Source organism: Miscanthus floridulus, chromosome 5, assembly GCF_019320115.1.
Source record: "Miscanthus floridulus cultivar M001 chromosome 5, ASM1932011v1, whole genome shotgun sequence".
In the NCBI taxonomy this organism is placed as follows: Eukaryota; Viridiplantae; Streptophyta; class Magnoliopsida; order Poales; family Poaceae; genus Miscanthus; species Miscanthus floridulus.
Window position 1 is genome coordinate 6,474,147 of NC_089584.1, and position 71,508 is coordinate 6,545,654.

General features: G+C 46.5%; 3 protein-coding genes and 2 pseudogenes across 4 annotated transcripts; 4 read left to right on the top strand and 1 right to left on the bottom strand.

Annotated features, from left to right (window-relative positions):
- The first annotated feature begins 3,160 nt into the window (after positions 1–3,160).
- LOC136449432 (dehydration-responsive element-binding protein 3-like) lies at positions 3,161–4,271 on the top strand. The gene has a single exon (XM_066449457.1). It carries the CDS (start codon positions 3,310–3,312, stop codon positions 4,075–4,077), a length of 768 nt encoding a protein of 255 aa, XP_066305554.1. The 5' UTR covers positions 3,161–3,309; the 3' UTR covers positions 4,078–4,271.
- Positions 4,272–11,868: 7,597 nt separating this feature from the next.
- Positions 11,869–15,417, bottom strand: LOC136449431 (nuclear pore complex protein NUP35-like). The gene is made up of 3 exons (XM_066449456.1): positions 14,794–15,417; positions 13,381–13,492; positions 11,869–12,665 (listed from the first exon to the last, which is right to left on the bottom strand). Exons 1-3 carry the CDS (start codon positions 15,318–15,320, stop codon positions 12,336–12,338), a joined length of 969 nt encoding a protein of 322 aa, XP_066305553.1. The 5' UTR covers positions 15,321–15,417; the 3' UTR covers positions 11,869–12,335.
- A 116-nt stretch (positions 15,418–15,533) lies between these two features.
- On the top strand, positions 15,534–46,847 carry LOC136449434 (uncharacterized; annotated as a pseudogene).
- Positions 46,848–46,891: 44 nt separating this feature from the next.
- On the top strand, positions 46,892–55,832 carry LOC136449426 (homeobox-leucine zipper protein HOX29-like). Of its 2 annotated transcripts, none has more exons than XM_066449452.1 (18): positions 46,892–46,907; positions 51,262–51,467; positions 51,599–51,758; positions 51,882–51,991; positions 52,137–52,227; positions 52,368–52,463; positions 52,546–52,659; positions 52,759–52,842; positions 52,934–53,089; positions 53,184–53,258; positions 53,349–53,455; positions 53,547–53,739; positions 53,835–54,020; positions 54,115–54,192; positions 54,311–54,445; positions 54,536–54,870; positions 54,953–55,061; positions 55,327–55,832. In XM_066449452.1, the coding sequence occupies exons 2-18, from the start codon at positions 51,262–51,264 to the stop codon at positions 55,621–55,623; spliced, it is 2,532 nt and encodes an 843-aa protein (XP_066305549.1). In that variant the 5' UTR covers positions 46,892–46,907; the 3' UTR covers positions 55,624–55,832. The 2 variants fall into 2 exon arrangements, with proteins under 2 accessions (XP_066305549.1, XP_066305548.1); XM_066449451.1 differs by lacking the exon at positions 46,892–46,907 and adding an exon at positions 50,618–50,697.
- A 14,980-nt stretch (positions 55,833–70,812) lies between these two features.
- Positions 70,813–71,508, top strand: part of LOC136449433 (uncharacterized) — a 5,023-nt pseudogene continuing 4,327 nt past the window's right edge.

Below are 71,508 nucleotides of genomic sequence, written 5' to 3' on the forward strand. Positions count from 1 at the left end.
GAGTGCCGCCGGTGATGGCCCAGCCACGCACGCAGCGACCATGGCGGCGGTAGTGCTTGAGCTCAGCCCTGAGACAATCCATGGCGGATACGTGCTAGCAGCAGAGCGAGAGAGAGAAGAGAGGCCGAGCAAGAGGTGGAGCGGCGAAGGAATAGCCGGTCCGGCACGGCCACGGGAAGAAAGAGCGCGGACGAGCCAGTTGGCGAGGCATGGCTCCTCGATGACGCGGGCTTGGTGTGCGCCGACTCACCGAGGCCAGCAGAGGGAGGCGAGCAGCTGTGGTTGGCCGGCAGCCAGGCGATTGCGCCCAGCGCGGACAACGGTGGAGGAGGCGCCGTGGGTAGCAAGGCAGCGCTGCGGGCACGGGCGTGGCCAAGGAGCAGCGGTCCCCACGCGGGACCAGGGGTATGTGTGCGCTTGCGTGGGAAAGGACCGGCGCCGGACGGTGTGGTGCGACTGCGGGCGCGACCCAGGTGGGTGGTTGGCATGGCACAATGACGGCGGAGGTGGAGCGGATGATGGCAGAGCACCGGCACGGCCACACCGTGTGCGGACCATGGAGGAGGCGCTCGGAAGAGGCAACGTCGTGGAGTTGGAGGTCCGGCGCGGCCGTGGGGCACGCGTGCTCGCACGCACACGCGACGACGGCGGGAGGTGTGGCAACGGCGTCCTAGCGTAGGAGACCAGCAGAGAAACAGAGAGCGGGGAGGGCGAGCAGGAGCTAGGATGGCTCCCCTCGGCAGTAGAGAAGAAAAAGGGGATGGGGAGGCAGGACTGACTTGGCCTGACCCTGCCATGGCGCGATGTGACTGAGACAGACAACAGAGGCAGGCAACGCTCAGCCACGCGGCATGGGCTGCGGTAGGGGTAGGTGGTGACCGGCCGGGCATGACCAGTGCGGTTGCTTGGCTTGGTAGATGTAGACAAAGACAATCAAGGCAGAGAGAGAAGCAAAAGCAAAGGTCGGGAAGCATGGATGTGGATAGATGAGGAGACTTTACAATGCAGAGAAATGCAGAGCCACGACGAGAACGAGACACTGATCAATAGCAATGTCAGGCGAGTACACTGCACGCCGCGCTAGGGAAAATAAATGAAGCTGCTGCGCTCGTCCAGTACACCGAGAAGAGACAAGCCGACACAGGCAAGCAGAGAAAAAGAAAGAGCAAACAACGACTCGACAACGCGACGCGACGCAAATAAATTGGATGACTGACGGATTTAGAGCAGGGGGCGCACCACCGTATTCAAGCGGCCAGAAGGCAGTGAGGCAAGGACAGCAGGAGGGCGTGGGCTGCCGGGCGTTCGTGTGCCTAGCAAAAAGCCAAGAAGCGGGCCCTACCTTACGTACAAAATATTTTCTCCACATATCACTCTCATTCTTATTTATTTTATTTTAAGTTTTAACCCGATTAACTTTCACTAATAATTATTTTACGCAAAAGTTCGCACTTCACACTAACCCATAGAGATAAAATATTTAAGCACTATTTAATTACTTTGCTCTATATAGCTTGTCAAAAATGGCATTTTAACATAAGCTCAAATATTTTAAATTTTAAAAAATCCGAGAAACTCGTTCCGGAAATTTTTTTAAGCCTAAATCTCGGTGTTAAAAGAGCTCGTAACACCAGAGATGTTACACGTGCCAACAACTACATACTAGGTAACTGCTAGCTTTGCAAATAACATAACAGCTAGCTCCATGCATGTCCAACAACTAGGTTATCACCTTATTATCACTACATCACCAACTAATTAAACTAAATAGAGGTTATCATAACTAACTAAGTAGATAGCTAACTAAGTAAGTAAATAGTCTAACTAGGTTATCACGTAATCTCTAGATCACCAACTAATTAAACTTAATAGGTTATCACATTACCATCCTAAGTACATCAATAAACTAACTACTACACCACAATTCAACCTCACTATCTAACCACACTGCATATACACGAAATTTACCTGTCCAACGATGGCAGTGCACGACGCGGTGGATAGTAGGAGGAGGCGCTGGGCGCGGTGGAGGGCCGTGTGACAGGGTGGCGGAGAACGACCTACGCGTCCGGCCGGACGTGGAGGACGGAGAGGCAGCAACGCCTGGCCCAGCGCCGTGGGACGGGCAGGGCGCGATGGCCACGGCCACCTCGAGCGGGCACGGCGGCGGCCGGGCGGTGGGGCAGCCGGTCGACGCAGCGCGGTCGGGACGGGGCGCGGACGCCGGGCCGGGCTACGGCTGCCGGGGCGGTGGCGCGGGGCGTGGACACCGGGCCGGCCCGCGGCGGTCGGGGCGGCCGGCTGGCGCAGCGCGACCGGGATGGTGGCGTAGGACGCGGACGCGGTAGCCGGGACGGGGCGCGGGGCGCGGCGGCGGGAGGCGTCGGGTGAGAGAGAAGAAAGGAAGAGAGGAAAAGGAAAGAAAGGAAGAGAGAAAGGAAAAGAACCCACCTGTAAGGCCGCCTCGGCGCCAGAATCTACGGCGCCAAACTCGACGCCAAGATCTACAGCGTCAAGTTTGGCGCTAAGATCCACGGCGCCGAGCTGGCTGCCCTGTCACCCCCGGCTCTATTTTGATACCGACGTGGCCCCCCGACCTAGGCGTCAAACCCTTTGACGCTGAGACATGTAAGCTTGGCGACACCATCCATGACGCGGAGGTAAGGCTACAGATTTTGAACCTAGAGCATATTTGTGAAAAACTTAAAAAAAAAGTAAAAAAAAAGCCTGCGCCGCATGCACTCGTGCCGGCCGATCGAGTAGACCCGTAAATGCCTGCCTGCCCAGCCAGCGCCCGGTGTCGATCGCCGATCAGATCGTCGGAGACGCCCGCCGTTGGACTTGGAGCAGGGCATGGACACGTACGTGTACACTGCAGTCTGCAGTCAGCCAGCCCCCCTGAGACCGAGACGCGCGCCGTCCATGTCCATCCATCGGCAATAATAATGGCCATGGCGAGGGCAGCGGGCACCGCCGTCCGCTGCCGCGTCGCTGTTGCCACTACTGTTACGTGCGCGCGCGCGCGAGCGATCCCTCGCACACCTGACGCGTCGCGGGTCTCCCCTGTCGTGTCTCCTCTTGCTCCCCTTCCCCTACTTATACACCCAGCAACCCCACGTCCGATCCGTCCTCTCTCTACAGCTACCTAGCTAGCCACCATTGCACCACCTCTGTTGTCTGTTCTCTCCATCTCCATCTCCTGATCGATCATACATACACGATCGACTGCTCCAGCTCGCACGGGAGCATCGCCGACGATCGATCGGCTCGGACTAATAAGCTAACTCGGTGCTGTATAGTTCCCTCTATATGGCAATGAGCGAGCTCAGCTCCGACACCTCGTCGACGTCCTCCTACTCGTCCGACCCCTACACGTCGTCCACCAGCCCGCGCGCCGCGCCCTGCTCTGATGCCCCACCAGCCGGCGGCGGCCGTGCCGGCAAGAAGCGCCCGCGCTCAAACGACGGCGGCGGCAGCGGCTCCGTCCCTGCGTACCGCGGCGTCCGCATGCGCGCGTGGGGCAAGTGGGTGTCGGAGATCAGGGAGCCCCGCAAGAAGTCCCGCATCTGGCTGGGAACCTTCCCGTGCCCGGAGATGGCGGCGCGCGCGCACGACGTCGCCGCGCTCAGCATCAAGGGCGCGCGCGCCGTGCTCAACTTCCCGGACCTCGCAAGCCACCTCCCGCGCCCGGCATCCCTCGCCCCGCGCGACGTCCAGGCCGCCGCCGCGCGCGCCGCCCTCATGCACTCCGCCGCCGGCAGCGGTGGCTCTTCTTCGCCCTCCTCGTCCTCGTCCTCCTCATCGCACGACGCGCCGGCCGCGCCGGTGGACGACGACGGGAAGCGAGCTGGCGCCGCCGCGCACGACGAGCCGGAGCACGAGCCCGAGACTCAGCCCGAGCGGCAGCCAGCGCAGACCGTAGGGGTGGCCGCCGAGCTGGTGTTCGACGAGCTGGCGCCGTTGTGGGTGGAGGACGTGGTGGAGTTTGGGCCGTCCGATCACACGTGGACGCCGTGCGATGGGCTCGACGCCGCTGTCGGCTTCCTCCACCCTCTCCCCCTCCTGTGGGACTACTAGCTGCTACTAGGCTCCTCCGTTTGTACATGACCTTCAACCGTTTTGGTTTCTGCTTTGTGTGTTTTTCCAAGCGTGTGGTTTTTCTTTTCTTTTCACTTGTTATCTTTTTGCTGAATTTTCTTGTTTCATGTGGAGTAAATTAGCTAAGTGAAAGAAAATGCTAGATCAATGTAAAGAAAAACTTGAGTTTATTTCACGATGACGCGTGTCGTGACACAATTACCCATTTTTTGATCAGTGAAAATGATGCTAGGTGGCTGCAGATATATAGCGTATTAGCGTCGTTGGCTTTTTGCAATGCCATGATGAATCTCGAAAAAGTTACGTATACCCATCGAACACACTCGAGCAAAACTAATAAATCCAGTAACAATAATGTGAAAGCGACATTTGCTTTGGTCCATCATGGTAAGTAATCTCCTTACTCATACCCGTGAAGTGAAATGCGATCTATTTTCTCGCAGTAGTCACATTGCCTTACAACAAGTTATTGACTTTTTTTTACAGAAGCGTTCTTGTCACAGTGACTTGATGACTAGAGGAGCCGTAATTTCTCTACTATAGGGTGCAATTGCGACGCCCTGGAGCTATAGAAACAACATCACATCAAATCGGAGAAAGCGGCAAACTTTTCTCGCACTGTATCTATGTAGACTAATTTTGGAGAGTAGCCATCGCTACAGATAAGGGCACTTTTATCCATATTTGCTAATGACATATCCTACACACGAGTAACGAAGCACCAACCAAGCATTATCCGCCTGTTTGGTTTGGCGCCCAGCAGGCAAACCTTGCCTGGCCAAGCAGCGCTTCCCAAGCCATCGTTCTAAGCTCTGGGTAGCCGGAGTTGCTGCCTGGTAATGACAAGCAGGTTGCTTGCCAGGTCGCGATTCAAACAGGCCACATACCTTTTGTTAGTGGATCGATGTGTCAAATTCATCGGTCATACTTTTCTATTCTCCTTTAGTTAGTTCCTCTCAGAAACATTCGCAAAAAAAAAGTTTCTCTCAGAAAAAGAAGAAAAACACTTGATGCAAGGAAATTTTTAATCTTTTCAAAATAAACTGGATTGTAATTTCTTCGTGGGAGACTGTTATCCAGGAAAGGAATTAAACAACAGGTTAACTATGGAACCATTGATTCCGGCCGGGATCCTGAACCTTTTGTGTAATTGTGTGCATGCGAAACCATTCCTGAAGGGAAAGCAAAGCATTGACCCCGATTAGTGTGCACAACTCGGAGATCCCACGGATATTTGATTTGGCCCCCCGAATGATTGGCTGAACCTGAACCGGAGGACATATTGGCGCTGAACGGGAGTAGTTTTTTTTTTTTTAAAAAAAAAAAGCTTTTGAATTTTAAACGAAACCCCAGCAGGTAGGTGTGAGCCATTCATAGGCGGCACGAACGGATCGGCGACGACGCGCGCTGACTCCTCCATGTCCATGACCATGGAGCCTGCCAAGACTGGAAGGAAGCAGGAGGCAGCGGTGGCTGGTTCGTATCGTTGTTGGTTCGTGACGAAGTATTGCTGGCTGGTTTGTGTGAGAGAAAAAATACTATTCCGGCTGAAAATTTACGATCGTTTACGACAAGTCACAGCCAAACATCTCTGTCTCCTTCCCCGGGCGCAACTGACCAGGGCCGGCCAGTCCAGATCGCCGCTACCGTGCGGAGGCGTTGCTGCCCTGCTCTGCGACTGCAAGCGCAATGCACAACAAGCAGATCGTGCTCAGGAGGTAGGGACGTCACAGTCTCAGACGTACTACGTGGCCATGTCTCACGCTAGTTCAGCCTGTTCACTTGCTCGTATACAATAGTAGATTATAAGCTGAAACAATACTGTTCTCTCACACCAAACCAGCCAACAATAAATAATCCACGATCGTTTACGACGAAACGAACAGACGCTCCATGCGGTAAATAGTCTCAAATCATGTTATCGCCTCCCCTGTCTCTCTCCCTGCAATGGCCTGGCCGTGCATCTCGGCTGCTGCTCCATGCCATTGCCAGGCATGCGGGCATGTTCATGTCATGGACGCGACAAAAAATGATTTTCTCCTCTCTCTCACTACTACACAAACTTTACTGGTGGCGGGCGTTTTCGGTTTTCCGCGGCGGGCAAAGCCGTCCGCCGCGGCCTAGAGGCGACGGTAAATCGTGGCTTAACCGCGGTTAATGTTTTTTTTTTAAAAAAAAAACAGGAGCCTGCCAGCGAGCCCATTCTCAGCCCACCGGCGAGCCCGTTTCCAACCCAATAGTCCGAAACCCTAACGAAACCCTAGCGCCGCCGGGATCCGATGCGAGCTCGCCTTGAGCTCCACCTCGCCGGATCCGCCGTCGACAGGCCCACCAGCCGCCGGGAGAGGGGCGCCAGATGTGGATTCACGCCGTGGAGCCACCGGTGGCCGGATCGACGCCGTGGAGCCGCTGGTGGCCGGATCGACGCCGTGGAGCCGCTGGGTCCGGATCCACCCTCGTCGGGGCCGGATACGCCCTCGTCGGGGCAGATCCACCGCCGTGGCCGTCGCTGGAGGCGGATCGAGACGATGTCGTGCCGCTGTAGCCTGGTGGAGGACGGGCCGCCGCGACAACCTCCGCCGCCGCGAGCCGCCTCAACGCGCCGTCCTCCCTTCGCGCGAGCCACGCCACCGCGCCGCCCTCCACCCGCACGAGCAGCGCCACCGCGCCGCCCTCCCTCCACGCGAGCCGCGCCACGGCACCGCCCTTTGTCCGCGCGAGCAGCGCCACCGCGCCGCCCTCTGCCTGCGCGAGCCGCGCCACCACGGCCGAGAAGAGCGCCGCCGCCGCCGGGAGAGATAGAGGATGGGGAGTGTAGGGGTGGGGGTCGAGGGAGAGGGGCTCGTCTCTCAGGATGCAGCGCGTGGTAAGGGAGTGCGGCCGCGTCTGAGAAGAGTGAGAGGGAGGGCGAGGGGGTGAGAGGAGTGAAAGGGAACCCTAAGTGCTGGCTTATATATGAAGACAACTATCGGGCCGGCGCTGGGCCATTTGGGCCTTGCCTTTTTCCGTGGTGGGCCTTTTAGTGTGCCCGTCACGGTAAATCGATTTACCGTGGCGGACGCGTTAAGATGTCCGCTGCGGTAAATGGGGATTTACCGCAGCGGACAAATAAGGTTGCTCGCTGCCGTAAATCATTTACCGCAGCGGGCGTCTCAGTGGCCGGCCGGCCACCGAATTACCGTGGCGGGCAAAACAGTGCCCGCCACGGAGGCCAATTATGCAACGCTGCGCAAGTTCATTTCTGTAGCAGTATCTCTCTCCTCTTCCCTTGGCGTTGTTTTCCGCCACCGTGTTCGTGTCGCTGCGTTTGGTCGCGAACCAGGCGCCACCGTGTTGGATCCGAATTCGCCGCGGCTCGCGCTTTCGTATGGCCAAGCAGGCTTGGCGTGGCTCGCTAGCGAGCTGCGGCAGCACAGCGACCAAGGGCGACAAGGTCGTCGTCGTTTTCGTGGAGGAGTGCCAGGTGCCTCCTCTTGCACTGTCGTGCGACGGACAGACATGGCGAGGACATGCAAACCACACCCCTGTGTCTCTGTGTGTGCACCGTGTTAACGGTCTGGAAAACTAGTGCTGCAGCCTGTAGCTGTAGCTGTAGGAGTATCGTCGAGCGACAGGGCATATGCTGGACAGTCGGCTCGACAGAGAAGCTGCCATCTGGGCACACGTGTACGCCGGCCATAGATTACCTCAGGGTTACCAAGATCCTGTACATGACTGCCACTAACTGCGTTCCCTCCCTCTCTTTGGCAAAGAAAAAAGAAAAGAGAAAAGAGAAAAGAGAAAAGAAAGCATGCCCTTTGTGGGCTAGCTATCCCAATGCATGTATGTACTCTCATGTCTGAGGTACAACCAATAGCTAGAAAAATATAATAACCCTACTTCAATAACAGGAAGAAAAAAAAGGGACGGTGGGCTATTTTGTTTGGATTTTTTTTTCTTGGTGACGATGCAGAGAATATATACAGAGCCCAGCTACTTTTGCCCTGTTCGTTTGGGCTGGTTTGGCTTATAAGCCATGACTGAAAGTACTATTGGCTGGTTTAGTGTGAGAGAAAAATACTGTTCGTTGGCTGATAAGTCATGACTTATAAGTCAAATACGACCAAGCGAACAGGCTTTGTATATCGCTTTCCTGGCTATTTTGTACGGATTATGTAAATAGAACTTCAAGTTATAACACATGTCATCAGGAAACAGAGTTGAAATCACATACGGCGAACAAGTTAGAGCCTCTTTGGCAGGGCTCCTGCAGGGGCTTTAGCTCCGGCTCCTGCAGGAGCTGTGCCAAATGCCTGTTTTGGAAAGGGCTTCGCATTGGGAGCCGGTCAAGAGCCGGAGCTTTTTTTTGCCTGTGCAGGAGAAGCTAAAAAACGAGCTTCACGCGGTTCCTTGCTGTGGGTTTACGTCGTCTAGTGTGAAGGAGCCGTTTTGCCAAACGTTTTCCAGAACGGCTTCAGCTCCTCCAGAGGAGCTACTCCTTCAGAGGAGCCAGAGCCGGAGCCATTTTCAGAGGAGCCAGAGCCCTGCCAAACAGGCCCTTAATGCTTAAAAGGTTCCGTATATCATTTTGTTTTTTTTTTAATTTTGACAGATAAAAAAGCCCGTCTTAATAATGAAAATAACATTTTCTCTGGCATTGCGTACCTGTGAGAAACAACCTGCTCACTAGTGGTTCGCAAAAGGTTGACTCTCTTTTCTTATTTCTTTTTTTTGGGGGCGAAAAGTTTCTTTATTTTTTTTCCCTCTAGCTTTTCACAACGATAAATTCATTAGCTATACTCCAACTTTGTACTAGTAGCTAGTTAAATGAATAACTCAAACACACATGAGTACTTGCAACGACAAATCAACAATGCATTCTAAATACAAGGTGTTGACATTGACAATTAACGGGTAAGAACTTCCATTTTGAATTTGCTTTGACAAAATATAAAACGGCATAGCGTTGTACATACTAATGTGTTTATTGTGAATGGATGTACTATTTTATATCGCAGTGCAACAATCAGTACACATGCATGCATTAAGACATAATCAAACGATATTTGTGGTTTGTTAACTACTGAAATAAACAACAACAATAACAGGTGGCAAGGTAACACTATAGTACACCCCTCATGCTCGTGCAAGTATCCACGTCTACGACCTAATTACATACGCACTTAACTTATACGCGCTTAATTAATTAGTGTTGATCCTGAGTAGGATGTCTCCTAGATGCAGGACAAAGCGTGTTTTATTAACAACAATGGAAATAATCAACTCAAAGACATGGTTTTAAAAAATAATTAAATAAACCACTACTAATATACAAGCCCTGCAGAAATTCTTTTGTCTAATTTTCCCTCTTTTGATTTCTAGTCGTGCCATCATCATTTCTGTAAATGACCCCATGACCCGGTCAAAGATTAATTGGCCCCGAGGGATTTTCTGACAAGTGTTGCCACCAGCCGCATTTCCGTTTGGGCCATGAAGAATGTCAATGTTAAATTAATGTTCTGATTCAGTTTTGATAGCTAGCTTTCCTTCAGGGAGGTTTAATGCTGATAGATATTGCAACCATCAGATGGCGCCGGCTCTATCAATGAGAAAAAAAAAACTTAATAATTGTATGTGATGCATGCACAAAAGTGTTTCGAATACCACTACCAACTGTTTGATACCGATGTCTCCAAATGCATCCATGCTTCAATTTTGGCTTTACCTTAAGAGTCTCCAGAGTCTTTTTTAATGCCGTTGATCATGCAGATTTGGGCTAAACTATATGCTGACTAAGTTTCAGTCAGGTCGTTAATTACCGCATCTGAAACAATGATTGTTCAGCATTAGTATAGAGACCAAACAAACTTGGTTTGGTTAACAAAGGCATTTTTTTTTTGATAATGAGCTCTGGAGTTCTCTCTGAACATCGTGGTTTCAAGTTGCCTTCTCTCTCCATTTCTGTTGGGACGTTTGTGTCACAACAACACTTCAATAATGGATATGCCATGGTTTAATGACATTTTTGTTCCTCTGGTGGCACTAAACTATACGACTGTGGTACGTGGCCAAACTGTTTCCACATGTTTAAACAATTGCTAATTATGCATGTACTGGCAACAAGACAAAAACATATTATTTATGGATCTATAAAAATACGAAGCTGTCGTGTACGGTATCTGAAGACTGGAGAGGTCTGGCTTTACATGTGCAGGAAACTTTTGCTGTCTTCCTGATTAAATAAAGTATATTTATTTATATATTCCAGCTTGGACATATTCTCTTTTTATTACTGTATTACTAGTTAATTCGCAAAGATATTCTTTTTCTTTTCATACAGGTACTGGTGATTCGTTGACATCTAGTAATTTTATTTGCAGGAGCAAAGACTACCATTTGGGGCAGGTTTTTGTTAATGCTGTTTACCAAATATTATATTTTGACATTTCTTTTGTACTCTATTTGTCGCTGATTTGTCCAAAAAACGTGCTGGCGTTCAGACTTGGAAGCGCAGGACCGTACTATAAATTGTTAATTGCAAGGTGTGTCATGAACTGAGCTGTTTCATATAATTTTAACAGGTGCTTAGTAGTACTAGTAATGCTATTAGTAAGGATGGTTTTACTTATGCACGTTGAGCATTTCAACACCACTTTCGATCGCGGTCAACTTTGATCACTTATTCCGATAATCTGATTTTTAATGCTTACAATTTCAATGTTTCTGGGATGATATGTGGTCTGATGCCGTTCTATCCCAAGAGTTTCCAAGGTTAGCATCCTTTGCAAGTAATGAGAATGCCTCAGTGCTGGAGGTCATGCAAGCAACAGACCTTGATGAACTTTTCTTCCTCCCACTCTCGCAGCAAGCTTTTGAGGAATATGAAGTCCTGCAACTGCAACTACAGAACCTGCCATACGATGCTGATGCCAAGGATTGCTGGCTGCCCACCTGGGGTAATGTGTATACTTCACGGCGTTTCTACTCTCATGTCTTCAGTACCATGGAAGCACATCCAATCTTCAAAGCCATCTAGAAATCTAGATGCACTCCACGTGTGAAATTCTTTGCGTGGCTTGTCCTGGTGGACCGTTTGAATACCAAGTCTATACTCCAGAGACGACATCTGAACATACAGGATGATAACATCTGTGTCATGTGCAACCGTGGTGCAGAGGAGACCATTGATCACTTATTCTTCGACTGCCCCTTCACGAAGGAATGTTGGGTAATCATCCATTTTGACTGGAATGACACGCTGCAACTTTCGGATAGACTGGTACAGGCAGGACGGTTCACAATGTTCCTTTCTTCAAGGAGGCAGCCCTGATAGAAAAAGCATGGGAGTTGTGGAAGATGCGCAATGACAAGGTTTTTCAGAGGCATGATCCAACTGCATCGGCCTGGTTGGCAAACTTTAAAAATCAATGTTTCTTGCGGTCTGTTCGTTTCAAGGATAACCTGCGGTCATCCTTTTGTGTTTGGCTGGATGCTTTTAGTTAATCCCTGTTTGTAAGTACGTTCTACCTTTTAGTAAATACAAAATCTATCACTGTGGGGAAGTCCCCCATAGTCTTTTGCGGTCAAAAAAAAATGTTTCATTATCATGTACCCTTTGACAATGTCTGTGAAAAGAAACTCTACGCCGAGCTGACAAAAACGAAAGAAAGTGCATCTTTTTTTTTTTCGAGCAAGATGCAGAGAACAGCGCAACAGAGGAAGGGCCTAGATTCGTTGTTTCCGAGAGGGGAACAATTCCTATTCCATTTCCAATTTGACTTTAGAAGAAGACAGCATGGCATCCCCTAGCTCAAATCCTTTATAAAGGACGCGGGTGTGTTTAACTAAATACAAGTCAGAATCATGAAATCTCAGTATCCATCTAACATAATTTGCACTGCATCAATACAACCGTTTGACCTTCGTTACTCTGTGAGCGTCCAGAAAATCTATCCAACATCACATCAGTTTACACCATTTATCGGAGGGGTATATTGTTGTCGCCGAGAAGAACGGCACTAGAACATTGCCAACAATGAGTCGATCACACCAACATTTGCAACAGGTCCGGTTACAATTTGCACCATGGTCGGATGTCATACGAATAAGATACACACTCTAAGCATCGATACCCAATGCATACCACCGTGGCCAAATAATATTTTTGACGTAACTTCGATCAGTGAACCTCATTTCGGCCTAGAATTTCCAAAAGGAACCAAAACAAAAGTTGCCACCATTTGAGTGAGCAATGCAACTTAAAGGCCAAACATCAAGTCCATAACTTTGGACAAGACAGATTTTGTAGGTGAAGCAATGGCCCCAGACGCGCCGGCATAACTCTCATTGCAGCTGCCATTTGGCACAGAGTTGCTAGGTAAAGGTGCTAGTGCATTCCTGGTTGCAAATCCACTTGGTGCTACAGGTTGCGATGTAAATGTGACTGTAGCACTGCCCTGATAGTTCTCGTTGGTGTTCTCATTCAGGTACTGCCGCAGCCATGGATCCACTGGCTTCACACCAATAATAAGAACACTGTTTAACTGCTGCCCATGTTTGGCGAGTGCTTTTTGTGCATCATGCCGGCTCTGAACATAAGAAAAAAAACAGGACACACAAGTCAGCCAAGATAATTGCAGAGGTAACAGCAAAGATAACTGCCATCTTAAGCAGAGTGAATCCAATTAGAGAAAGCTATTGCTGGTAGTCAGAAAACAAAGGCTTCATAAGGTACTGTCCCATAACAGAGTGTAAATAAAATCTGTAATATATACTGTAAAAATACATGATGATAAAAAGGGAAATATGAGCAAGAAACTCCAAATCCCAACATTATCTTGTACATAGAAATCTGAGGTAGATCAACAAAATAACTCTTTTGTCAAACCTCTGCAAAGTGTTGTTTACAGCATTACATCACAAACAACAGGCTAGCCAGAAAATGTGTGGTTAGTTGCTTTTAAGATAACAGAATGCTCAGTCTGTTATTATTATTATGTGAAAATATTATTGGATAGATCAAATAACTCCACTTTCTAACTGGATTGATCAAATAAGTAAAAGAACATTATTGCTGAAGTAAACAAAGCTACCAATAGAATTTTTAATTTTGGTGATTGAATTAGCCATATCCAGGGATCACTTTGATTCAACAATTTCCCAAATAACCTATAAAGTCTAGCTAGTACAACAAATGAAATGGTTTATTTTACGCTTATTCTAAGAAACAATTATCTATAAAAAGTAGGTAACAAATATCCAGTGAGTTATCAGTGCTCAAACAGCAGAGCTGTAAATAGTTACCTGATACAAGATATGCACCCAGTTCGCGTCCCTTGGACCAGGAACATGTCTCAAGACTATCCCGCACTTCTCAAATTCTCGTAGCACCATGTTAGTGTCACCAGGCGAAAATCTGAAAGAAATAAGATGGAAGACTAATAAAGATGTAATACATTATAACACTAACACCACTGGCATCCAACCATCATATCCATTCAAGCTAATCAGATGTTGAGAGAATCAAGCGCACAGGGGCATACTGGCGGCTTATGGATTGCATGAATTTTCAAATACATGATCTACCAAAGTACTATCTCGGTTTCGAAATATTGGATGCATTAGGTTTAAGTAACTGTATAGATTTTGACTAATGATTACTCAAAGTATATGCATGCTTAGTACATAAAAGTTGTACCAATTGATTAACATTCCAACAACCTAACTTTGAAGCAATTGATGACATAATGTAAGAGTAATTGTTATTCAACATAAAAGTATGCTTCTAAATATTTTTGTTCCAAATCCTAATATGCCTTATTAAAACAGACGGAGGAAGTGCAGACACCCATATTAGAACATTTAGGCTAATGTATAGTGCAGCAGTGCACATAAATGTACTTGAGAAATTAAAATAAATACTGAATCAGTAGAAGAGATCCTAAAACTTCCTGATTAACATTTGTTGGGACTTTCATCTCCTAAGTTTGAAAAATTATGCCTCAACACCCTATACATAATGCATGTTTCCATTCCCCACTAACATGTAGCCAACTTTATAAGTATGACAATAACAAAAGGCAAGCCCTTATCATGGGAGAGGATAACCAATCTATTGGATATGCTCATTGCATCACTCTATCACATGGGCTTAGCAGAATATGATCGAGGGACTGTACATCAACAAAATATAAGGTACCCTGGTTTACAACTATACTAGCAGACTCTACTCATGACCTCTAAAGTTCCTCTTTGTGACTCGCTTGTGTGCTTCAAGCATTAACAAAGAAAATCCAACATAATAAACAGTCAAAATCAAATTAGTTTTAACCAGGAAACTAATGTCTTGTTTCCTATTAAGGCTATGTTGGTACTGTTGGCATCAAAACCATCTTGTACCCGATTGTAGTATTGTACTATGTCCTCTGAATCTCTGGAGCTATGTTGAGGGTACCAGGTCCATACACTGATGGTACAACATTCTTGGAAGTTATGTTCAAAGGGGAACTCTCTAGCAACATCAGATGAGTTTTTAAGAAAAATTACCAATTCCACATGCACTTGGCCATAACCAGCCTCTAAGTGCTAGCACTAATACTAATCTAATTACAAAACGAAACATACAGTTTTATGAATCCAATGCAGCAGATTATACAACAATCCACAAATCCTACCACACCCTTTGCATCGAATTAGCTGGGGGGCGAGGCCACATACCCGAAAACGGTGACCCACTCCTCCTCGTCGACCCGGCCAGCAGCAGGAGCCGAATCTCTCGGCATCTCCGGCCGCGCCACCTCCCTGGGAGGCGGCAGCGTGATCAGCGCTACCTTCTGCTGCTGTGACTGCTGACCCGACGACGTCGTCGGGGACTGCTGTTGGTGCTGCACGACGCCATCCATCGGTGACCCCTCCCTGGGCTTCTCCTGCCTCGAGGGGGTCCACCACGCCGAGGGGGCCGGGGAGCCGTTGGACCGCATTGGCGAGGAGAAGAGGTTGGTGCCACGCGGGGGCTGAGGCGAGGGGGTCGCAGTCGCCTGCGGAGGCGTGGCCGGCTGCGGGGAGGGGGAGAGGTGGGAGAGGTCGTCGAGGGAGAGCAGCGGCGGAGGCGGTGGCGGGGTGGAGGCCTGCGTCTCGCGTCGCATCGAGGCGGGTGGGAGGCGGAACGACGAGGAGATCGGGGACGAGAGGTCCCGCAGGAACGGCGGGTGGTGGCGCCGGTGGTCCGGCCTGGAGGCACTCATGACGGCGGCGGAGAGACGAAACCCTAGCAGAGAAAGTGGAGTTCCACAGTCGAGGGCGCCTTGGGTTTTTGGAAGCCTCGCGCGTGTGAATGTGAAGAGGCAAACAAAACGCCTGTGTCACCAACATGTGGACCCCAGGCCTTTATAGGGCCCACATGTCGGAGTACTGACGTTTCGCTCGAAGGCGCTGAACAGGGGATACGCCAACTCATACGTCGCTCGGCTCGAATAAAAATGGAGGTCGCGACGGCGACGGAGGCGTCGGCGCCGGCGGCGAGCGGCGGCGCGGCGCGGCAGACCCACCCGTTCCCGTGGCTAGACGCTGCCATCTCGGAGCCCTACTACTTCCTGCACCTCCTCGCCTTCTTCTCTTACTTCGCGACCCGCAGCGCGGCGCTCTCCGCCGACGACGGAGGGGAGCTCCACGACCGCCTCCTCCGTCGGGTAAGCTTCGGAGATCCCCGTGTATCCGATCCAGATCGTGTCATTCGGTTGGTTGTTGAGTTGTGTGGCTCATGCGAATCGGAGTTAATGTACTTGGTTTTGCAGGAGATCCAGGCAGTGCTCGTGTTCCTCGTGCTCTTCGTAGTGAAGGTGCGATGATCAATTCCAACCAGAATTCCATTGCAAGCTTATTTTCTGAGTAGTATGCTTGGATTTGGTGTTAAAATTGGTGCGAGTAGCCAGTAGCTACTAGCTTCTCTGTTGCTCTAAAACGTGGATTGCAATGCTGTTATGTGGGCCTTCATATTTGTTATGTTAAATGGCCCAGGACTTTGTGTGTTTCTAATTTTTGCATTTTAAACCAATAAGACTGCAACTTGAGATGTTGAATTTGATGTCTCAGTAAATTGAAAAAAAGAAAAGGGTCACATTGTTAGGCCATTACATGAATTCCTTTTGTGGTAGAATTAGATTTGCTATGAGGTTAGATTGCATCATATTGAAGGTGCAAGATCCATTGAAGTAATAGCAATGCTGGTTGGGATGTGAGAGACAATGTTATGCTGTTCCTTGTGGGATACTTTCTCATATTGCAAATATGCATATAAATTTGCTTGTGCCTTATCTTTTTGCCGCTGGAAGTCGATAATTCACATGCTGTAGGAATGCCTTGCTATTCCCTGTGTGATACTTCCTCATTTATGGCAAATATGCATAGTCTGAAGCATGCCTTCTCTTCTGGAAGTGGATTATTTGCATGCTCGAGGAATGCTCATTGCTGAGGCAACACATTGGTTCATAAGAAAATAATTTTTTATAGGTGGATTTTTCTTGTTTTTGTGCTTAGCTGTCCACACGCACAAATGCACAATCAGATTATCATAACACTTTTTCTGAGTCTTCCACAAAAGGGGGACAGTGAGGAATTATACTTTTCGCCATCGAATGTACATCTTCTTGTTTGATATGGGATGATGATTGTGTAAAAGCTTGTGATGATGTTTGTTTTGCTAATTAAATTGTTAATGCTCAGCAGATTGTGAAAAGAGGAAACCTGGGAAACATTCATTGCTGACTCATTGCTTTATGCAAAGGTGGGTTGATGTGGGATGATCCTGTTTTCTTATCTATTGTCATTGACCCCAAATGAAATAATAATCTTGTGGTTTTCTTTGATAGAACCAGGTTACTGTAGAGCATCTAGTTTCAATACTGCAGTTAATATTTGTTGAATTCACAATCTAATTCCTTTTCCTTTTTCCCCTCACGTTGTAGGGTTTATTGCTGGCAGTTACTTTGGTTATTGATTATTGGCTGGCCTTTGCCTACTTTCTGGGATTTCTTGGTATGTTTGTTTATCACAGATGACAGATGATATTTATCAATCTAATTATTGACCAGCATATCTGAACTTGTATCCATAGACTGTAACTAGTTCAGTCTTCTCCTGAATAACTGGATCTGTGAAGTTCGTGTCCAGGATAGCTACCCTGAGGGATGGCTGGGGCGTGGGCCCTAATTACCTAATACACATGCCAAACTGTTTAGATTAGAGCTCTGGATTTCCTTCCTGAAATTATGGAAAATTCTTTACCCCATCACTCCATCAGGAGAGAAGAGGTTGTCTAAGGAGAGCTGGTTCCAATGTGCTATCAAATTATAAAGATAGTTCCCCCTGATTGGGCTCCTCCTCTGTAAGCAGGAAGGACAATCTTGTGTGTCCTGCTATTTCATTCCCTGAAAAGAAGTCTGCTATTTACTATTTAGGCTGATTTTTTTTTTCTCGAACTACGCAGGAGAGCTGCGTGTCATTTCATTAAGATAGAAAAGAAAGTACATAGAGAGGGGGAGAGCCCCCAGACTAAGTACCAAACACACCCCCACACTTACAAAACACTACACACCCAAAACAAGGAAAGACCTGACCATAGAGCACCAAACCTAAGATGGTGTTACAAGCGACCTAGCAAGCAGCTCTTTGAGCTTAGAAGCTCCAGCCAAGCACCACAGACTATTTAGGCTGATCAACACCTCAATAGTCCTTATTGTCTAGTTGCCTAGTTCTGATTACTGATTGTTGTTCGTAGCCTGGTTTTGCACTTAATTACTGCCACACAATATGAACTGCATGCTTTTGTTATAAGAGGTCTTATGCTACGCATACTGGAAAGTAGGAAGTTCAATAATAGCCTTCTTACAGCTGATGTGGGATGTGCTGGATATAGATTAGCTACTTGCTCCTCCTTATCTTTCGTTATTTCCTTAGTCACCGACTTATAAATATCTCGGTTATGAGGTTCTGATAATTATTTTGGACTCGTCATAACTTGCGCTTATTTTTCTTTCCTTCTGCAGTTATATATTCTGTAGCTCAACAGCCACCTTATGACAGCCTAGGTATTGTTGACACCGTTTTTTGCACGTGTCAAAATAATCGGAGTGGACTAATCGGCAAGGGGAGAGTTATTGAATACTTTGATAGCCAATGAAAGCCAGTTTGTAAAGATGGTTGCCGATAGCTGGTGATGGTCGATGTAAAGGTTGATTTGGACTCGGGCGTTGCCGATGAGGTTGGAGGTGTTATTGTCGATGCCGATGAAGGAAGACTTAAAGACTACTGCCGATGAAACAGGGAGTATGCCGATGAAGGAAGACTTGAAGACTACTGCCGATGAAACAGGGAGTATGCCGATGAAGGAAGACTTGAAGACTACTGCCGATGAAACAGGGAGTATGCCGATGAAGGAAGACTTGAAGACTACTGCCGATGAAATAGGGAGTATGCCGATGGGAAGGAGGACAGTGAGATTTCCATCGTAATTGAGGCGGACAGGGAAATAGATAGGAGTTGATTTCCTTTTCTGTATTTGTTAGGTTATGATTCATGTAAGAGTCACGTGTTTCCTTAGATATGGGATTGGTGTCCTAGTTGTGTTTGGTTGTGTCTCTTTAGATCAGGGTATAAATATGGAGTAAGGGGCAATGTAATAGAGATATATCAATCAATATCAAAACCAACTTTTACTCCTATTTGCATCTACTTACTTTTCGGCGACTTCGTCAATTTGCAAATTTTTCCTTTTTTACGAGTTCTCATTGATTCGGCGAGCTGCATCGCTTCAGTGCGACCTTCGGCGATTCTCGAGTTCCGCGTGAGCACCTCTTGGCCGTGACTTCCGGGCGTATCGCTGTTGTCAGGACCAAAGTGTTCGTATCTTCATCCTTGTCGATTAGCAGGTCAAATCGACTGGCACGCTTTGGATATCGATTCGGGTATTAGCCCTTTGTGTTTGCAGATCACTTTTGCATCAACACATCTTTTGGCACGTCCAGTGGGACAAATCAATCAATATGTTCAATTCCGAGATCGATCCAGGGAACATTATCGCAGTATCAGAAGAAGATCTCAAGGAAGAACAGAGGCAGGCTATGGAAAAGGCTGTAGAAGAATACAAGCAGCTTTGTCTGAGATCGTTTAGCTTGAACAAGAGTGGACAAGTCATCCAGAAGCAAGATTTGCCGTTGCCTCGGCAGGTTACCTTTGACTCCAATCCTGGTAAACTTCAAGAGATGGTTAATTCTGCAGTAAATCATGCTTTGATTAATCATTCCAATGTGCTGTCCAATACTGTTCATAATGCTGTGGTTCGAACTCTCAAAGAAGGACAAGCGGCACCGCATTACGTTGGGCCTGCCTATCATCAACCAGAGCCGGCATCTGTCAAAACTCCATCGGCTCCTTCGACCGTTGTGGGTACAGAAGTTACTTCCCCTCCAGTATTGGCAGGCTCACCTAATATTCAATCTACACCGATACAATCAGATCAGGTACTACCAGGAGGGCGAGTTCAGCTTAATACAGATCTGTCGGCATCAGCTATGTCAGGCCCTATGATCACGAGAAAGACCATTGTAGAAGCTTTGAAAGAATCTGCCGATTTGGTCTTCGTTGGCTTCTGTTCCAGGAAGGACAATTATGGCTTCACCAAAATTGAGGGGTGAGCGTGTTGCCGATTCATCATCCCCGAGCACATAATCTTCAGCAATTTCTCGTGGGAATTGTTGAGCAAAAAAGTCCCATTGCAAACGTTTGTGCATATGGGCATTCAGCCACATGTTGATAAACCACCACGGGCCTCCCAGGTTGCCGATGGGTTCGCCAAGCAAAAGTTTTTGAGACACTTGGTGAAGAAGATGATAAGTGGAGCTCAGAAGGTATCGGCCAAGAGGAAACCTTACGCCATTAGCCAAAAGTTCAGCTGCAGGGAGGAAGGCGTTGGTTGGTCCTACTGATCGACCACAGAAGATAAATTTTTCTAACCACATATTCAGGAATGTGGCATGTTCCCTCTGGCTAAGTGTCCCGGTTTTCTGGTATTCTTGAATATATCCTGTCCAACCGCCGATGTTACGGGTATTCACTCTATATTCAGGCTTTCTACCATAGATGGAGCCTTCATCGGCAGTTGAGATGTCCAAGCCAGTAAGCATGTGGACATCGGCAAGGGTAGGAGTAGCTGGGCCATGTCCAAACATAAAAGTATTGGTTGTGTCTGACCAGAAATAAGCAGCTGCAATTATCATTGATTCATTTTTCTGCATATCGGCAATAGAGAGCCTGATACATTGGTCTAACCTTCGTTCTGCCCAGTATACTTGCATCGATCTATTAACCCTCAAATACCAATCTTTCCACCCTTTGGTGGTTTTGGGCCAAGATCGGAATGTGTCTTTCCACAAATTCAGAGAGAAATTTTGGGCTCTAAAGGGGATTTTGTTAACCTCTGCGTTGATCAGATCGGTTGGATCTGGGTTGCCCATTGGTCCAAGGCATTGGACGTGCGGCTGATCGGTTGGGATAATTAATTTGTTGCGCAGTTCCTAAGGTTATGGAATCCAGAAGACAGAAGAAAGGAAAAATCACCAACTGAATGAATTTGCAAAAAGATCAAAGTAAAAGGTAATGGAAGTGGAGCGAACCGCGGGGACGTCGAAATTGATGGCCATTGTCTTGAGGAAGGTGGAGGTACGAGCCGGAAACTTGAAGTTAGCGCCGGAGAAGGGTTCTTGTTGGTTGAGGTCACGCGGTTGTTCGTCGGAGTCGCCGCCGGAGAGAGAGAATGCCAAGGATTGGAGGCTGAAGATAGAAAATGAGGGTTCCGGAGAAATCTATTTATAAGCCGCCCAGAATAAGGGTATTTTGGACTTATCTCTATGTCGCGCGCATATAGGTCAAGGCGGTTCAGAGGGATATGGTAACTGTTCGCGCGATAATCAGGGGATTGTACAGATGAGTTGATAACAAGTAATCATGACTTGGAAGGGATATCGATACATGATATTTTAATTCTGAAAATGGCAGCATTATCATGTTAAGATCTTGCCGATGGATTATTGTTTTGGTATCTCAACCATAATCAAGGCAAGAGTGGTTGGCGATTGTGCGATATTTACTGAAGTGCGTGAATCAAGATGAGATTTGATTGGATTTGATAGCAAATCAAGTTTTGGCTTGGAGAGTGAGTTACGGTAATCGGGCAAAGGCAAGCGTTATCTGGAGTAAATTTCGGAGCATTAATGGTTTTATACTCCGAAATTGGGGGGCATGTGTTGACACCGTTTTTTGCACGTGTCAAAATAATCGGAGTGGACTAATCGGCAAGGGGAGAGTTATTGAATACTTTGATAGCCAATGAAAGCCAGTTTGTAAAGATGGTTGCCGATAGCTGGTGATGGTCGATGTAAAGGTTGATTTGGACTCGGGCGTTGCCGATGAGGTTGGAGGTGTTATTGTCGATGCCGATGAAGGAAGACTTGAAGACTACTGCCGATGAAACAGGGAGTATGCCGATGAAGGAAGACTTGAAGACTACTGCCGATGAAACAGGGAGTATGCCGATGAAGGAAGACTTGAAGACTACTGCCGATGAAATAGGGAGTATGCCGATGGGAAGGAGGACAGTGAGATTTCCATCGTAATTGAGGCGGACAGGGAAATAGATAGGAGTTGATTTCCTTTTCTGTATTTGTTAGGTTATGATTCATGTAAGAGTCACGTGTTTCCTTAGATATGGGATTGGTGTCCTAGTTGTGTTTGGTTGTGTCTCTTTAGATCAGGGTATAAATATGGAGTAAGGGGCAATGTAATAGAGATATATCAATCAATATCAAAACCAACTTTTACTCCTATTTGCATCTACTTACTTTTCGGCGACTTCGTCAATTTGCATATTTTTCCTTTTTTACGAGTTCTCATTGATTCGGCGAGCTGCATCGCTTCAGTGCGACCTTCGGCGATTCTCGAGTTCCGCGTGAGCACCTCTTGGCCGTGACTTCCGGGCGTATCGCTGTTGTCAGGACCAAAGTGTTCGTATCTTCATCCTTGTCGATTAGCAGGTCAAATCGACTGGCACGCTTTGGATATCGATTCGGGTATTAGCCCTTTGTGCATGCAGATCACTTTTGCATGTCGATTAGATGTGTTGATGCAAAAGTGATCTGCAAACACAAAGGGCTAATACCCGAATCGATATCCAAAGCGTGCCAGTCGATTTGACCTGCTAATCGACAAGGATGAAGATACGAACACTTTGGTCCTGACAACAGCGATACGCCCGGAAGTCACGGCCAAGAGGTGCTCACGCGGAACTCGAGAATCGCCGAAGGTCGCACTGAAGCGATGCAGCTCGCCGAATCAATGAGAACTCATAAAAAAGGAAAAATATGCAAATTGACGAAGTCGCCGAAAAGTAAGTAGATGCAAATAGGAGTAAAAGTTGGTTTTGATATTGATTGATATATCTCTATTACATTGCCCCTTACTCCATATTTATACCCTGATCTAAAGAGACACAACCAAACACAACTAGGACACCAATCCCATATCTAAGGAAACACGTGACTCTTACATGAATCATAACCTAACAAATACAGAAAAGGAAATCAACTCCTATCTATTTCCCTGTCCGCCTCAATTACGATGGAAATCTCACTGTCCTCCTTCCCATCGGCATACTCCCTATTTCATCGGCAGTAGTCTTCAAGTCTTCCTTCATCGGCATACTCCCTGTTTCATCGGCAGTAGTCTTCAAGTCTTCCTTCATCGGCATACTCCCTGTTTCATCGGCAGTAGTCTTCAAGTCTTTCTTCATCGGCATCGACAATAACACCTCCAACCTCATCGGCAACGCCCGAGTCCAAATCAACCTTTACATCGACCATCACCAGCTATCGGCAACCATCTTTACAAACTGGCTTTCATTGGCTATCAAAGTATTCAATAACTCTCCCCTTGCCGATTAGTCCACTCCGATTATTTTGACACGTGCAAAAAACGGTGTCAACACATGCCCCCCAATTTCGGAGTATAAAACCATTAATGCTCCGAAATTTACTCCAGATAACGCTTGCCTTTGCCCGATTACCGTAACTCACTCTCCAAGCCAAAACTTGATTTGCTATCAAATCCAATCAAATCTCATCTTGATTCACGCACTTCAGTAAATATCGCACAATCGCCAACCACTCTTGCCTTGATTATGGTTGAGATACCAAAACAATAACCCATCGGCAAGATCTTAACATGATAATGCTGCCATTTTCAGAATTAAAATATCATGTATCGATATCCCTTCCAAGTCATGATTACTTGTTATCAACTCATCTGTACAATCCCCTGATTATCGCGCGAACAGTTACCATATCCCTCTGAACCGCCTTGACCTATATGCGCGCGACATAGAGATAAGTCCAAAATACCCTTATTCTGGGCGGCTTATAAATAGATTTCTCCGGAACCCTCATTTTCTATCTTCAGCCTCCAATCCTTGGCATTCTCTCTCTCCAGCGGCGACTCCGACGAACAACCGCGTGACCTCAACCAACAAGAACCCTTCTCCGGCGCTAACTTCAAGTTTCCGGCTCGTACCTCCACCTTCCTCAAGACAATGGCCATCAATTTCGACGTCCCCGCGGTTCGCTCCACTTCCATTACCTTTTACTTTGATCTTTTTGCAAATTCATTCAGTTGGTGATTTTTTCTTTCTTCTGTCTTCTGGATTCCATAACCTTAGGAACTGCGCAACAAATTAATTATCCCAACCGATCAGCCGCACGTCCAATGCCTTGGACCAATAGGCAACCCAGATCCAACCGATCTGATCAACGCAGAGGTTAACAAAATCCCCTTTAGAGCCCAAAATTTCTCTCTGAATTTGTGGAAAGACACATTCCGATCTTGGCCCAAAACCACCAAAGGGTGGAAAGATTGGTATTTGAGGGTTAATAGATCGATGCAAGTATACTGGACAGAACGAAGGTTAGACCAATGTATCAGGCTCTCTATTGCCGATATGCAGAAAAATGAATCAATGATAATTGCAGCTGCTTATTTCTGGTCAGACACGACCAATACTTTTATGTTTGGACATGGCCCAGCTACTCCTACCCTTGCCGATGTCCACATGCTTACTGGCTTGGACATCTCAACTGCCGATGAAGGCTCCATCTATGGTAGAAAGCCTGAATATAGAGTGAATACCCGTAACATCGGCGGTTGGACAGGATATATTCAAGAATACCAGAAAACCGGGACACTTAGCCAGAGGGAACATGCCACATTCCTGAATATGTGGTTAGAAAAATTTATCTTCTGTGGTCGATCAGTAGGACCAACCAACGCCTTCCTCCCTGCAGCTGAACTTTTGGCTAATGGCGTAAGGTTTCCTCTTGGCCGATACCTTCTGAGCTCCACTTATCATCTTCTTCACCAAGTGTCTCAGAAACTTTTGCTTGGCGAACCCATCGGCAACCTGGGAGGCCCGTGGTGGTTTATCAACATGTGGCTGAATGCCCATATGCACAAACGTTTGCAATGGGACTTTTTTGCTCAACAATTCCCACGAGAAATTGCTGAAGATTATGTGCTCGGGGATGATGAATCGGCAACACGCTCACCCCTCAATTTTGGTGAAGCCATAATTGTCCTTCCTGGAACAGAAGCCAACGAAGACCAAATCGGCAGATTCTTTCAAAGCTTCTACAATGGTCTTTCTCGTGATCATAGGGCCTGGGTGCCTTATATCGACGAAGAAAACAGATTCCCCCTTCTTTTCAACTTTGCCGATGACACTCTGAATCAAGATAATGAGCTCATGATGGCTATCATCACTCCCAGGGCAATTCCAGTAAACACATTCGGCAGCGGGAAAAACACCAACATTACATATGAATTTTACAACCCATCGGCAGTATCCCGCCAATTGGCTTTTGGGCAACTGCCAATCAAACTCTGCTTTGCCGATGTGATCAAACCCAGGGAAACAATCACCTACGGAACAGACTGGAACAAGGTAGTACAACTCTCTCCTGATGCCGATACTACAGATGTTGATATATCCACCTGGACACCAATATCTTTCATCACCGAGTCATACAAGCAATGGTGGCGAGAGTGGAAAGAGCAACTGTTTGCAACTTCTGCTCACACATATCGGCACATGATCGACCCTGAATATGCCATCCCTGACGACGCGGTAAGTTTCCTTTAACTCCCTTTTGCTTTTCCCTTCATTTATCAGTAACTGATTCTCTTGTAACAGGTTAACAACCCAGCACCATCGGTGAGCAAAAGTGGGAAACCCTTCAATCTCCGGCCTGTTTCCCCAACATCGCCGATCGGCTACAACGCTCCCACCTTAGCCGCTTTGACCCACCAGAAGATTCGTACCAAGACCATCACTTCTAAGTCCAAATTGGCTACATCCAGGGCTACTCCATCGGCCGCTGCTACAACCTTGGTCAAAGCCTTTAAGGTAACAACCTTGTTTATTTTCACTTATGCCGATCACAAACTGTATTAACTTTAATCATCAGGGGGTAAGAGCTGCTACTGGATCGTCATCGACAATTCCGCCGATATCAAGCACCACTTCTTTCGATAAACCTTCAGAGGTAGCTTCTTGACTTTACATTTCATCTGTTAAATATCATATCTTACACTTGTTTTGCAGCAACAATTGGGTACATCGGCAAACGTACCAGATGCCCAAGCTTCACAACCAACAAGTGTCGATGCCCCCCAGCCAATCGTTGCCGATGTCCAAGCAAAGCGCAAAGCTTTAACAGATACTGAAGCACAGCCAAAACGACAAAGGTCTATGCCGATCCCTACATCTGCCCCAATGTCATCGGTCATCATACCTCAAGAACCCACCACCGATGAAGTCATAGAGGATATCCCATCGGCAAGCTCAGCCGATCCTCCACACGACATACTCCAGGTTGCTTCCTCCAGTCAAGCACAGGAAATTGCCTTGAAACAGGTAAATCAATCAGCCTATCTGATTTTACAATACTCATACTTACCCCTAACTGATCTCCTTTTCTCTCTCTCAGGAACAAGATTCCCCGAACAGCCTATTTTCCTTTGCCATTGACATTTCTGACGATGATGGAGAGGAGACAAGTTCTTCCCTTGCACTGGGAACAATATCGACAGAGACTAAATCCAAGTTGGAAACCCTCCTGAACTTGCTACAGCAAGGTACCGCCCAACTGGTAGATGACTCGGACCCCGCAAAAACAATTTTCAAAACAATTCGCGGCCAGGTCCCTGCCGATGTTGAAGAAGTACTCTTCCCAGCAGCTCACTTAGAAAGCCGCCAACTGCAATATCAACGGGCTGCTCAGCGCATTGCCGATAGAGCAGCTCAAGCTCAACTTAAAGAAGAGATGCTACAACTGAAACAAATCGCTGATGAGAAGCACAAGGGCATCGTCAACTTGCAGACTTCGGGTGCTGCACTTAAGCAGAAAATCTTGGATCTATCGGCAAGGAAGGCAGCTCTATTGGCTGAATTGAAAGAAATCGATGCAGCCTTAACTCATGCTCAACAAGAAGAAAGCCAGCTACCCAATGCCGTCAAAGCCCTTCAGCAAGAAAGAGATATCCAAGCTCGCAAGGCTTTAGCCATGAAGAAAAAACTCAAGCCTGTGGAGGGTACTGCCGATGACGATATCAAAGAAATGGAGGAAGCCGACCAGATTCGCCTGCGTGCGATATTAGCTATCCAATCCTTGTTGAACGTGTAATCTTATTTATCGTATCGGCACTTTATGAGACATTGACATCCTTGCATAATTCTAGCCGATAGTACTGTTATCGGCACTTGTACTTTTATACATCTATCCAGATACTAGGGTAATATTTCTTTAAATATTTTCCATTTAACGCTCTGGGAAACACAACCCCTTCGAGGGTTTCTAAAATATATGCATTACCAGGAACAGACTGATTTATCCGATATGGACCTTCCCAATTGGGAGACCACTTTCCAAACTTTGAACTTTTAGTCCCAATCGGTAAAATCAATTTCCAGACCAGATCTCCATCGGCAAACTCTTTTACTTTCACCTTCTTGTCATACCATCTAGCTACTCTTTTCTTATTTTCTTCGATACTAACTAAAGCCCTTAACCGATGACCCGCCACATCTTCCAACTCATCCTTCATAAGAGTATTATAATCATCGGCTGTCAGCTGATTTTGAGAATGTATTCGTCTAGAGCCAACCTTAATTTCCCAAGGCAATACTGCATCGTGTCCATATACTAACTGATAAGGCGTTACTTTGGTTGCACCATGATATGACATCCGATATGACCACAAGGCTTCATTTAATACTGTATGCCACCTCCTAGGATTTTCTTCAATTTTGCGCTTAATGAGTTTGATGATCCCTTTGTTAGAAGCCTCAGCTTGACCATTAGCTTGAGCATAATATGGAGAAGAATTTAAAATTTTAATTCCCATACCTACAGCAAACTCATCAAATTCTCCTGATGTAAACATAGTGCCCTGATCGGTAGTGATAGTCTGAGGAATACCAAATCGGTAAACAATATGCTCTTTCACAAAATCAATCATATTGACCGATGTCACCTTTTTTAAAGGAATTGCCTCAACCCACTTTGTGAAATAATCGGTAGCAACCAGAATAAATTTATGTCCTTTACTCGATGGCGGATAAATCTGACCAATGAGATCAATAGCCCATCCCCGGAACGGCCATGGTTTGATTATAGGATTCATAGCCGATGCAGGCGCTCTTTGAATATTACCAAACTTTTGACACCCCTGGCATCCCTTAAAATATTTAAAACAATCTTCAAGAATAGTCGGCTAATAGTACCCATTCCTTCTGATCATCCATTTCATCTTGAAAGCCGATTGATGTGCCCCACATACTCCTTCATGAATTTCACCCATCAAGCTTTTCGATTCATCATTGCTAACACATCTGAGTAAAACTCCATCTATAGTTCGATAATATAATTCATCATCGAGGAGCACATATTTGGTAGCTTGGAACCTTATACGTCTCTCAACCTTTCTACATGGATCCTTTAAATAATCGACAATCTCTTTCCTCCAGTCATCGGTATCAACTGCCGATGTTAGCACTTCCTGAATAGGCTGATACCCTGAAGCATGCTGAGCTAGTCGATTAGCTTCCTCATTATGCAATCGAGAGATATGTTCAAGACGAAAATCTCTAAATCCTTTTAACAATTGCAAACATCTTTCATAATACGAAATCAAAGCTTCACTTCGGCATTCATAAATTCCAGCCAATTGATTTATAACTAGCATAGAATCACCAAAGATTTCAACAACATCGGCACGTATCTCCTTTAGCAATTCTAACCCTTTTATCAAGGCTTGGTATTCAGCTTGATTGTTTGTCGCTGTGTAGCAACAATCGGCAATGAAAACTCATACTTCTTTCCTTGAGGTGAAATTAACACAATGCCGATACCTACCCCTTCACCACACGTGGATCCATCGAAGAAAAGTGTCCAGGGAGCAATCCCCAGAGAATCCACCGTATTACAATGCTGAGTGACAAAATCAGCCATCACTTGCCCTTTAACTGCCTTAGTTGATTTGTAGCGTAGTTCAAATTCTGATAATGCTAAAATCCATTTGCCGATTCTACCACTTAATATCGGCATCGACAGCATATACTTGACCACATCGTCTTTGCATATGACCGTACATTCGGCAGATAACAAATAATGCCTTAATTTGACACAAGAAAAGTATAAACACAGACATAATTTTTCGATGGCCGAATACCTCGTCTCAGCATCCACTAATCTTCTGCTCAAATAATAAATAACACGCTCCTTCCCTTCAAATTCTTGAATAAGAGCTGAACCGATAACTGTATCATCAGCTGACAAATACAACCTGAAAGGCTTCCCATGTTGAGGTGGAACTAGCACTGGAGGATTTGATAAATATTTCTTAATTTCATCAAGGGCTAATTGCTGTTCAACTCCCCATACAAATTCCTGATCAGCTTTCAATTTAAGTAGTGGGCTGAAAGCCTTGATCTTACCCAACAGATTAGATATGAATCTTCTAATGAAATTAATCTTACCGATCAAAGATTGCAATTCAGTCTTATTGGCAGGAGCAATCACCTTGTTAATTGCATCAATAGACTTCCTACTGATTTCAATGCCCCGTTGATGCACCATAAAACCCAAGAATTGTCCTGCCGATACACCGAATGCACATTTATTAGGATTCATCTTCAATCCATGCTTCCTTGTGCACTCCAGTATCTTTCGCAGATCGGCTAAATGTGCTGTGATATCTCCAGACTTAATCACTACATCATCAATGTAGATCTCCACTAATGTGCCGATGTACTCATGAAAAATAAAGTTCATAGCCCTTTGATAAGTAGCACCGGCATTTTTCAAACCAAACGTCATGACTATCCACTCTAACAACCCCACATGTCCTGGACATCTGAAAGCAGTCTTGGGAATATCTTCCTCAGCCATGAATATTTGATTGTAACCTGCATTACCATCCATGAAGCTGATAATTTGATGTCCAGCCGCAGCATCAATCAACAAATCAGCAATCGGCATTGGATAGCCATCCATCGGTGTGGCTTTGTTGAGATTCCTGAAATCAATATAAACACGAAGTTTTCCATTTTTCTTATAAACAGGAACCACATTAGAGATCCACTCTGCGTATCGACATTGCCGAATAAACTTTGCTTCAATTAATTTAGTTATTTCGGCCTTAATGTCAGGAAGTACATTAGGGTTGCATCGGCGCGCTGGCTGCTGATGTGGCCGAAATCCAGATTTGATAGGTAACCGATGTTCAACTATCGATCGGTCTAATCCAGGCATCTCAGTATAATCCCAAGCAAAACAATCTTTATATTCTTTTAACAAATCTGTTATTCGCTGCTTACACTTGGAATCTAACTTAGCACTAATAAAAGTAGGTCTTGACCTATTACCATCACCGATATCTACTTCTACTAAATCATCTGCCGATGTGAACCCTTGACCTAATTTTCCATCATCGGCAAACCTATCCATTAAAACTCCTCTTCAGAACCGACTGCTTGGATCGGTGGAATTTCATAATCAGCAACTCTAAGGAACTCTTTTTCCCAAGCTTCTCCTGATATGCATTTAGTTCGCTCATAAGTATCTGATTCTGCCGATGCGATGATATAAGAAGAATCACCAGGGACGACCTCAATCTTATCCCCAATCCACTGTACGAGGCATTGATGCATTGTAGAAGGAACACAACAATTAGCATGAATCCAATCCCTCCCTAGAAGCAGATTATATGCACCCTTGCCATTGATAACAAAGAACGTCGTTGGCAAGGTTTTGCTGCCGATGGTCAATTCAACGCACACTGCCCCTTTAGCCGGTGACACATTGCCTTCAAAATCTTTCAACATCATATCGGTTTTGGTCAAGTCTTGATCTCCCTTACCAAGTTTCCGATACATCACGTAAGGCATAATATTAATCGCAGCCCCTCCATCAATAAGTACCTTAGACACAGGCTGCCCATCAACTCTGCCCTTCACAAATAAAGCCTTAAGATGCTGTCTCTCGTCATCGGTAGGTTTCTCAAAAACAGCCATCATTGGATCTAGTGTTAGCTGAGCTACTTGATCAGAGAGAACAACTTCTTCCTCATTATCAGATAGTGCCAGAAACTCCATCGGCAACATGAATACCATATTAACATCTGCCGATGGACCCTTATTTTTGTGTTTTACCTGCCACTGCTGATGACCAGGCCTTTCATTGGAGGAATTTTCCTCCTGGTATAAATCCTCCTGACGCTCACGTTGCATCCTCCTTCTCTGCGTCTTTGTCAGACCCTCTGGGCACCATCGAGGAAACTTGGTTTTCCAAACCGGCTGATAACAAGTCCTAGTTGGTTCTACACGACGTATATTAGGGTCCCTGTAGAATATTTCCTCATCGGGAACTCTTGCGTTTGCCATCTCCTCAAGCTCCTCTTGATTCCTTGGAAAATATCCAGCGCGTTTACCAAGCCTCTCATGTACACTAAGTCTGCCCCCCAGCCGATCATGCACTGATGCTCTGCCTCTGATCGGCTCGTTGATAGACAAACCCTGATTACCACGTTGAAACCTCCTTTCTGAACGATTGACTCCGTAATAACCATTACACTCAGGGCAATTTTCAACAGTTGGCAATTTAATACCTTCTTCCCAGCAATGGATGAAAAACGGACATCTCCAATGATCTTTATGTCGATTCCATTCTTCCTGACGTCTCATTTCTTGCTGTTGCCGATATCGGTCATTACGTTGACGCCAACCCTCCTGCTGCCTTCGATGAGTAATCACAATGCCAGGTCGAGGAGGATTTTTGGAACTACTGCTTTCTCCTAGCAAACCCTTACTCTTTGCATCATCGGTAGTTATCCGATGTTGGGGGTCTACTGACGCGTTTTTCTCAGCAGCCTCTGACGTCAATACCTTGGTCTTTCCTTTGGCATCCAACATATTTGCTGGAAAAGGGTGTTGATCAATTTTCATCGGCTTCTGGGTCTTGGAAGTACCAAACTTAATTCTCCCAGATTCAATAGCCGATTGTAACTGTTGCCTGAATACCTTGCACTCATTTGTACTGTGTGAAGTTGCATTGTGCCATTTGCAGTACAAAATCTTCTTCAACTCTTCTGCCGATGGGATCACATGATTAGGTGACAGCTTAATTTGGCCCTCTTGAAGCAGAAGATCAAATATTTTATCGGCCTTGGTGATATCAAAGGTAAACTTTTCTGGCTCTTTTTGACCAAAGGGACACGATATCGGCTTTTTATTCTTAACCCACTCAGCTAAGCCGATAATTGGTTCTTCATCAGAGTCAGAATCTCCTACTTCTTCAACAAATGATACCTTTTTACTCCAGTTCTTTTTTGATTCAAAAACCTTAGTATCTTGATCAGAGATCCTTTGCACAAGATGACTGAGACTTTCAAACTCCTGAGAAGCATATCTGTCCTTAAGATGTGGCAATAACCCTTGGAAAGCCAGATCGGCAAGCTGCCGATCATCCAACACCAGGCTGTAGCACTTATTTTTTACATCTCGTAGCCTTTGCACAAAGCTCTCTACCGATTCATCATTACGCTGTCTCAATTTTACTAAATCGGTAAGCTTCTTTTCATGGATTCCAGCAAAGAAATACTTATGGAATTGTTTTTCTAGATCAACCCAAGTAATAATAGAATTTGGTGGTAATGAAATGAACCATGTAAATGCTGATCCAGACAAAGATGATGAAAATAATCGAACTCTTAATTCATCTCTGTTAGCTGCCTCTCCACATTGAATAATGAAGCGATTGACATGTTCCATTGTTGATGTATCATCTTGCCCAGAGAATTTAGTGAAATCCGGTACCTTGTACCGATTTGGGAGAGGAATTAAATCGTATGCAGGAGGGTATGGAGTTCGATAAGAATAAGTATTGACTTTGGGCTTTATCCCAAACTGATCCTTCACAATTTCTGCTATCTTATCGGCCCAAAAAGCATCAGCCTCCTGCTGACGAACTGGTTGAATTTCTATAGGAGGTGCCTGCTGACATCTCTCCACATATCTTTGTGGCCCACGATCTCCAGCAATCGGCATATTTGCCGTTACTTGTGGTCCATTAGCCTGTTGGAAAGGATTCATCGGCTGGGCTGCCGATGCTTGATTCTGGAAACCAGCTTGCATATGACCTTGTTGAATCCCTGCAACCTGCTGATTTCGCTGAACTGTATGTTGAACAGGTAACTGTCCTGACCAATCATTATTAGAACTCATCGGTACAAAACTTACCGATGGCTGGTAATTTGCTGATATTGTTGGATAATTATAACTGGTTTGAGGCATGAACTGAACCCCAGTTTGACTCACAGCAGGGGCTTTCTGCTGCATCGGCAGTAAGCTCGCCGATGGACTTGAATTGAATGTTTGAACCATAGGCATCTGGAAACCTCCTGGAGTTGGTTGCACAGAAGTAGTTGCGGCATATTGAGGCACTTGAGCCATCGGCGAAACGGCCGATGATATAGGCGCTCTTCCTACTGCATCAGACACTTGAGGTAATCTAGGATTGAAAGCAGAGGACTCTGGAGGCATGCCATATCCCCACCAATTAGTAGGAATCTGGCTATTCTGAGACACAGGGCCTGACATAGCTGATGCCGACAGATCTGTATTAAGCTGAACTCGCCCTCCTGGTAGTACCTGATCTGATTGTATCGGTGTAGATTGAATATTAGGTGAGCCTGCCAATACTGGAGGGGAAGTAACTTCTGTACCCACAACGGCCGAAGGAGCCGATGGAGTTTTGACAGATGCCGGCTCTGGTTGATGATAGGCAGGCCCAACGTAATGCGGTGCCGCTTGTCCTTCTTTGAGAGTTCGAACCACAGCATTATGAACAGTATTGGACAGCACATTGGAATGATTAATCAAAGCATGATTTACTGCAGAATTAACCATCTCTTGAAGTTTACCAGGATTGGAGTCAAAGGTAACCTGCCGAGGCAACGGCAAATCTTGCTTCTGGATGACTTGTCCACTCTTGTTCAAGCTAAACGATCTCAGACAAAGCTGCTTGTATTCTTCTACAGCCTTTTCCATAGCCTGCCTCTGTTCTTCCTTGAGATCTTCTTTTGATACTGCGATAATGTTCCCTGGATCGATCTCGGAATTGAACATATTGATTGATTTGTCCCACTGGGCGTGCCAAAAGATGTGTTGATGCAAAAGTGATCTGCAAACACAAAGGGCTAATACCCGAATCGATATCCAAAGCGTGCCAGTCGATTTGACCTGCTAATCGACAAGGATGAAGATACGAACACTTTGGTCCTGACAACAGCGATACGCCCGGAAGTCACGGCCAAGAGGTGCTCACGCGGAACTCGAGAATCGCCGAAGGTCGCACTGAAGCGATGCAGCTCGCCGAATCAATGAGAACTCGTAAAAAAGGAAAAATTTGCAAATTGACAAAGTCGCCGAAAAGTAAGTAGATGCAAATAGGAGTAAAAGTTGGTTTTGATATTGATTGATATATCTCTATTACATTGCCCCTTACTCCATATTTATACCCTGATCTAAAGAGACACAACCAAACACAACTAGGACACCAATCCCATATCTAAGGAAACACGTGACTCTTACATGAATCATAACCTAACAAATACAGAAAAGGAAATCAACTCCTATCTATTTCCCTGTCCGCCTCAATTACGATGGAAATCTCACTGTCCTCCTTCCCATCGGCATACTCCCTATTTCATCGGCAGTAGTCTTCAAGTCTTCCTTCATCGGCATACTCCCTGTTTCATCGGCAGTAGTCTTCAAGTCTTCCTTCATCGGCATACTCCCTGTTTCATCGGCAGTAGTAGTCTTTAAGTCTTCCTTCATCGGCATACTCCCTGTTTCATCGGCAGTAGTCTTTAAGTCTTCCTTCATCGGCATCGACAATAACACCTCCAACCTCATCGGCAACGCCCGAGTCCAAATCAACCTTTACATCGACCATCACCAGCTATCGGCAACCATCTTTACAAACTGGCTTTCATTGGCTATCAAAGTATTCAATAACTCTCCCCTTGCCGATTAGTCCACTCCGATTATTTTGACACGTGCAAAAAACGGTGTCAACAGGTATGCATGCTCATATTGGGTATAGAATATTATAAGTACATGTCTTGTGTGAATAGAATGTTTATATCAAGTAACTCTTTGACAGCTGAGAACTGTATTCTTAAGTGTTGGATACTATGCTTTTAATTAATATTTTGTATGATTGTATCCTTGTTTGCACCCTTGGGTTGCTCGTTATTTACGTATTTTTTTAGCTAAGTTTTACTCTAAGCTAAAAAAAAAACTTAGCTAAATTTTTTTAGCTAAGTTTTACTCACTCATCCTCAGAAGGGCAGGCCTGGTGCAGTGGTGAGAGCTGTCTCACTGAGTCACCAGGTCGTGGGTTTGAAGCAGCCTCTCCGCAGATTTTGTGGGGGAAAGGCTTGTCTCGGTTTATCCCTTCCCCAGACCCCACTCATGTGGGAGCCTCCGGCACTGGGTCTGTCCTTTTTTTTACTCACTCATCCGAATGGCGGGCCTGGTGCAAGCGGTAGAGTCGTACCGCCTGTGACCAGAAGGTCCCGGGTTCGAGTCGCGGTCTCCTCGCATTGCACAGGCGAGGGTAAGGCTTGCCACTAACACCCTTCCCCAGGCCCCGCACAGAGCGGGAGCTCTCTGCACTGGGTACACCCTTTTGCTCACTCATCCCATGAGACTAAAGCATATGGAACTTTCGCAAATGAAAAAAAGCATCTGGAACTTACTAGTTAATGGCTTGTGATGGGTTATACCAGTATAAGAAGTTTTACATTTGGTAAAGTAAGTGGTTGCAAATCAATCATTAGGTAATCACTGCATGTGGCATTTTTATTATCAGTTTTCTCAGGGCTCTCTTTTACAAATTCTGAACTGGTTATGAAATTGAACTAATGAGTGCTTGCATTGGTGCCTTGATGGTAACTGGTTCTTTACTGAATGGAACACGTCCACTGTCCTATATTCAGGGTGGAGCGGACTTTGGCTGGATCTATCTTTTTTGTGACTTTGAGTGCAGTTGATGAGACATATATGTTCACAAATAGATCTACCAGTTTTTAATGTGATGTTCCTAGACTGGATTGTCCTGAAATAAATTGATTTAACTGGGATTACCAATACCTGCAAACCTTGGTACTTTACTACTTTAGATAAACTTTGCAGCTGAATAGAGAGTGAGCATGTGTACTAATGCTTGGAAATTATATTTCAGCATTGGTTTTCGTTTGACTTTGCGTGGCATAATTTTTTCCCTATGTTTGTGCTCGTTTATACATTAAAAGCTAAAATGCGACAGCATCAAATATTCTCTTTAATATCATGTGACAGTACGAATGTGAAAAGCATATCTATTTGTTAAACAAACTGCTTGTCATTTTCTTACCTAATCCAGAAGTATTTGTATCCATCCTTTGTTTTCTACCCCAATTTCAAACATTGCCTTTGTTTCTCTCAATTGCATTGATATTTTACTTTTCACACAGGCCATTCAAATCACTTGACCCCATTGCAACTTGAAAGTCTGCTAACTGAAGAGCCAACATCACGATTTTGGCTGGTAATTTCTTTACATGTTTTTTAATCGAATTCTAATATCATTATCTCCCAAATTTCCAGTAAATTCCTACCCCCTTTATTATTTGGTCAAGGCTTGTAGCCTGTAGGTACCTACAATTGTTACAAATGTGTCACTCATCTTATGGAATGGAAGGATTAGGAGCCTAAGAAGAATTTGATATGGTTTGATGGCAACCAGTTGAATTCCTTGCCCAACTGCGCAACTAAATTTAGAGACTATAACTTTAGTGCATATGATTAAAAATATAGTTTGTCTACTTTGACAGCCACAGTATCAAAATCTGACCACCTTAAGAAGTTTGGAGTCTTCTCATTTTCTTTTGGTTAGTGAGGGAACTTGTAGGAGTTCCTTTTTTTAAGAATTACCCAGAAGTTTCTTGCCCATAAAGTTAGGTGTGTGTTTTAATTTCCCTGGTTCTTTGATGACTGGATATTTTTATTTCAATGCAAACAGGTAGAATTCCAAACTTCATTTTCATCAAAATGTATACAAGCAAGCAGCGTTCTGCCTGAACTTTCTATTATGTAAGTATTTATTGAAATTTCTGATTGTTTACTACCTTGTGGAGTTTCCATTCTGTGCTGTAAGGTAGTATTAAGATCCTACAAGGCTACAACAAAATCTCATTGCCATGATGGGGGTTTGAGACTCAACTGAAAGCATTAAATTTTCCGTGTCATTCTTTCTTGCAGTTACACGGCACTAACCATTATTTGCTCTTGAAATACACTATTTAACTGATCTATGCTTCCCAATCAATATCTCCAAGTTAGTTTAAGAAACTATTCAGAGTACTTTCCTTTTGTCCTGAACATAGCATGGCTCATGTTTTTCTATTAATTGCATTTTCACATTCTATTAATGCAGGTACTCCAACAAGAACATCTCTTTTGGAATAATTGACCTTGGGCATTTCCCAAATGCTGCAGCAAAATTTGGGATATCCATGTGGGGTAATATTTTTTGGCTTCATTTATCTGCTTCATTGTTTACTCTTATCTGTTTGGGTTGGAGATTTGGAGTGCTTGCGTTTCAGTCTTATATGCTCTATTAACTCTTGACTTGATTTCTTTGAACAGATCATCTTCCCACTTACATATTGTTTGACAAGGTGACTGAAGTTTCTCGGTTTCCAGAAATCACAAGTGAATCAAAAGTATTTGTGCCAAAAGTTACTAAGGTTATTTTCATCACCTTTTGTTTTTATGGTTTATCATATTTCCCTTTTTATGGATCGACCTACATGAGTTTACATTACTTCTGACGTTTTGATCAACATGTCCTTTGGTAAGGGTTAATGCTACTTGAAAATTATACAACTATATGCCTAAGTGTAAATATATTAGTTTTCATATATGTTATTTGAAGAGCTTAAGGGTCCATTTGGTTTTGAACACCTAGGGATGGGATGGTCATGTCCCTAGTTTTTGGGGTGGGGTGATTGAAAGGTCCTAATATGGCTAGAGGAGAGTGAATAGCCTATTTAAAAATCTACAAATCAACTAGAGCAATTTGATTAGTATAACAAATAGCGAAAATGCAAAGTTGCTCTAGCTCTACAAGGGTTGCAAACCACCTATCCGACAATTCTAGTTGCTATGATAACTAAACACACAATTTGCTATGTCACTACTCACTAAGAGCTCTCACACTTGCTACACTAAAGAGCTCCACTAGATGAACTTAAACTACAAAGCAAGCTCTCAATTCTAGCTACACTAAAGAGCTGCAAGAATATAAATGAGTGAGTAGGGTGATTATACCGCCGTGTAGAGGAGTGAATCAATCACAAGATGAATACTAAATCAATCACCGGGAGAATACCAAAGGGCAAGATGCAACCAATTTTCTCCCGAGGTTCACGTGCTTGCCAACACGCTACGTCCCCGTTTTGTCGACCAACACTTGGTGGTTCGGCGGCTAAGAAGTGTTGCACGAACCTCGTCCACACAATTGTATACCGCAAGAACCTACCCACAAGTGAGTTAACTCAATGACACGAGCAATCAATTAGGGTTACCTTTCGGCGCTCCGCCGGGGAAGGCACAAGTCCCCTCACAATCACCGAAGATGGCCACGAACAATCACCAACTCGTGCCAATCCTCCTCCGCTGCACCAAGCCGTCTAGGTGATGGCAACTACCAAGAGCAACAAGCGAATCCCGCAACGAAACACGAGCACCAAGTGCCTCTAGATGCAAACACTCAAGCAATGCACCTGGATTCTCTCCCAATCTCACAAAGATAATGAATCAATGATGGAGATGAGTGTGAGGGCTTTGGCTAAGCTCACAACGTTGCTATGTCAATGCATATGGCCAAGAGAGTGAGCTTGAGCCGGCCATGGAGCTTAAATAGGAGCCCCCACGAAATAGAGCCGTTGGCTCAGTCCACTGAAAAACGGGGCGACCGGACGCGCCGGTCAGATTGACCGGACGTAGGACCCCAGCGTCTGGTCGCGCGATACACGCCACGTGTCCCCTGCTTCAAACCCTGATCGCCCGATCTCAACGGTCATCAATACATTTAAGTTGTGACCGGACGCAGGACCCCAGCGTCCGGTCATTTCTAGTAAGGTTCTACTCGTGATCGGACGTGTCCGGTCACCACCGATCGGATTCACTCAGCGTTCGGTCATTCTCCCTCTTCTCTGTGCGTCGCCACATCAGCATGACCGGTCGCTGAACAGTGTTCAGCCTGCGTTCGGTCACCAGAGTCTGGTCAAGAGACCGAGGGCGGCCTTCACTGTGCGCCACTGACCGGACCCAGACCCCAGCGTCCGGTCACTGCGTGACCAGCGTCCAGTGCGCTCTGTGTAACCCTGTCTTTTTCTGTACGGGCGGACACTCTGCCGGTGGAGTTTCGAACCCTTGCTCCCAAGTGCTAAACACAATGTGAATCACCTTTGTGCATGTGTGTTAGTATATTTTCACAAACATTTTCAAGGATGTTAGCACTCCGCTAGATTCTAAATGAATATGCAATGAGTTAGAGCATCTAGTGACATTTTGATAACCGCATTTCGATATGAGTTTCACTCCTCTTAATAGTACAGCTATCAATCCTAAATGTGATTACACTCTCTAAGTGTCTTGATCACTAAACCTAAAAAGCTTCCTATCAATTTCACCTTTGCCTTGAGCCTTTTTGTTTTTCTTTCTCCTTTTCTAAGTCCAAGCATTTGATCATCACCATGCCATCACCATCATTATGTCATGATCTTCATATGCTTAATCACTTGGAGTAGTGTTACCTATCTCATAATCACTTTGATAAACTATGTTAGCACTTAAGGTTTCATCAATTCACCAAAACCAAACTAGAGCTTTCAGTGATCCAAATAGCTTGTTTGGTTCTAGGGACAGAATCATCATTGTTTCTTGTTTGGTTGAGGGAGTGAAGAGGGACACAAACAAGAAGCTGTCAACCAATGGTTGGCACTGTCGGTGTGTGGCCCAAGTGTTAGTGGAGCATAGCATCTCCATGGGGTGCTCGAATCTCCATGGGCACCGCCACCACGCCCAACTTGGCTCCACCGCACCCCCACCAAACTATCTCCATGGGCATCTTCTTCATGTAGCTTGGCGGCCATGGTCACGGCAGATCGGTGCCCATGCTCGGCTCCTCTCTGTTTGGTCACCCCTGTTAGGCTCCTCCCGCTTCGACCACCCTGCTTGCTTCCTCCCTCTTCGTCCGCCCCTACTCAGCTCTGACCAGGCCCTGCTTGGCTCCTCCTAGATCAACGCCCCCGCTCAACTCCGGCTGCCTTGGCATTGCTGTTTCTACGCAGGGCACGGTGGGGCCTGCGTCGAGTGCAGTGGGGGGCGCGTGGTGGGGCATGTAGTGTCACGGTGCCGCGTCCGGCGTGCACGGAGGAGGAAGAAGGACCGAAGTAGGCAGAAGAAGAAACATGAACGGAGCAATAACTGGTGTCGGGAGGGGACAAGATGGTTCGACCAATTCTGAGGGACGCCTGGGGACGACATGTTAGGAGAATATACCCTCCAACTCCGAGGGATGGTTCCATTCCACATGTTCCAAAACCAAACACTCTGTCTCGTGTCAGAGTACACAAGAAGCAGGGTGGCAAGGAAGAGCGCCGCTACTGTTGGGCGTCCGACAACAGCTACTATGGCGACGACGTCTGCTTAGATAACAGGGTAGCGACTCTGTTAGTGCATCCTAGGCTTAGACACTTAAGGCGGTTGATCACCGTTTGTAACAGCGTTGTCTGTTGGCATATAAATCGCCCTGTAACCGACGGAAGTCGGCATCGAACAATTGAACTCTGAACTCTCTGAAAACCAACTCTGAATAAACTTTGTTCCCGTCCTCTGCTGTTCTTGCTGTTCTTCCCACTCCTGCCTCTTCAAACTCCATTCTATCTCTAGTTATCCGTCCGAATCTCAGTAGATTCGTGACAATTGGTATCAAAGCCGTCGTGATTCTCCTCCTTGATCGCGCTCGTAATTCCAGACGACAGGAATTCGGGTTCCGCTTCGGTGTTGAACTCGTGATTTCAGAGGTCCGTGTCTTGGTTGAGCGGGTCGGTGGTGATCGCGGGTTGTCACGCTGGTTGGTTGATCCTCATCCTGGCGCCGAAGAAGAAACCCACCAAGTTCCAGCAGGAGATGGCCAAGTTAGTAGAGGAACTCTCGTCCCAGTTCGACAAGATGTTGAAGCAGTTCGCTGGGGTTTCAGGCGATGATGCAGAATTCGTTGGACTCGCTCAACTCCATGGGGGCGTGGCAGGCGACCGCCGACCAGGCGTTCGGACGATTTGCAGTCAGCGGGTGGAGGGTGCCTCTTCTTCTCTGGAGGCCGTCACGAAGCGGGTTGATCTCGCCGCGTCGCGTATGGACTCGTTGGAGGCGCGGCTGGACGATGGCTCCCGCAACCGCACCGCTGCTTCACCCTCCACCAGGGTCGAGGCCGATTGGACCTCAACCTTGCTTCCGGATCGTCCTCGTGCTCACCTGCGAGGGACGGGGAGCGGCCCTAAGGGGCACGGCGAACACTGTCGGCGGGATTCTCGGACCCGGCCGCAGGACTTCGGCAAGGGTACGTTTGTGAATCCACCTCCTGTCATTACAGTTGATGATGTTGCACCTGCAAACTGTCGTTCTCCTTTCCCGAAAATGGAGTTTCCGAAATTTGATGGAGATTTTCCTCGCCTTTGGCGGGATCAATGCGAGGTATTCTTCGAGGTGTACGCGGTGCATCCATCTCTGAAGATGCGATTTGCTACCCTGAATTTCAAAGGAGTTGCTGCATCTTGGCTGCAAGCGATTCAGAGAAATGGGCGCATCACTGATTGGGATAAGCTCTGTGATCTCGTGATGAGCAAGTTTGACAGCAATCAGTACCAACTCTTGCTGAAACGATTTGACAAATTGAAGCAGAAGGACTCGGTGGAGGAATATCAGCTCGAGTTTGAGAAGCTTGCCCAGGGTCTTTTGCTGTACAATGATGCCTATGATGACACTTATTTCGTGACTTGTTTTGTGGATGGTCTTAAGGAGGAGATTTGTTCAGTCATAGCCCTGCATCGGCCACCAGATGTTGACACGGCCAGTGCGTTGGCTTTGCTTCAAGAAGAAGAGATTGCTAGAAGCAAGAGCAAGTTTGGGGGTTACCCACGTGGCCATGTCAGGATGGGCTATGAAAAGACCAAGACATCTGAAGTTGAGAAAGGGAAGGGTGAGGGCCACAGTAAAGAATCTGAAGATAAGTTGGCTGCTCTGAAGGAGGCAAGGAGAAAGAATGGCTTGTGTTTCAAATGTGGAGCCAAGTGGGGTCATAATCACAAATGTGCTACTCAGATACCCCTGCATGTCTTGGAGGAAATTTTGGATGCACTGGAGCCAACAGATGATAGTGACTCTGATGGGCCTGAACAAATGGAGGATGAAGTTATAGCAACTGTATCTCAATCTAGCTCTTTGGATTCTATCAGAAGGAGGACAATGAGAATCTGTGGTCACATTGGCAAAGTGAATGTACTCATTTTGGTGGATTCAGGTAGTGTGGGGTCATTCATCAGTGATAAGTTAGCTGCTCAACTTCAAGTGAAGACTGTACCTTGCCCTCCTGTCCAGTTAATGGCTGCTGATGGTAGTCCTATGGTGTGTGATCAGAGGATACCAAATTTACAGTGGACTGCACAGAACCATACATTTGTCACTGCTGTGGGTGTCATTCCACTTAGGTGTTTTGACATGATTGTGGGGGCTGATTGGCTTGAGGAGCATAGTCCCATGTGGGTTCATTGGGGCAAGAAAATCACGAGGTTCACTGCTGCTGGGAAAAGAGTGACTCTATTGGGTTTGAATCAAGAGTTAGTTCAGTGTCCAGGGGTCTCTAACAAAGCTCTGAGAGGCTTACTTAACAGACAGGCTGTGACCCATTGTATTCAGCTTAGGATTGATTTATCTCAGTCTGTGAGGTTTCATGAGACTCTGGCTGCTGCTAGCATTTCTGAGCAAGGAATTCATCAGTCAGTAGAACAGTTGTTGGATCAGTTTGCTGACATCTTTCAGACTCCTACTCTTCCTCCACAAAGACCCTTTGATCACAGGATACCACTGTTGCCTGGTGCTCAACCAGTCAATGTCAGAGCTTATAGATACTCACCTGCCCAGAAAGATGAAATTGAGAAGCAACTGTCTGAAATGTTGCAGAATGGTATTATTAGGCCCAGTGAAAGCCCTTATGCCTCCCCAGTGTTGCTGGTCAGAAAAAAGGATGGCACATGGCGGTTTTGTGTTGACTACAGGCACTTAAATGCTCAGACAGTGAAAAACAAACATCCCATGCCTATTGTGGAAGAGTTGATTGATGAACTAGCTGGAGCACAGTGGTTCTCCAAACTTGATTTTAGAGCTGGGTATCATCAGCTGTGTATTCACCCTGATGACACTCATAAGACAGCTTTTAAAACACATAGTGGGCTGTATGAGTTCTTGGTCATGGCTTTTGGGCTTACAAATGCACCAGCAACTTTTCAAGGAATCATGAATCACATATTTGCTCATCTTCTAAGAAAAAGAGTCATCATTTTCATGGATGATATTTTGGTCTACTCAGCTACATTGGATGAGCATTTGGCACTACTGCAGCAAGTATTCCAGGTTATCAGAGAACACCAGTTTTTCTTGAAAAGATCCAAATGCTTCTTTGCTCAAAAGGAAGTGGAGTATCTTGGTCACTGCATATCTGGGGTTGGTGTAGCCACTGAGCCATCCAAGATTGTTGCTGTGCAGGAGTGGCCTAGACCCCAGAACCTGAAAGAGTTAAGAGGCTTCTTGGGATTGACTGGTTACTACAGGAAGTTTATCAAGCACTATGGCATGATCAGTAAACCCCTATCTGATTTGCTTAAGAAGGCTAGTCCTTTTGTTTGGACATCAGTGACTGAGGGAGCCTTCAACCAACTGAAATCTGCCTTAACTCAGGCACCAGTGTTAGCTATACCTGATTTCCAGAAGCAATTTGTTTTGGAAACTGATGCCAGTGACACAGGTTTTGGGGCTGTTCTGATGCAGGAGGGACATCCAGTGGCCTATCTAAGTAAACCTGTGTGTGCCAAAAACCAAGCATTGTGTACATACGAAAAGGAGTGCATGGCCATGATTATGGCAGTTGAAAAATGGAGAGCATATTTACAGCATCAAGAATTCATTATCAAGACTGATCATAGAAGTTTATTACATCTGTCTGACCAAAGGGTAACAACAAAGCTTCAGCAAAAGGCTCTCTTGAAGCTCATGGATCTACAATTCAAAATACAGTACAAAAAAGGTACTAGTAACCAAGCAGCTGACTCATTGTCCAGGTGTTCTTCTCATCTCACAGTTACAGCTGTTGCTATTTCCAACCCTGAGTGGTTAGCCAGAGTCAAAGAAGGGTACTCTGATGATCCTGTTGCAGTTAAGTTTTTGAAGGAATTATCTGACAATCCTGCTGCAACCAGCTCCTTTTCCTTGCATGATGGTATTGTGAGACATAAAGGGAGAGTTTGGCTGGGAAATAATAAGTTGGCTCAGCAGCATGTAGTTCAGGCTATGCACAGCAGTGCTGTGGGAGGTCATTCTGGAGTCCAGGCTACATATTATAGGATCAGGCAGCTCTTTACTTGGCCTGGAATGAAGAGTACCATTTGTGAATTCATCAAATCTTGTGCTATATGTCAACAAGCCAAGGTGGAGCACACCAAGCCTGCTGGATTACTTCAGCCCTTACCTGTTCCACAGCAAGCCTGGAAAGTGGTATCCATGGATTTTGTGGAGGGGTTGCCCAAGTCTTCAAGGTTTGATACTATTTTGGTGGTGATTGATAAGTACACTAAGTATGGCCATTTCATTCCACTAGCTCATCCTTTTACTGCACTACAAGTAGCTCAGGCCTAGCATGTTTACATGTTACATGGGCTACCTGAAAGCATTATATCTGTCAGGGACAAGATATTTACTAGTGCCTTTTGGAGAGATTTGTTCAAACTCACTGATACACAATTACTGATGAGCTCTTCTTATCACCCTCAAACTGATGGTCAGACTGAGAGATTGAACCAATGCTTAGAGGGCTTTCTTAGATGCAGTGTTCATTCCTGCCCCAAACAATGGGCCAAGTGGTTACCCTTAGCTGAATTCTGGTACAATACATCTTATCATTCAGCTCTGGGTAGGTCTCCTTTTGAGGTACTCTATGGGCATTCTCCTAGGCCACTTTGGCATCACCAATGAAGTTCACACTCATGCCCCTGATCTGGAGCAATGGCTAGTAGAAAGGAATTTGCTGCAGGATGTGATTCAGCACAATCTGTTGAGAGCTCAACATAGAATGAAACATTATGCTGATTTGCAGCGTTCAGAGAAGGAATTTGTTGTTGGAGATATGGTTTATTTGAAGCTTCAACCTTACATTCAGTCCTCAGTAGCTCCAAGGAGTAATCTGAAGCTGAGCTTTCGGTACTATGGTCCTTTCAAGGTGATAGCCCGTGTGGGTGCAGTGCCGTTTACTGTTGCCAGATGATTGCAGGATTCATCCTGTAGTACACATCTCCCAGCTCAAGCGCCATATTCCTGCTTCAGCCTCTGTGGATGATGATATCAGTGCTATACCTGATGATCCTACAGCCAGTGTTCAACCTGTTCACTTTCTGGACTCTCGGATGGTGAAGAAGGGAGCTTCACATTTATCTCAGATCAAAGTACAGTGGTCAGGCCTGCCGGTCTCCTTGACTGCCTGGGAGGAAGCTTCTGATCTACGTCGTCGCTTTCCAACTTGTGCAGCTTGGGGGCAAGCTGCCTTTCGAGGAGAGGGCAATGCCAGAGTACACAAAAAGCGGGCGGCAAGGAAGAGCGCCGCTACTGTTGGGCGTCCGACAACAGCTACTACGGCGACGACGTCTGCTCAGATAACGGGGTAGCGACTCCGTTAGTCATCCGAGGCTTAGACACTTAAGGCGGTTAATCACCATTTGTAACAGCGTTGTCTGTTGGCGTATAAATCGCCCTGTAACCGACGGAGTCGGCATCAAACAATTGAACTCTGAACTCTCTGAAAACCAACTCTGAATAAACTCTGTTCCCGTCCTCTGCTGTTCTTGCTGTTCTTCCCACTCCTGCCTACTATTGGTGTGGCTGGTTATTCTAATTGGCGGATAAGAGATAACCATGATCCTGTAATGGAAAAGGTAGCTGGGAGATAAGTTAGTTTGGATAGTGGGGTTAAGGAAACACAAAAGCAATAGGTGGAAGTTAAGTAATGAATTATTGCCTACCTAATAACCTAAAGAATGGCGTGTAAGAAGACAACAAGAAATACCGTTTGACACTCCAGTTCACTTTCATTTTAGTTTCGATATTACATCTGAGTTGATTATCTGGCTTTATACTTCAATCGAAGTACTGTTGTGAGTCGTGACCAACTTGTTGACATGCCAATGATCGAACTCCTGAAACTTCAGTTAGCTATCGAGTCTTTCTCAATGGGCCAGCATGAAAATCAATTATGTGATGGTTAATATCGTGCCTGTGTATTTCTTGCAGAAACTTCTTTGCCAGCATTTTGATCTTGACAGACGATTGATTGGATACCTATCTACCTGTAAGTCAGCCAGAGATGACTTTCACTGTCTTTTTCACTTCATCGTCTACGGAACATATGTTAATCAAATACATCCTGTCACAGGATCTGTCATCTATCCCAGATGCCTCAAAGGATGGGGACATTTCCTTTTTTGTCGCTGAATCGGACATCTGTGTGGCAGCAATCACTTCAGGGGTATCTTGAGCCTTGTATTATTCGATGATTTGCTTATGCCCTTTTAATCAAGGCCAGTAAACTTTGTGGTGAAAAAAAAAACACCTATTTTTGTCTAATCTGTCAGCTACTGAATTATAGAATTTCACTACCATGCAGAAATTTCTGTAATGATTTGCCGACTATGTTTTGTGACTGCAGCAGCAGTCAATTCAGACACCATTCATTTCCACTGAGCAGGGGTGTCCCGGAATTTGTTCGGCTCCGCTCCTTTTCCATGTGTTAGTGGCCTGCACGGTAGGTCTTCCTGGCTCCCCTCCATTCCATTTCATTATCTGCCATGCCTGATGCTTTACTTAGCCGATTTATGCCTTAAATATGCTTAGTGCTCTCTGATAATTCTAATTAAAAAACCAAAGCATTCGATTTGGCCACCACCATTGTCAAGTGGAGGAAAAGTCTGATTTTGGTGGTATTGTTAAGAAGCCTGAATGCCTGATTGCCCAGTAAAAGGAGGGATTGGTGATGTGTTGGAAAATTTAGAATAATACTATTGTGCAAAAGTGGGGTTAGGTTGGGTGTTCAACAGTTGGGCCCCCCTTGCTAAGGTCACCTTGGGATGATATATAGCAAATCTGGGGAGGCCAAATTGGGTGTTTGGGTTGGGTTGGATGGTTGATTGGTTTAGAATAGTCATAGAGAACACAAAAGGCGTGCATATCCAGGCCATGACACGTCAGACCCAGGTAAGTGGTTGGTAGTGGGATAGGACAAGCCCTAGCTTTTTAGCTTTGGCCAGCTTTTCCATTTTCTTATGTTTTGCAAAGCATGGAGTATCTCCCCTCTCATCACAGGAAAGAAGAACATGATCTCTTTTTGAGTTTTGATATGAGAGAAAGCGTGGTCTTGGCAAGTGTCATGTGGACTAGTATTGAATAGTGGGTTGGCTTGCAGCTGTCAAGCTGATAGCCTGCAACTTTCCTCCTTCCATGGTCCAGGCTTGAGGCTCGGCCGACCACACGTAGGGTACGCTGTATCCGTATTTCTAGTACCAATACCTCATCATTGCCAATTGAAGTATACTTGCTCAGTAGGAAAATAATAAATGACTGTCAATTCGTTTTCTGTTAGATTCAAACAGAAATGTCTAGTGCTTTTAGTCGACGATTCTGGAGATGACTATAATCATTAGGCTCACTTATTGTTGTGAAAGAAATACGTATATTTTTGCGCATATTTTTTTTATAAAAATTATTAGCCTATATTAGTTGAATGCTCCAAAAAACTAATTATTTATTCCTTGGAAAGACATTGCTGTGCCAATTGATTCCTGGTTAGAATCATAATATATAACCACAGGAGTTGTAGATTAAATAAATAAATAAAATCATGGCCTGAAAGACATTGCTGTGCTAACTGATTCCTGGTTAGAATCATATAACATGTAACAACAGGAGTTGTAGATTAAAAAGAATAAAATAAAATCATGACCTTAGTTAGTGTCTGCCACAAGAAGCTATATAAGCTGTTCCCAAGTATTGGAGGGGCCAGGAGCTAACCGCCGAAACAAGCACTGAATCATGCGGTGTGACAGAAAATAGTCGCAACCTCATGATGAAATTCGGTTGCATATTCATGCGTCCTTGCTGGAGGGCCGTGCACCGTGCTTGCCTTTGATTTGATGCAGTCCTAAATATCACACGTGTGTGCCAGTGCTACCTACGAAAACGTTACATCCGTTTTAGGAAAATGTCACGGGCACCAGTGTGATCATCAGAGTGGTTAGCGCACATGGATCGATTGGCAATTGAGCCCCATGGATAGTTACAGGCATACTACTCCTTTCTTATTTATTATATATAATCTTCTGTGTTGTTTGTGACCAACTTCATATCGAGGGCATGTTTGGATACCATGTGTTAATTGTTAGCTAGCTATTTTTTTAACTCAAAAATTAGCTCAAGTTCATCTAAACGGAGGGCTATTTTTTAGCTAACTCTTTAAGTAATTATTAGTAGTCAATTAGCTAGCCAACTATAATTTGAACTAAATTTAGCCCTGACTAGTAACTAGCCATTTGTACTTGTATCAAACAACACCGAATTTTAACAAACGACGGTCCAGGAACGAGCCACCAGTTGAACCGTTTTTTTTTTTTTTTGTCCGGCACTATGATTAGGTCAGGTGAAACGGTGAAACCAGGGTCAAATTGAGTCCAAACGCCGAGCAGTTTATCTGTCAGTAAAAACAAGAAGGAAAGTGTAAAAGAGGGAAGGAAGGCTGTGCAGTTTTTTTTACCGAGGCGTGAGGCCGGCGTGGCGAGTTGGCGACGCGGGGATGTGCGTGCATGCCGGGTGTGGGTGTGCAGGACGCGGATCGCCGCCTTTAATCGGGCTCCAAGTGCCGATAAAAAAAAAACCGCTTTCACCCCGGGTCTTTGACCCGATGCAAGTTTATTTTTAATAATTTTAAACCTGGCTTTGGCGCCCCCCAGGTGTGGCGCCTCTCAAAAATCAGGCAAAGAAAGAAACCTGCTGCCTTGCCTGCCCTGCAGCGGCCTCCAATCTCGAGGAACATCCTCCTGGTCTTCGGTCTTCCCCAGGTCTCCCTCCCTATCTGTCCTCCAGATCTTGGGGCTGTTTGGATCGCGCCCTCGCCTGGGGAGCCCTGCCCAGGCATGTCGATCCAGCCCCAGGCGCTGGAAATCAACGGCCTGAGAGAGTTGCCTGGGCCAGGCGTGTTTCTCAGGTACATTTGAACAGAATAAAAAATTTCTTAAGTTAGATTAGATTTGAACAAAATCAAATTTTCGTAAGTCTGATTATGTTAATAGAAAAATAGTATCACTGTTTATGCGTCTAAATAGATTTACTATAAAAATATATTTTATAAATAAATGATGTATTTATTCAATATCATAGATGCTATTGTTTTTTTCTCTGTATAAATTCAGTTGAACTTAAATTACCGGACTCCTCGAAAAACAGGAATTGCACTCTTTTGAGGGGACGGAGAGAGACAGAGAGTATGTATCATACTGCTGTTATTTAATTAGCATATCCTTACCAAGTTACGAATTAAGAAGAGTGATTTTTCAATGTTCGTGCTGGACCACGGTAATATACGTAAATAAAATTCACTCTGGATGGAAAAAGATTCAAGGGGACAGCTCGTGCAAGGGGCAATATGATATGGCCGAACTCGCGAAATTCAATGTGGGGAGAGAGAGAGAGATAGATATCTTTAGATTAGAGGATCGAGAATTCACGCCCTGGGCAGGGGGAATGTCTGGAGTATAGCGCTGGCAATTAAAATAAAAATATTAAAAGGAGCGAGAGCTAAAAGAAAAAGGAAAAGAGATTCCTTTAAGCACTGCACTGCTCCCCTGCCAAATTTATATTTCGGTACCCTCCCTCCTCTTTCTCTCTCTATCGGCGTGACGGGAAAAGGGAAAAGATGCAGGTTGTATTCTAGCGATATAAAAACTAGCAAGGAAAAGAAAAGCTCGGAATCTCGCCTAAAGCATGTGCAGAAAGCCCTCAATTATTTGTGGTATACTCGCTGTTTCATTTCATCTGCTGACCTGACCATAACCAATGCAAGTATATATAGAGTATAGACCCATTGGAATACAGGATTCCTTTTTTCATGTGAAGATGAACTGATTTCTCTGAAATTCAATTTGTATATGATTGCTGTGAAATTCAAATTTCTAGACAATTAAATATTCTAGATCTGAAATATCTTCTCTCTCTATTTAGTGAATAAATAAAACCAAGCACGCAAGCAAAAGAAGGCCGGGGATTGAATTGGAATGTAGGTACGGGACTGCTGCTTTCGGCGAATATTAATTAATATTATTACCAGAAGAGATGGCAGGACTAAAGAAGGTTGCAGGAGGCAGCACGGAACCATCGTTTTCCGAGGAATTATTACGCCGGCGAGGCGAGAAGAAGAAGAAGAAGAAGGGGCAGCGGGGCTCCACTCCACGGCCGAGTCGATCGCCTCTCGTTCGTTTTTAAAGTACCACCAGTACCAGTAGGGCGAAGCACATCAGCTGGTGGTACTAGTGGACTACTGGTAGCGGGTAGCTAGCTCTTCTCCTCTCCCCCTCCTAGCTCGTGCATGTGTGCCAGGCTCCTCCGGCCCGGCTCCAAATCCTCCTCGTGCTTGCCGATGTCCGGGCGTTAGAGGAAAGCGGCACCGGTGCTCCGGCCATGGCCTCTCGCCCCGTCCGCCCATGACCGACCCCACCCCCACCACCCCATTCTTCTACTCCCTACTACACGGCTACTACACCCACGCACGCACATGCCTCCCACCCTCGATCACTTGCATTCAGCACCACGTCGTCGATCGGCCGCCAATGCTTGCATGCCACGACCCACCACCACAGCTACCTCTACCTTCGCCCTCTCGCTAGCTAGGATAGAGCTGACTATCTGGGCACAAGTGCAATCCACCTGCTATAGGAGTATAGGCTATAGCTAGTAGCTACTGCCTGGTAGCTGCCAGAGCTCAAGCTCAGCTAGCTACGAGTCTGGGTGTTGGCCGCGCCTAGCTGATCGAGTACTTAGTTCTTGGTTGCTGTGCCATTGCAGCGGAGGCCGGGGAGGGAGAGTTGAAGAGAGGTTACTTTGCTTGTGTACAGATGGTGACGGCCAAGGAGGCCGCGGCGGCGGCCATGGACGCCAGCAAGTACGTGCGGTACACGCCGGAGCAGGTGGAGGCGCTGGAGCGGCTCTACTACGAGTGCCCCAAGCCGAGCTCGCTGCGCCGCCAGCAGCTCGTCCGCGACTGCTCCGTCCTCGCCAGCGTCGACCCCAAGCAGATCAAAGTCTGGTTCCAGAACCGCAGGTAATTAACCACGAATGCTTGCCGTTTTTATCTTCCCCGTTCGTGTCCTGCACTCCTGCTGCCGCCGTGGCGCCGCGCCGGCCGTCCATGACCCGAATCTCCATCGGCGTGCGCATGATGCACGCACGCAGGTGCCGGGAGAAGCAGCGGAAGGAGTCATCCCGGCTGCAGGCGCTGAACCGGAAGCTGACGGCCATGAACAAGCTGCTCATGGAGGAGAACGACCGCCTGCAGAAGCAGGTCTCGCAGCTCATCTACGAGAACGGCTACTACCGCCAGCAGACGCAGAGCGTACGCGTCTCTCTCTCTCTCTCATCGGCTCATCGCTCCACTCCCTCTCTCTCATCTTCTCTCCCTTCCACTGCTGTGCCTGTGTTCATCCCTCTGCCGCGTCCGCGGACGACGTTGCTGCAGGCGGGGCTGGCGACCACGGACACGAGCTGCGAGTCGGTCGTCACCAGTGGCCACCAGAACGCGGCCGCGGCGGCGGCACAAGCCCAGCCGCGCGAAGCAGGCCCTGCTGGGTACGTACGCGATCCTTCTCCTTCCTTGCCAGCCAGCCCGTGCTGCTTTTGCCTTTATTTTGACATGCTGCTTTGGCTGGCCTACCACCGTACCTAGCAACAACCTGCATCTGTAAGCGACATGGACGTCTCCTTGTCTCTGCAGGCTCATGTCCATAGCGGAGGAGACACTGACGGAGTTTCTGTCCAAGGCCACCGGGACCGCCGTCGAGTGGGTCCAGATGCCCGGGATGAAGGTTGGTTTGGTTACGGACGGCCTTGCTCTGAATTATATTGCTTTTTCCCCGTTCCTTCTTCCTTTGATGAATTGAGTGAGTGAGATTCCTCGTGCGGCTTAATTGCTCAATCTTTGTTGTCTCGCCATGGGCACCTGCAGCCTGGTCCGGATTCCATTGGAATCATTGCCATCTCGCATGGTTGTGCGGGTGTCGCTGCGCGAGCCTGCGGCCTCGTGGGTATGGAGCCTGCCAAAGTAAGCTCTCTTGATTTGCTTCACTTCCCTGCGTGTACCCTTGTGGCTCCTGAGTATACATAACTGAGTGCTGACTATTCAGGTTGCTGAAGTCCTCAAGGATCGGCCGCTGTGGCTACGCGATTGCCGATCTATGGAGGTGGTGAATGTTCTTCCTGCCGGTAACAATGGCACAATTGAGCTTCTCTACATGCAGGTTATTCCAGCTGCTTATTCTATAAAACTGATTGATTAACTCTAAGGGAATAGCCTTCTTACTTAGATATCATGTTCTTTTTTTTTGTGTCGGCTTTAGCTCTATGCCCCCACAACGCTGGCGCCAGCTCGCGACTTCTGGTTGCTGCGGTACACCTCCATTCTTGATGATGGAAGTTTAGTGGTGAGTGTCTGAGCGTCAAACATACATATGTGATTGTATATGTGCATGCATATATCCATCTGCCAGCTACTTGACTTTGCTTGCTCTAAAGGTATGTGAGAGATCACTCAGTACCAAGCAGGGCAGCCCAAGCATGCCTCTTGTCCAACCTTTTATCAGGGGTGAAATGCTTCCTAGTGGGTTCTTGATTCGGCCTAGCGACGGTGGAGGCAGTGTTATACACATCGTTGATCATATGGACTTGGAGGTAACGGAATCCAGATAATAATTAATAACAGCTGCTGATATTTAATTTAAGTTCATCTGCAGCAGAAATTTAAGCTACTTATATGTGTTCTCAGCCTTGGAGCGTGCCTGAAGTCGTGCGGCCACTGTATGAATCATCTGCAATGGTTGCTCAGAATATGTCAATGGCGGTACAACACCATGAACTTCAATCTCTGCTGTTGCTCTTACATAGCACATCAAATTTTGTGGACTGATTTTTTTTTGGTTGCAAAATCCAGGCTTTGCGCTATCTTAGGCAGGTTGCTCATGAAGATACCCATTCTGTAATAACCGGATGGGGACGGCAGCCTGCTGCTTTACGGGCTCTGAGCCAAAAGCTCACCAGGTTGGGTTCTTGAACAGTACCGACAGAATGCTGATGGTTCTTGTCATGAATCTTCTTAGTAACAGCCGTACATCTTCTTTCACTTTTTCAGAGGTTTCAATGAAGCTCTCAATGGGCTTGCTGATGATGGATGGTCTGTGATTGAAAGTGATGGAGTGGACGATGTTTGTATCTCTGTGAACTCGTCCCTGAGTAAAGTGATCAACTACAATGCAACTTTCAATAATGGATTGCCTGTAGTCGGTAGCAGTGTACTCTGTGCAAAGGCATCGATGCTGCTGCAGGTTAATTTCACCTTACAGTTAGAATTTCTTTTTTATTTTTACAGTCAGAACATTCCGCTTTTTTGTTTTACATGAATTCTACCGCTATTTGTTAGGATGTTTCTCCGCCGGCACTCCTGCGCTTTATGCGGGAACAGCGGTCGCAGTGGGCTGACAGCAATTTAGATGCATTCTTTGCTTCTGCAATGAAACCAAATTTCTGCAATTTGCCTATGTCTCGCCTTGGAGGATTTAGTGGTCAGGTCATACTTCCTTTAGCCCACACGTTTGACCCTGAAGAAGTAAGCTCCTATTCTACTTTGAACTGCAACTAATCGCTCCAATTTAACAAATCTCTTTTGCTTAATGTGTTCATTGCTTAATTTCTTTTGTCAGTTCCTCGAGGTTATAAAATTAGGAAATGCCAGTAATTATCAAGACGCACTCCTGCACCATGATCTGTTTCTGTTACAGGTAACTTTTAGTTTCACTTATACATCTGTGTCATTGACTCTAGTTTCACCATGAACAAGAGAGCTTGAGTTGTAAAGTTTGATCTCTGTATAAGTTGTGTTCTCCACTGAATTGGCAGATGTACAATGGGGTAGACGAGAACATGGTAGACACTTGTTTAGAGCTCATCTTTGCCCCTATAGATGCATCATTCAGTGATGACTCACCACTGCTCCCATCTGGTTTCCGCATCATTCCGATCGACGCTCCTCTTGTAAGTCCACCACTCAAAGGGCCAGTAGCATCTCAGCTTCAACTACAGATGAACTTTTCTTGATTTGTTTACCCTACAAATACATGTCAGGACACATCCAGCCCCAAGTGCACGCTGGACCTTGCCTCCACCCTTGAAGTTGGAACTCCCAGAAGCAGGATAAATGGGAGCGGTCCTGGAAATTCTGCTTGTGCTGGCTCAAAGGCTGTGATGACGATCGTGTTTCAGTTTGCCTTCGAGAGCCATCTGCAGGACAGAGTTGCAGCCATGGCGAGGCAGTACATACGAAGCATCATCGCATCAGTTCAGAGGATCGCGCTGGCGCTCTCCTCCTCGCGCCTAGTTCCTCATGGCAGCAGCATCAGTCACAGTCCTGCTAGTCTGGAGGCAACCACGCTTGCCAGATGGATCTGCCAGAGTTACAGGTCTGTGGTCTGTATGTACTCTGATTAGCTAGTTTGTGTTCGAAATACTTGAATTTTATGCTGATGCTGCTTGCTTGTGCAGATTTCATTTTGGGGCTGAGCTTATCAAATCCGCAGACGGTAGCGGCTGTGAAGCAGTGCTAAAAACCCTTTGGCATCATGCCAGTGCTATACTCTGCTGCTCTTTGAAGGTTTGCCCTATTGCATCTGAAAATTACTTTTATATTGCAAGTTGAGAATTACACTCTGTCCTATTTGCAGACAGCATCTGATTTCAGAACTTACCTTGAAACTGTTTCACATTCTAAAACGTTGCTTGTGGAGTGAAACTTTCACCAATCTGGGATACTTATGTTTATGTCTGAAAGTGAGGAAAAACGGGTTTAACCCGCTCGCGAAATAAAAAATGTCTGAAAGTGAGGGCACGGTGACAGCTCAACATTTCTATAAATGCAGGCCTTGCCAGTGTTCACGTTCGCAAACCAGTCCGGCCTCGACATGCTGGAGACGACCGTGGTGGCGCTGCAGGACATCACCCTGGAGAAAGTGTTTGATGACCAAGGGAGGAAGAACCTGTGCGCGGAGCTCCCTGGCATCATGGAGCAGGGGTTCACGTGCATCCCCGGCGGGCTGTTCGTGTCCGGCCTGGGCCGGCCGGTGTCGTACGAGAAGGCGCTGGCGTGGAAGGTGCTCGACGACGACAGTGGCGCGCACTGCATCTGCTTCATGTTCGTCAACTGGTCGTTTGTGTAATGCATCTGCCTGGTCGTCGCGCTCATGGGAAATCGGTTGATCGGTGACATGTTTTAGGTTTCGAATCGCCCTTTAATTATTGGGATGTAAAATGGTTTCGGTTTTGAAGAAAAATGTGAAATGGTAGAAGGACCTAAATAGCAGTATTGTACACGGATGGATCATGTGATGTCAAACAAAAATGACTTTTTGTTTGATGATGAAGCTAACATGGCCCCTCCTTTATGGTTTTGATTAACATATGTGTTAAATATGTGTTAGACAAATATATATTTTTAGAACAAAAAAGATTTTATTCCAGATCATGCAAGAGTTTTGCACTCAACCAATCTATTATTGTAATTCAACCTTTTGCTGGATTCAAAGAGCTCACAAAAAGCATAAGAAAAAAGGAGACCAACAAACTAAGCACTAAACTTATTATAGTAGAAGACAATCACCCATACTTGATGAAGATCTCTATTGCTGTAATTTCTAACATTCTACATGCCCATTTCACCGTATATACTAGCCACTGCTGCCCGCGCTTCGCTGCGGGTGATGTGTTTGGTATAGGAAAAATCTGGGAAAATATGGCTCGTATGTCTAATATGTTTTCTCATCGCGTTACTACGAAAGGTTGGTCTATTTGGTACATTAAATGGGAAAATATGGGAAGGAAAGGTAACATGACCTTTTTTATTATAATGTTGTGAACGAACATAGATGTTGGTTGTCATTACATGGTGCCTATTCGAGGCCAGCAAATCAATAAAATGTTAGTGGAAAGAAGTATTTGATGGAGTTAGGCTCACAGCAACAAATATGAAAATACCAACCGAACAGAATACATGAGGGTAGATCCACCTGAATGTTGTAATTGAATGCTATTGTATTTGTTTAATGCTAAGACGGGCAAAGGCCTAAAACTCTAAAAAAATACATGAGGGTAACATTAGTTGTAAATTGTAATATACATGCACAATACGGTTACATACTGCTGGGGAAAAACAATTTGAAATGAATGTCATTTTTTCATAACGATACAGTACAATCAGACAGTAACACCGATGATGCCACTGGTGTCTAGTAGGTACAAAGTTACATATTTCACATAGATCCAACAGAAATTTACCGTTACTGAAATTTCGCAAATTAAATGTGATTTTCTATGTCACACTTTCATATTTGAATGCAAGCAACTCCCTAGGAACTAAAGCAAACTGTTGAGGAAGTGTCATGTACTGGCTTCTGCATCAAGTGTACTTCTGACTCCATCTTGAAATGAGATTGGCTTGGTACCAAGAATCTGGGTTAGCTTGGTAGTGTCCATGATACGTCTGGTGGAGAAGCTACCCCTCGATTAACCTAGACAACAGGTAGATGTACCTCTGATTGTAGAGGGTCTGGTGGCCAGCGATTGCGCTGCGGCCAATGAGTAATAAAGCTTTGCTCTTCAAAAAAAAACTTCTTTACAAAAGACAAATATCATAATTCAGGACCGTGACATCCACCCCTATGTAAAGCTAAGTGACAAGCTACCCAAGTCAAAGACTGATCTCTAGAAAATACTTTGTGGGCATTATGCTTATGCTTCTTCACCTTGCAATGAGTTTTCAGAGCGATGTAAGAGTAGAAAGCCCGGGATATGAGAAATTAAAGCCCGTGTGTTAAAGAATTCAAGGGTGTTTGCGGTGGACTACGTTTTCCCTTAGCATTCTGCATATATGTCAAAAAAATGTTAAAGACGCAGTTTTGGGGATACCATAAAAATAACGAGCAATCACAACATGTCAACATTAAAGGTCAGCATGAATAATGTTGCACCTTTGGAGAGTCGTCATGATCACCATCTGAATTTGCACTATCATTCTCATCACTGGAATCCTGAACGTCATGTCACACACAAAAAAATGATCAAAAGAAAGGTAACATCCAGTGTCAGGATAATGTAATCAGTGCACACGGAATGGGCTTAGATCCATGGATTCATCACTCAGTGCCAATTTTAATCATGAACAAGGTATAGTTTCCAAGATCAACCGTTAGACATGCACTTCAATAATACTATAAACTTGCTGGCACTTGGTTGTTCGCTGAGTTTTTTTTCCGATGTCAACAGGTATTCTAGAAGAACAAGAGAAAGAACTAAAATATTCAGAAAATAGCAGTTGTGTCACAGTTCAACACTTCTACAAACCTCATTATCACTAGATTCACCATCTTCTGAATCAATGTAGACCAATGGACACCACCAGACCCTCTACAATCAGAGCTACTCTCAGTGCAGACCAATGCTACAAATGTAGTATTAACTTTAAGTAACTTTAAAAGCATCTAGATTCACAAACAACCAAAATGGTCATAGAGTATGACAGCTATCCAAAATCTGGGCCTGTTTAACCTATAGCTGATGCAAATCACAATAGAAGAAACTGTCACCTCACTACATAGGTCTGTAGCATCATTAGAAGGACACAATTTGATCCGTACAGGAGTGCATCACTGCATATAAATGATAGGTAAAATAGAAGAAAAATAGGTGAACCTTACATGTGTTAGAGTTTGAGCCAAGAGCAGTAGGAGGCATATAGAAGACATCAGATTCCTGTAAGGTATAAACGATACTGCTGGTCAAGGAGCTTTTTGATACTGCTGGCCGGTCAAGGAGGTTCCTGTCAATTAGACATCAAATTCATGCAGTACTCTCTCTCTCTCTCACTTAGGAACAATGCATTCAGTTTTAGTTAATTTGCCTGTAATCACGTAATGACATTCAGTTCCTGAAATTATCTTTGGTTAACAGGAAGAGGCGATGAGGCTAATTTTAACAAGAACAACACGGGCATAATTCTTCAATATAAATTAGACGCTTACTATTAATTTGCAGTGCCCATCATATATCAACTATGGAACCCACACAATACCAGAATTGCAAGCATAGGCTAAGATGCCTGAATCAGTCATCTAGTAAAAAGAGAGCATAGGCTAGCCTAATTTCATTGAGCAAACTTTCCCATTCACAAATCATTTTCTCAGTGGCCTAGTGAGAAGTAGATAGCTTTTAATGAGCTGAGAACAGACCAAAAAGAACTTACTGGTTCTAAAATGTCCAAGATACGCACATTATATGATCACGACACATCTGTTGCAAGATATGCATATTTGAGATAAGTCAGTTCAAGAAAAGGAGAAAATAACGGAATAAGGAGCTATCATAAACAACAGCCCAATACTATAATTGACTAATATTCTCATCACTTCAATTTCTGAGAGATTGAAACATTTCACATAGATGTACATGATTGATATAAGGCAAGCGAGGACTTGCTGGTTCCCAGTTCAAGACACTGGAGTGAACATCTAAGAAGACGGAGGACCTCTCGCACTAGCAGAAGACCATAATTTATTACCACTTGCACTCGCAGATGATGAACACCTAAGAAGATGGAGTCGCAGAGAAGTACCTGCAACTCTCGACGAGCAGCACTGAGATCTAGCGAGGGGAACGCCGCACGGCCTGGGGTGGGGCAGCGAGCGTGGCTCCACGTGGCCTCACGAGGGCCGCCGCCGCGTGGCTGGGGCTGGGCGGCGAGCTTGACTCCGGGCTACCAGGCGAGGCCTCCATGGCGTGGACAACGAGATTCACAGCGACAAAAACCCTAGTTGGCCGGATCAGAGCAGGATACGACGCCATGGATCCCGCTGCCCTCAACCAAGTTGTCACAGATCCCGCCCCCCTCGACCGAGCTGCCATAGATCTGGCCCCCCTCGACCGAGCCCATCCTGGCGAAGCAAATGGAGGTGCCCATGCCGGGATCCAGAAGCAGCCACCACTGGGATCCGGCCGCCACTGCTGGGATCTGCCCGCCACCACCGCCGTCACCCGCACCGGGATCCCGCCGCCCTACGCCCTTCGCCGCCGCTTGTGACTGTGGATTTGAGAAGAGGAAGGAAATGAGAGGAGAGAGGAAGACAGAGAGCAAGGAGAAAGGGAGAGGAGACAGGAGGGAGCGGCGTCGGTGGGCTGGTAGGCTGGCGGCGGCGACGAGAGAGATGGGGAAGACGAGAGATACCCGGGAGACGAGAGAGTGATTGGCATCGCGGGGATCCGGCCATGCTGGGGCCCCTGGGCGCGCCGGCAGGATGGACGCCGGTGTTGGTGAGGAAGACGAAGACAAAGCCGGGCCTCCCGAGCGTGGGGGGTCATCCGCAGGCGCAGCAAGGGCGGAGCATCGGAGCTGGAGCGGGCGCAGCATGGGCACAGGCGATGGAGAAGGGGGGCACTGTGGGAGGAGGAGGAGCGGCGGCACGGCGGAAGGAGCGAGGCAGAAGAGGATTTAGAAGACTGCGAGGAAGGCGCGGGTCCATGGGGATGGAGATTTTTTTGGGTCCCTCTGTATGTATACGATGGGAGAGGGATAAGGCTGATGTGGGTTGGCCAGGCTGGTGTGCCTTGGTGGTTCCAGAAGCCGTGATATATGGACGGTGACTGTACATGGAGGACGAAGGTTCACGCATGTATCCTATAGATCTACATGGATCTGTGAGAGGGAAGCAAGGAAGCACTGCCAACCCCAACCACCGACATGCATGCATGCATGCAAAGCAAGCAAGGCCCCAGCAGCATGCACGCATGCGTACTCGCATGCGTGCCGACCACCATGCTAGTTAGGCACCGACCATGCATGCCGAGAATCCACCGTTCCCTGCTACGCGTCACCGTCCATTTGCATGTCGTGTACAATCAACAGGAAGCCCTACTTCATTGAATGCGTTCAGTTGCTTGATCTATCTACTGCCGAATGCACGGAGGAAGATCGGTTGTGACGCGCTTCATCTGAGCCGTGGAATTTCTATCTAACGCACCAACTAAACGAAACGTATGTGGACACTCTGGGAGGCCACCGATTCGGGGTGCCTTCATATCTTAATGTCTATTTTTCCTCTTTCAATAGGATAGATCATGGGCGCGTCTAGTGAATCAACATGACCAACAAATTTTTCCTCTTTCACCTTATGAAGGAAGAACAACCAATATCCAAGACAAACGGCGAAGAAACAAGCACTAGATCACGTCGTCAATAGATACCAGATCATATGGTGAAGGTCATATATAGAAGAAACACAAACATCACTGGACAATCCAACGCAGAGAAGAGATGGTCAACCAGACCATTCGGTGAAGGCTAAGAAGGGACTGCGGAGAAGTGCTTGGCACACACAGGAGTGTCGGGCGATCCGGTGAAGGCACGAGAAAAAGGCACCGGATTATCCTATGCAGAACATGACGTGGAAAGAGGGTTGGATGGAGCCAACGAAGACACGATGAAGGGGATGTTCCATACCGTCGAATCATTGGGTGATACGATCATGGCTACGTGCTCCTTCTGGATTGCTGCGGGGGGAAAAGTTATAGCACTTCCTGTAGCTCAATAATTAGCGAGTAGTCAGCTTTGTTTTTCGCCGTATGTAGTACCACTGTGATAGGCTGCGCCCCTCGCGCATGTAATTGACGGTGTTAATGCTTCTCCCTTCTTATTAATATGATCTAAAGTCGGGCAGCCGGAACTTTCAAAAAAAGAAACGCCTTTCACGAAGGCGACGACCTAGGAGAAGAATATGTTCTAGTGGCCGAGATTACGATGAAATCATAAAAAAAAAACATAATAGGAAATAGCCAAACAAAATGTGTTGATCCTAACGATCGTGGCTCATACCTGATGTCTTTCATGGCAGCGATCTGGGAGAAGAAATATGGTCTAGTGGCCAAGATGGTAAAATCGCGAAAAACATATTCGCTTTTGATACATGCAATTGGTCCATGATTCTCCAGTGTGCATGTGTGAGAAGCTTGCGAGCAGCACAACAAACATCGTTTGCCTTTTTCATCGTGAAGAAAAGCTGATCACAAGCGGAAACCAAACATAATTAGAATATGATCTACAACAGTGCAGTAGAGTGGCATGTGTAGCAGGTCTGAGATTAATTAGTAGGTCGCTGGCATCAGTACGTGATGGTTCCACAATTTGTTTGGAAAGGATTGAGGCGTGCCCATGGATGTCGGTACGATGGCGAGGCTAGACGGTGGTTGCTTGAGAGTTGAGACAACAGTGCTTGAAACAGACATCAATAGCACTAAGGTGAATCCAATGATGTTTTCAGTAAAATGGGCTACTAAGAATCTATACAAGATGATTAAAGAGCATGTTTAGATAGTTACCGCACATCGCCAAACTTTGTCTAATGTGTCCATAACTTAGAAAAGCTTTGGCAAGGTTTTAAGCCTATGACATATGAGGTCGAATCATGAAAGTGTGATGTGCCAAAACTTTGGCAAGAACCAAAAAAAAAAAAAACAGGCAGGCTGTGGCAAAGTGTTATAGTGAACTAAATAAACCCTTGAAATTTAAATTTTCAAGAGGGCTAAAGGACATAACAGTTTCGAGACTTAGTTGGATGGTGGCTTCCTTGAAGAAGAGAGCTCACCAAAGAGGAAATTTAAAACTATCTTGATTTAACGTCAGTAGAAATTGCACGGCCATGGAAGAGAAGTGGAAAAAAATAAAGAGAAGTCACTACGGGAGACGCGCTCTTTGCCGAGTGCTCGGCGCTTTGCCGAGTGTCGAAACACGGGCACTCGACAAAGAGGCAGTTTGCCGAGTGTCGCACTCGGCAAAGCTGGCACTCGGCAAAGGCCGTCTTTGCCGAGTGCCAAACACTCGGCAAAGAGGGACACCCGGCAAACGTCATCTTTGCCGAGTGTCAGGCACTCGGCAAAGAATAACCCTCGGCAAAATACCTCAGGTGACGCCGGTGGCCCCTCCGTCATCCTTTGCCGAGTGCTGGCTGTTAGCACTTGGCAAACGTGCTGTCTTTGTCGAGTGTCTGGCCTGGCACTCGGCCAAGAGGTTCCTTTGCCGAGTGCCAATTCCGACACTCGGCAAAGTATTTTTTTTTATTTTTAAATTTTTTCTGTGGCATTTATACAGTACCTTGAAGCACATGTTTCAATTTGGAACTTTTCTATGACTTTTTGGTATATTTTTTAAATTTTTTATGTTTACTTGAATTTTTCTCGAAAAAGTAAATTTGAACTGCAGGTGCATGAAATATTAGAATTTAGCGATTCAAAAAATGGTATTCATGTTTTTGAGTGTATTTTGAGGCCGTGTGCAGGGACATTCGTGAAATTTCGAACATCTGTTTCACGAAACATGACCACCAACTTATTAAAAAAGTATTTTTTAATTATATAAAATGCAAACGAAGTCCGAAAATCACAAAACTTGTCGAGGTGTCGTGTCATCGCATGTAGAGGCTGTGGTAAAAAAATTAGAAGTTTCCGAGCAAGTTATGATGTACGATGTCTAAAACCCAGACATCTCCACATGTGATCACCTTCTGACCATGAACGAGAGACCCTTCTTCAACATGGTTCGCCTGATTTCATTATATGATTCCAAAAAAAGGTACCGGCCAACTTAGCTCTTACTAAGTTTGATGTTCCAAGTTGCCTGATTTCATTTCTCTCCTGCTTGAACTTGCAGTGCCAAAAGGATGTGTCTATTAGTGCTGAATTACGACAGGTGGCCAATGGCTTTGACTATAAGGTCTTGTCATTTAACGCTTATGACGTGAATGGATATCGCTTCCACACAACAAGGTACGAGCAGAGTCGTCCCAATCCAAGGACAACGAATACTGGAGTATTTACGCCCGGCACTGATTAAGAGGAGTATTATGGGACAGTTGAAGAAATATACGAGCTCGACTACCGTGGTTCCAAAGCACTTAATCCTGTCATATTCAAATGCCAGTGGTTTGATCCTGCAGTATCGAGAAAGTCCCATCAACTTGGGATAGTCGAAAGTCGACAGGATTCCTTCTATCCAGGAGAAGATGTCTATATTGTGGCTCAACAAGCCACACAAGTTTATTATTGTCCATATGCTTGCAAAACCGACCCACGTCTTCAGGGTTGGTATATTGTGCACAAGGTATCACCACACGGTAGATTACCTCGCCCAAACCCAGATGATTACAACTTGAACCCAAACACGCATGACGGAGAGTTCTATCAACAAGAAGAGGGGCTACCAGGGATGCTTGAGATAGACTTAACCAGAGAGATCGAAATGAAAGCAGACGAGGAATGGGTTGTTGACGAGGATGCTGCAAATGAGGTGCATGATCCGAAGGACTTGGAAATGCTTGACCTAGGCAATGACAACGATGAGGATGAGGCTGTTGAGGATTTGGACAATCTTGATAGTGATGACGATACCTATCGTCCAGATAATCCCGATCATGAAGAATATTAGAAATACATGTAATACTATGTTATTTTGTAATTACATTTTCTTTATTTTGCATCTCTTACTAAGTATGTCTCGTTTATCTGTACTTACTGTTTTACTCTTTTTAATTGCAGGTGATGGGGCCCACTAGGAGGAGCTGCCCCTCGGTTTACGCCAACCGGAGGGACATGGCGGCGGCTGAGGAGGCGTTAGAGGGGCCGAGAAGGCTGAGAGGCAGGCCTAGGCGGGAGCCGTTGACTGACCATGGGCGCAGCTCCTCACACGACTCTATGCACGATGACGACCTTTAGCACACGGTGGATGGGGATGGGGGTCCACGGACGGAGGACGAGGAGGCGGTTCCAGCGACGGTAGGGGGTTCCACTTCCTCTGGTACGTCGAAGCCCTACCAGCGAGGTCCCACAAAGCTCCCGAAGCAACCGATACTTGTTGAGAGGCGCCCACTGATTGCATCCGAGGGCGATAGGTAAGTAACTTCATATGTTCTTCATTTGATATGTTGAAAAATCATAATAACAACTAATAACTATCGTAGACCACTTGTGCAGGAACTAGGTGCTTGTGGACCAGGCGGCCCTGGCACGCAGTGTGAATGGTATCCTGGGGCTTCTGTACAAGGAACACTTCCCTAGCCTGGTTAGGAAAGGAGATCAGGATTAGGAGCCAGCCTGGACATTCGACCACTATGCCCTTGTGCAGGTTGCTCCAGATCATAATGGCATCCGCTACAGAAACAAGGCAGATCGGGTGATTAGGGAGTTGTGGGTAAGTCTTTCTTGCACTACATTCCTCAATTCCTCACATTCATTGGACATTCTTGAAATAAAATAATGGATACCTCGTGTCTTTATGCAGGACTTCTTCAAAATCCAGGAGGGACAGGAGGAAAGTGCGTATCAGGTGGCTTACGCTTCCTGTAAAAGGCGTGTCATGGACTTGCACTACAAGTCCCGCCTCCAGGCCCACATAGACTACAACGCCAAGTTCCTACTCAGGCGTGTCAACAAAGAGGTGGCAAGACGGATGACGCTGACAAGGGAGCAGTACATACAGGTAAATACAAAATATGAATATTCATTTCTTTTGAGATTAAGTATGCCTAATTTGATCTTCTGATATGTCGTCTACTTGATGTCCTGTAGGCGATTCCAAGCTGGTGCACCACCCACCCCGATTGCTGGGAATATATTGTGGACACTTGGTTGGACGGGGACTGGTAGAAGAAGCACGAGGAGGCCCACGACAGGCGTTTGCAGATGCCAGGTGTACCTCACCATCAGGGCAGCCGCAGCCTCAGCAAATATGCAAAGGCATATGTAAGTCTCCGCCATTGCTCTAATCTAGCCACGCTCAATTCTGCATCATTTCTAACCACATGTTGTTGTCTTTCTCGTAGTCGGATGCACACGGTGGCTAGCCAGTTGGTCAACTCAAGGCATATGCTCTAGCTCACATGGGCAAGGCGATGGCCGACATCGAGTACGACCCAGATGCCCTGCTTGAGGCGTACACCAACTCCAGCGTCCACACCCGCCTCTCTTTGTACACGAAGGTGGCAAGGTCAGTCCATGGGCCAGGCTACGATCCGAGAACCGAGGAGCGCCTTGATCCTCAACTCGTGATGAGGGTGGGGCAAGGCAAGAAGCATGGGCGGTTCTGGATTGGCGACGGCGTCCTCGACACGGCCTCTACTCCTCTCCACCAGCTCCGAGCAGCGAGCATGAGCTCAAGCGTGCCCATACGCCAACGGCCGACCGCGGTGTCGGCACTCCAGGTAAGCATTCCTGTTTCATTCGTCGTTCTTTGACTTTTACATACCTTACCTATGCATTATTGAAACATTGGGGTCAAATGCTGCAGGCCCAGGTGTAGGAACTGCAGGCCGAGCGGGAGGCCGAGCGGCAGAGGCTACAGGCTTTGGAGGCCTAGCGGGAGCAAGATCAGCGGCAGATGGCCGAGATGATCAAGTTTATGTAGCAAATTGGCCAGCAACAAGGTTGGGCGATCCCACAGACGCTGCTTGCTCCAGATCCACCTCCACATCGTCCTGATTCTATCCCGGTGAGTATAAGTACGAAGTTTTACTTTCTATGCTGAAACTTAGATAAACCTAGTGAAACCTAGATAAACCTAGTGGTGGTGGTGGTGGTGGTGTGGTGGTCATGGTGGTCACGGTGTTGTGGTGCTCATGGTGGTAGTGGTGGTGGTGTGGTGGTGGTGGTGGTCATGGTGGTGATGTGGTGGTGGTGGTGGTGAAGTGTTGGTGGTGAAGTGTTGGTGATGGCGGTGATGTGGTAGTGGTAGTGGCGGATACTTATCTTGTATATTTATCTCTTCTCTTGTCGCTTACGTGCAATCTCTTCTATTTTGCGCAGCATCAATCGGGGGCGGCGTCGAACCACCTCGGAGGGTCACCGGGATCGCACGTTGGGCCATCCTAACTCGGACCGTCGCTGTGGGCTTCAAATGGCAGCCGTTGTGATATAATGCACTTGTGAACTTTGTGAACTATGCTTGTGTGTTTAGACTTTGGACTTGTGAGTCGAGATTGTGATACTTGTATGCTATGTTTGTGTTTGTGGTGGATTGTGATATACATTTGTGTGATATATAGTTGTGTTATATATATATATATGATGTATATCTTGTTTGCAATGATGGAAGACTAAAAACAAAAAAAAATTGAATTTTTTCACTTCTTTACTGAGTGTCATGACCATGACACTCGGCAAAGCTAGGAAGTCCTAGCTTTACCGAGTGTCATGGGCAAGGCACTCGGCAAAGAAAATCCAAAAAAAAGAAAACAAGCTTTGCCGAGTGCCAGATTCAGGCACTCGGCAAAGCATTTTTTTTTAAAAAAATAAAAAACACATTTCTTTGCCGAGTGCCGACGCGTGGCACTCGGCAAAGGGGCTGTCATCGTGACCTGGCCATCACGGCGGCTTTTCTTTGCTGAGTGCCGTCGTGGCACTCGGGAAATCCTTTGCCGAGTGCCCGACATGCGGCACTCGGCAAAGAAGCCTTTGCCGTGAAGGAATATGCCGACAGCTCTTTGCCGAGTGCAGCACTCGGTAAAGGCTTTGCCGAGTGCAAAGCCTTTTTTACCGAGTGTAATTGTACTCGGCAAAGCACGCGTCTGCTGTAGTGAGTGGGATATGACAATAATTTTTTTAAGAGCAGTAGTTAGTCAATTATCGCATATGGACTTTGTGACAATTGTTGGAACCGGTGGTGACCACCGAGTTCACGATCTTGGAGCTGGCTTGTAGCCGGCCCGGCTCGTTACCATGAGCCTGCGCTCCCACAGGTCCTAGGTTCACCGGAGCTACAACATATAAGGTTTTGGGCCTACTCAACCCAAAAGACTAGCCTGATAGGTGGGGGTTCTCCCGCCTTATATGTTGTGCTCTCCCACTATCGCTACACGATGTGGGACTAAACCCAACAATCTCCCCCTTAGTCACACATCGGGGTGCCCCCGCCATATGTGACGCTCAAGATTTTTTTATCGGGTTTAGCTTTTCTAACCACGGGTACCGGCTTTGATACCAATTGTTGGAACCGGTGGTGACCACCGAGTTCACGATCTTGGAGCTGGCTTGTAGCCGGCCCGGCTCGTTACCATGAGCTTGCGCTCCCACAGGTCCTAGGTTCACCGGAGCTACAACATATAAGGCCTTGGGTCTACTCAACCCAAAAGACTAGCCTGATAGGTGGGGGTTCTCCCGCCTTATATGTTGTGCTCTCCCACCATCGCTACACGATGTGGGACTAAACCCAACAACAATCACTACTGCCATCCATCCATTTCTCTAGAGTTTAAATTCCTAAGTAAAGTCTACCACCGGTCCCTAAACTTGCGTCACTATATCATCCCGGTTTCCATACTTGCAAAAACTCATCTAGATACCTAAACATCGTTCGGGTCTCATCGTCCATCCAAACGGGTCTAGGCCTGCTATCCGCCTCCTTCTCCTAGACAGCCCATTGCAGCGGGCGGAGGCGGGCTGAGGCTGAGCTCCGCGGCATAGCCTGGGTCGACCGTGAACACCAGGCCGATCCCGACAATGTTGACGCGTTGACGAAGGTGTCGGCCGTCACGGCTGTGAAGCCGCGGTGGTGAGGCCTCAGGCGATAGCGTTGATGCAGAGCATGGTGTGGCGGTCTCCGATGAGGCATTGAGCTCTGACGGACGCTATCATGCCGAGGCTAGAGGAAAGTGCGATGGTGCATGCCATGAGCTTCAGTTCATCTGGGCAACGCTCGTCTCTGGTGTTACTTTTACCAAGCATTCTGCATACGGGCGAACTCATGTGAGGCGATGGATCCAGAACAAGAGGCGAGTGTATGCAATCGTATGATATCTTGAAAGAAGTTTGGTTTGGTTTGCTCATGATGGGGCAGCTGTTGGCTAGCATTGGCATCATGGTGGCTGGTGGCGCTCGTGTATATCACAGAGCTCTCCCCGGCAACGCTGCTGGACTTCGTGGCGTCCTTCCCTGAGATCCTCATCAGCTTCGGGATCCTCCTCTCGGCTATCTCTCCCAGACTCCGACCACGCCTATCGGGCCTGCCCAACCACACATCAACTGGCATGTCATGCTCGCAGCCAACATCCTCCCGTCCATCTCCATTGCTTTCGTGTTGGTGGTCCTCCTCTCGGCACCGGCGTCAGAGTGAGAGGTAGTGAGCGCCCATGGTGTGGTGTGAATGCCTAAGCAAGAAAGTGCGCCGACAGCGGCAGCCTAAAGCGAGGAGCGGCGTCAGCGACACGAAGTGAATTGGTACGGGGGTGGCCTGAGCAAGCAACGGTGGGTTGGTCGGCTGCTACTGCTTCCCGTGTGGGTGAGGCCGGTGGTAGCACAGCTGAGAAGGGGCAGAGGCCACCCAAGCACGGAGACAGTTGTCGCCTGCGTGACTCGCGCGCGGTGGCAATGGCAGCAGCGTCGTGAGGAGGAAGATGAGGTAGAAAACGTTGTTTAGCACCAGAATGACACAGGTAAAAAAGTTGGAGGACAACATAGAGACCCGATCACTACAGCAGCCAGTGACTTCCCCGAGTGCCAGTTGCACTCGGGAAAGGCTTAGTTGTACTTGGAGAAGCCTTCCCCGAGTGCAACACTCGAGGAAGACCCTCTGGCTAATCCTTATCCGACAAAGGCGTCTTTCCCGAGTGCCGAAAATCGTGCATTCGGGAAAGGCTTTGCCGAGTGCCGTGCTGGCATTCGGAAAAGATTTGACGCCGTTGGTCAACGGCCGATGCCGTTTTCTTTTTCTTTTTTCTTCCTCGAGTGCAACACTCGGAGAAGATTTACACTCGGCAAAATAAAAAATACGAAAAAGCCCAAAAATAATAGCAAAAAAACCCAAAAAATTTTTTTCGGGGGAGGCCGCCACCGGCCAGTGCGCGCCTGCCTCCATTGAAGTCGCTGCATTTTTTGCGTAAAATTTACAGCTAACGCGGCCAGCGGGATTCAAACTCACGACCTCTCCCTCACGTGTCTGCTGCTCTACCACTGCACTACACTGTCACTTGTGTCTAGATTCCGTTATCTTTCCTCATATATTATACTAAACTGAGAGTAAATTGCTTGTTTAAGGCCCTAAACGAATTCAAATCAAAAAGTGGTAAACTACAAAGTTTCATAACTTTTCGAGATGTACAATTTTCATTTAGGAAGTTTTTCCATCCGAGGTCGTTTGAAAAAATCGAATTTCAAATTTGAGATTCGAATGTAGTTTTGCATGATAAGATAATTTCAAATCAAAAAGTTATCAACTACATAGTTTCATAATTTTTGAAGATCTACAATTTTTATTTAGGAAGTTTTTCCATCCGAGGTCTTTTGAAAAAGTCAAATTTTAAAATTTTCTTCCCCGAGTGCCTTCCCTGGCACTCGGCAAAGAGGCCCTTTGCCGAGTGCCATGACGGGGCACTCGGGGAAGCCAACCTCTTTGCCGAGTGCCAGGGTGCGATACTCGGCAAAGCAATTTTTTTAGTTTTAACGGCGTGGGCGGACTGGGCCATCAAGTAACATTTTTCTTTGCCGAGTGCCGCTCTTCCCCGAGTGTTGCGCTCGGGGAAGAGGGCCTTTGCCGAGTGCCGCTCTTTACCGAGTGCTAGGCACTCTGCGGCACTCGGCAAAGCCTCTCTTCCTCGAGTGCTATTGTTCCCCGAGTGCAACACTCGGGGAAGATTGGCTTTGTCAAATGCTCGATTTTTGATACTCGGGGAAGCCTGCAACACTTGGGGAATTTTGCCTCTCTGGTGGTGAATAGAACTAAAGTGAGATTCAAACATGGTTTAGATGACCATTTTTCAAGATTAGCGACCAAAATAACACAACAATACAAGTTCATGCCCCAGAAGGACCTGGTTCCGTCTCCGTGTTGTGCATTTATGCCACTGTCGTGTGGACCGCTCAGCCCTGGGGGCCACATGCAGTCGCTGCTTGTGATCTGTGTGCAGTCGCAGCATCTTTGGTGAGCCAGGCACGACACGACGGTGAGGTGACGTTTGGATACTGGGAAATGTGGGGTGGGTTAGGGAAACGAGGGGAGAAAAATATCCTATCCATTGTTTGGATGTATGGAACGGGGATAGGGATAGGGAAATGATGTAATCTTTTCCCTAACCTGCAAACCTAATGGAGGGGGTGGGTTATGACCGAGCCCGCGTCGCTTCGGCGCCGGCCGCCGGAGCCAGCGTCGCCCCGTGCTGCCGACCGAGGATGTGCGTCGCTTTGCCGCACAGGCCGCCGGAGCCCGCGTCGCTTCGCCGCGTAGGCCGCTGGAGCCAGCGTCGTCTCGTGCTGGCGACCGAGGCTGCGTGTTTCTTCGCCGCACACGCGTTGGGCGTTCTCCGCTACAGCTAGTCCGCACACGCGTGATGGCCGAGATCTTCCTCCGCCTCCCACCGGACGAGCCCGAGCACCTCTTCCGCGCCGCCCTCGTCTGCAAGCCGTGGCTCCGCATCCTCTGCGACCCCGGGTTCCTCCGCCGCTACCGCGCCTTCCACGGAGCCCCTCCCCTCCTCGGCCTCCTCCACCACAGGCTCATGGTCATCCAAGGAGACCCCGAGCCCCGCCTCACCCCCACCACGGCGGCGCCCCTCTCCCCGTACCCCGCTCGCGAGCCCTCGACTGCCGCCACGGCCGCGTCCTCCTCCACGTGGGGGCCGACTGCTGGCATTTCGTCGTTTGAGACCCCGTCACGGGCGACGAGCACCGCCTGGAGGAGCCTGGCATCCCGTGGCTGATCTACTCCGCCGCGGTGCTGTGCGCTGTGCCTGGCTGTGACCATCTCGACTTCCACGGCGGCCCCTTCCGAGTGGTTTTTGTGGTCACCGACGACAATGAGGAGCTCGTTAAGGCGACCGTGTACTCATCAGAGACAGGCGCGTGGAGCACGCCGGTGACTCTGGACAGTGGCTGTGAATCCAATGCCCAGCATAGGCGATCGAGATGTTCTTGCTGATAGTAGGCTCTACTATATACCCTATGTCCAGCTAGACGAGGCGCTGTTCACTATCGGAAACCGGCACTTTGCCGAGTGCCACAAGCTTTGCCGAGTGTATTTTATCGGG

What these genes read in the sequence shown, in the direction of transcription:
- LOC136449432 (XM_066449457.1), top strand. Translation starts at nt 3,310, where the DNA reads ATGGCAATGAGCGAGCTCAGCTCCGACACCTCGTCGACGTCCTCCTAC.
- LOC136449431 (XM_066449456.1), bottom strand. Translation starts at nt 15,320, where the DNA reads ATGAGTGCCTCCAGGCCGGACCACCGGCGCCACCACCCGCCGTTCCTG. An exon ending in GAGTGGGTCACCGTTTTCGG is followed by an intron (nt 13,493 to 14,793) that starts GTATGTGGCCTC and finishes TATTTCTTTCAG; the next exon opens with ATTTTCGCCTGGTGACACTA. An exon ending in GGGTGCATATCTTGTATCAG is followed by an intron (nt 12,666 to 13,380) that starts GTAACTATTTAC and finishes TCTTATGTTCAG; the next exon opens with AGCCGGCATGATGCACAAAA.
- LOC136449426 (XM_066449452.1), top strand. Translation starts at nt 51,262, where the DNA reads ATGGTGACGGCCAAGGAGGCCGCGGCGGCGGCCATGGACGCCAGCAAG. An exon ending in CTCAGAATATGTCAATGGCG is followed by an intron (nt 53,259 to 53,348) that starts GTACAACACCAT and finishes TGCAAAATCCAG; the next exon opens with GCTTTGCGCTATCTTAGGCA. An exon ending in TGGATCTGCCAGAGTTACAG is followed by an intron (nt 54,871 to 54,952) that starts GTCTGTGGTCTG and finishes TTGCTTGTGCAG; the next exon opens with ATTTCATTTTGGGGCTGAGC.